The sequence below is a fragment of the Pelophylax lessonae genome (assembly GCF_965119305.1).
Source record: "Pelophylax lessonae genome assembly, chromosome: 8".
NCBI lineage: Eukaryota > Metazoa > Chordata > Amphibia > Anura > Ranidae > Pelophylax > Pelophylax lessonae.
Genome location: NC_138775.1, coordinates 128584126 through 128656214, shown reverse-complemented (window position 1 = coordinate 128656214; position 72089 = coordinate 128584126).

The window sequence follows — 72089 nt, the reverse complement described above, 5'->3', positions numbered from 1 at the left end:
GGACAACCACATGAATGGCCCAGAGACTGGGGAGAAACGTCCTCTGTTCCTGCTGTTGAGGAAAGTAATCCTGAACTGCCAAATTTTGTGAAGGTTGAACTGGATAAAAGTAATGTTGAAACTGTTGAGGATGCCAAAATACATGGTCCACAGACCAACCTGAATACTGAGGGGGGGGAACCTTCTCCTCTTCAGGTGATGCTGGGGGAAGAGGAGGAGGAAGTGGCCTCTACCCCTGCTCTACCAGATTTGGGTGTTACCCAGGGGGCATTTGGTACTGCTCAGATGCAGGACCCCACTTTGGCCCGGGCACGGGAACAGGTTGTGGTAGTAAATGGAGTTCCACAAGAGCCAGGGGTAAATGAGCGATGGCCACACTTTGCAGTATGCAATGAATTGTCGGGTTAACCAAATAAGAGGAGATGTGGTAGACCAATTATTGGTACCCCAACAATATAGACGGAAGGTTCTTGACCTGGCCCATAACGATGTTTTAGGGGGACACCTAGGAGTGGAGAAGACAGAAGCACGAATCACCGACCGGTTTTACTGGCCAGGTCTGAAAGCGGAGGTAAAGAAATACTGTGCCTCCTGTCCCACCTGTCAGTTAACCGCTCCGGTGACTCACTTCCGTAGCCCTTTGGTCCCTCTGCCTATAATTGAGGTCCCATTTGAAAGGATAGCGATGGATATAGTGGGTCCATTGGTAAAGTCTGCTCGAGGTCACTCCTATATACTGGTGATCCTTGACTATGCCACCAGATATCCAGAGGCGCTACCCCTGCGGAATACCTCCTCTAAGACTATTGCTCGGGAGTTATTCCAATTGTTCACACGAACTGGATTTCCTAAGGAAATCCTCACGGACCAGGGTACTCCGTTTATGTCGAGGGTTATGGCCGATGTGTGCAAGCTGTTTCGGATTAAACAGCTGCGCACATCAGTATACCATCCCCAAACAGACGGCTTGGTAGAGCGCTTTAATAAGACTCTGAAGTCAATGCTCAAGAGAGTGGTACAAAGAGATGGGAAAGACTGGGACTGCCTGTTACCAGCTCTCCTATTTGCTATTCGGGAAGTGCCTCAGACCTCCACGGGGTTTTCACCCTTTGAGTTGGTGTATGGGCGGAGACCTCGTGGATTGCTTGATTTTGTTAAAGAGGAATGGGAAAGTGAACCTATTCAGCATAAGAGTGTTCTTGAATATGTCTCCCAAATGCAGGAAAGGATCATGAGTGTGATGCCCCTGGTCAAGGAACATTTGCAAACAGCCCAGGAGGCTCAACGGAGGGTATATAATAGGGCCGCTAAAATAAGGCACTTCCAAGTGGGGGATCGAGTGGCGATACTGATTCCCACTGTGGAAAGTAAGTTCTTGGCCAGATGGCAAGGTCCCTTTGAAATTGTGGAAAAAATAGGGGAGGTAAATTATAGAGTCCACCAACCAGGCAAGAGGAAGCCGTATCAAATATATCACGTAAACTTGTTAAAGCCCTGGATGGACAGGGAACCGGTGACCTCCCTGGCTGGTGTAAGGCTTGAACCTCAGGTTGGTGTGGAGAGTGTCCAAGTAGCAAATACACTGTCTAAAATCCAAAGTCAGCAAGCAAAGGAGTTCTTGCAGAGAAATAAAGAAAAATTTTCAGACTTGCCAGGTCTTACTACGGTTATCGAGCATGATGTTATCACGGAACCAGGGGTCAAAGTTTGTGTCCGGCCGTACCGTATCCCGGAAGCTCAGAGAAAGGCCGTTTCAGAGGAAGTAAAGAAGATGTTAGACCTGGATGTTATTGAAGAATCGCAGAGTGAGTGGTCAAGCCCAATTGTGTTGGTACCAAAGCCCAATGGGACTCTGCGGTTCTGCAATGATTTCCGTAAACTTAATGAAGTTTCAAAGTTTGATGCCTACCCTATGCCCCGGGTGGATGAGCTTATCGAGAGACTAGGCCCAGCCAGGTATATAACCACCTTAGACCTTACTAAGGGGTATTGGCAAATCCCCCTGACTAAGGCTGCCAGAGAGAAAACTGCTTTTTCTACCCCAGAGGGGAGTTTTCAGTACAAAAGAATGCCTTTTGGACTACAAACTGCTCCAGCCACCTTCCAGCGAGCAATGGATAGGGTTTTACGACCTCATCGAGAGTATGCCTCCGTATATTTGGATGACATAGTCATTTTTAGCAGAGACTGGGAATCACACTTGCCTAAAGTCCAGGCAGTGCTGGACTCCCTTTCGAAGGAGGGGTTCACAGTGAATCCAGAAAAATGTGCGTTGGGAATGGAGGAGGTGAAATACCTGGGGTATATCGTAGGTAGAGGGCTGGTAAAACCTCAGGTCAACAAGGTAGAGGCGATACAGAACTGGCCCCGCCCCCTAACAAAGAAGCAGGTACGTGCATTCCTGGGCATAGTGGGATACTACAGGAGGTTTGTACCCAACTTTGCCACATTGGCGGCTCCACTGACCGATCTGACTAAGGGTCGGAAGTCGGTCATGATTGAGTGGAATGCAGACGCTGAAAGGGCTTTTTTGGAGCTTAAGTCAGCACTGTGCCAACACCCTGTCCTGATAGCGCCAAACTTTTCAAGAGAATTCATTGTCCAGACTGACGCTTCAGATACAGGGTTAGGAGCAGTCCTGTCACAGGTTGTTCAGGGTGAGGAGCACCCGGTAGTCTTCCTCAGTAGGAAGCTGACACCAGCGGAGAAAAACTATGCGATAGTTGAGCGAGAGTGTTTGGCCATTAAGTGGGCCTTAGAATCCCTCAGGTATTATCTCTTGGGGAGGAAATTTAGGCTGATTTCGGACCATGCTCCTTTAACATGGATGAGACAAAGTAAAGGGACTAATGCCAGGATTACCCGTTGGTTCCTGGCACTCCAGGAATTTAAATTTGTAGTGGAGCACAGGCCCGGGAGACAGCATCAAAATGCAGATGCCCTCTCTCGAGCCCATTGTCTTAGCTCCACTGTTGCCTCCACCTCCTTGGCGTTGGGGCAGAGGGGGGGGATATGTACAGGTCGTAGAGGGTGGGTCCTTGAAGGACGCTATATTTCCCCTCTGTTTGGGCTCTGGGCCCTTTAAGGGAGCAAAAGGGGTTAACTCATTGATCAGAGGAAGTGGGTTTAAGAAGGACAGGAAGTTGTAGATTGGGTGTGGTGGAGCATAGAGGAGACTGTGGATGGTGAATGTGGACTTTTTTACAGCCGAGAAGGTGCATGTCAGTGTGCTGACTGGGAGCCTATTGCCAGGGGAAGCTACCCTCTTCAAAAGTTGGGACTGTTTGACTGCAAAAGCAGCTCTGAACTCTTCAAGTCGGTGAGACTGTCTTTTCCTTGTTGTGTTTCTTTTGCTGCTATGAAGACTGTTTAAGTTAATAAACATTTCTTTGGTTGCAACGCCTGTGTCCTGCGATCCAGCTGATCCCCCCAAACATTACAGGGGTCTAAAAAGTGTACCTGTGAAGTTTCAGCTCTGTAGCATGTCCAGAACCAGAAAAAAAAGATTGTTTGTCTTAGAATTGCAGTAGAGCAGGCATAGGGCTCCGCTATTTTCACACCCGGCTGTTTTTGTTGCAGGCGTTTATTGGGCTTTTTTGTGGACGTTTTTGGAGGCAGGCATGACATCTGAACTTCTGTGTAGGGGTATATATACACACACACATATATGTATATATACACATACACACATATAGGTGTGAAAGTAGCAGAACCCTATGCCTGCGCTAATGAAATTATTTGCAGGCATAGGGCTCCGCTCCTATCACACCTATATGTGTGTATGTGTATAAATACATATATGTGTGTGCGTATATATACCCCTATACAGAAGTTCAGACGTTATGCCTGCCTCCAAAGACGCCTAAAAAATGCCCAAAAAAACGCCTGCAACAATACACCTGGGCGTTTTTGTTGCAGGCATTTTTTTGGGAATTTTTTGGGTGTCTTTGGAGGCAGGCATAACATCTGAACTTCTGTATAGGGGTATATATACACACACATATATGTATATATACACATACACACATATAGGTGTGAAAGTAGCGGAACCCTATGCCTGCGCTAATTAAATTATTTGCAGGCATAGGGCTCCGCTCCTATCACACCTATATGTGTGTATGTGTATAAATACATATACAGTGGGTACGGAAAGTATTCAGACCCCCTTAAATTTTTCACTCTTTGTTATATTGCAGCCATTTGCTAAAATCATTTAAGTAAATTCTTCCTTCTCATGAATGTACACATAGCACCCGATACTGACAGAAAAACACAGAATTGTTGACATTGTTGCAGATTTATTAAAAAAGAAAAACTTAAATATCACATGGTCCTAAGTATTCAGACCCTTTGCTGTGACACTCATATATTTAACTCAGGTGCTTTCCATTTCTTCTGATCATCCTTGAGATGGTTCTACACCTTCATTTGAGTCCAGCTGTGTTTGATTATACTGATTGGACTTGATTAGGAAAGCCACACACCTGTCTATATAAGACCTTCCAGATCACAATGCATGTCAGAGCAAATGAGAATCATGAGGTCAAAGGAACTGCCTGAAGAGCTCAGAGACAGAATTGTGGCAAGGCACAGATCTGGCCAAGGTTACAAAAAGATTTCTGCTGCACTTAAGGTTCCTAAGAGCACAGTGGCCTCCATAATCCTCAAATGGAAGACATTTGGGATGACCAGAACCCTTCCTAGAGCTGGCCGTCCGGCCAAACTGAGCTATCGGGGGAGAAGAGCCTTGGTGAGAGAGGTAAAGAAGAACCCAAAGATCACTGTGGCTGAGCTCCAGAGATGCAGTCAGGAGATGGGAGAAAGTTGTAGAAAGTCAACCATCACTGCAGCCCTCCACCAGTCGGGGCTTTATGGCAGAGTGGCCCGACGGAAGCCTCTCCTCAGTGTAAGACACATGAAAGCCCGCTTGGAGTTTGCTAAAAAAACACCTGAAGGACTCCAAGATGGTGAGAAATAAGATTCTCTGGTCTGATGAGACCAAAATAGAACTTTTTGGCCTTAATTCTAAGCGGTATGTGTGGAGAAAACCAGGCACTGCTCATTACCTGTCCAATACAGTCCCAACAGTGAAGCATGGTGGTGGCAGCATCATGCTGTGGGGGTGTTTTTCAGCTGCAGGGACAGGACGACTGGTTGCAATTGAGGGAAAGATGAATGCTGCCAAGTACAGGGATATCCCGGACAAAAACCTTCTCCAGAGTGCTCTGGACCTCAGACTGGGCCGAAGGTTTACCTTCCAACAAGACAATGACCCTAAGCACACAGCTAAAATAACGAAGGAGTGGCTTCACAACAACTCCGTGACTGTTCTTGAATGGCCCAGCCAGAGCCCTGACTTAAACCCAATTGAGCATCTCTGGAGAGACCTAAAAATGGCTGTCCACCAACGTTTACCATCCAACCTGACAGAACTGGAGAGGATCTGCAAGGAGGAATGGCAGAGGATCCCCAAATCCAGGTGTGAAAGACTTGTTGCATCTTTCCCAAAAAGACTCCTGGCTGTATTAGATCAAAAGGGGGCTTCTACTAAATACTGAGCAAAGGGTCTGAATACTTAGGACCATGTGATATTTCAGTTTTTCTTTTTTAATAAATCTGCAACAATGTCAACAATTCTGTGTTTTTCTGTCAGTATGGGGTGCTATGTGTACATTCATGAGGAAGAAGAATGAAAAATTTAAGGGGGTCTGAATACTTTCCGTATCCACTGTATGTGTGTGTGTGTATATATACCCCTATACAGAAGTTCAGACGTTATGCCTGCCTCCAAAGACGCCTAAAAAAATGCCCAAAAAAATGCCTGCAACAACACACCTGGGAGTCATATATGTATATATATATGTATATATACACATACACACAAAGAATGTAGTGTATTTGATGGCTAGAGGTACATTAGGCATTCACAGTATACAGAAGTAAGTGTCGGCCAGTATAGGCCCCAAAAATTAGCCCACATGGGCTTAACTGACAGCTAAGAACGTAGTTTTTGATGGCTAGCGGTACATTAGGCATTCACACAGTATGCAGAAGTAAGTGTCGGCTTGTATAGGCTGCACAAATTAGCTCACATGGGTTTAACTGACAGCAAAGAACGTAGTATTTGATGGCTAGAGGTACATTAGGCATTCACACAGGATACAGAAGTAAGTGTCGGTCTGTATAGGCCCCAAAATTAGCCCACATGGGTTTAACTGACAGCTAAGAACGTAGTTTTTGATGGCTAGCGGTACATTAGGCATTCACACAGTATACAGAAGTAAGTGTCGGCTTGTATAGGCTGCATGTAATGTTCTGGGACCTCTGGTACCCTTGTTCCATATTTCTCTCTTACTAAATTGCATCCCATCTTGTTATCCAAGAGACGCATACACCTTTAAGACCGGATGACATCATTGCTGAGCGCCGCTATGAGCGGCTATTTCAATCGCCGGCTTTCTGTCACTCATTGCTCGTTCAAACCACATGTTCACCGCACCTTCTCCTGTGAAGTCGGAGCTGCTGACATTTCCCTTTGCTGAACTGAAGCTGTGTAATGTTCCGGTACCTTTGGTACCCTAAATTACACTTTCCACAAGTGTATGCGCCCTACCATTTACTTTTGGAAAGGTGCGCATACACCTTTAAGACTGGAGCTGTCATCACTCAGCGCCGGACTAGATGGCTATTTAAGGCGTCGGCTCTCACTCACATGTGTTCGTTCAAACACCCTTATCTGGATGCTAACCTTGCTTGAAGCTTCCATGCTTGCAAGCTTACTTCGCTGACGGAACCTCGCTGCGCTGATCCCTGTATTCCGCTACTGGATCATCCGCCTCTCCTGAACCACCCTTCGGCTGTATCGCTAATAGTGCTAAGTACCCCGCAGGGGAATTCTCTATAAACTTATACTAAGCTTACACTATCTAGCTCTGCATAGTAGAGACTGTTTATCACATCTGCATAAACTAGATTGCTAGCTCTTGAGACTACTGCTACTTTTCTGCACTGGGTTGATCTCTTTTGTATGTCCACCTGCTATTCTATCATCTGCTATCATACAACATTGTTAAACCTTCCTGCATCCATCTGCTACTGTCTCACCTTCAAGTGTCTATCACCTACCACCTCCACTCAACCTATCCCTCAAACCTTCATCATTGTGTTACCACATATATAAAGTCACTCTAGGAGCCAGCTTGCTAATTGTGTGTATTTACTGGCTGAAATAAGACCTTCCACACATGATGAGTCATTGAGGTTGGGAATGGTATCTCAGCATATCTCTTACATGAACACTGACGTGGAACTATTTCTGCAGCTGAAAATCCACACCATATAAGAAACGCAGGAGCGTTACAGATTGAACGAACCTAAAAAATGGATTCAGCAGAAATAGCCACTCAGGTGACACAATTAAAACAGCAAGTATCTGCGTTAATACACGCACTTGCTGAATTTAAAGAAGACAATCAGGCTCTGTCGCAGCAGGTAATTAGACTGACACAACTTACCTCTGCTCAGTCCCCTGAACCCAAGATAAATCCCCCTTTGGTATTTACAGGCGATCGCAAAAAATTTCGCGAATTTAAAAACGCATGTGAGTTACTTTTTTTGCTAAAACCTCGTACCTACCTTACTGATCACATTAAGGTTTGTACTATTATTTCTTACCTATCAAGCGATCCTCGAGCCTGGGCAGATTCTCTTTTTGAGAAAAACGACCAGCTTCTCAACTATGCCTTGTTCCTGGCAGAGCTCACTAGCCTATATGATGACCCCAATAGGCAGAGTACTGCTGATCTTCAGTTAAGATCCTTGAAACAAGGAAGGAGGCCTGTGGAAAACTTTGTCGCAGAGTTCAAGAGATGGACCCTTGATTCAGAATGGAATGATGCATCTCTGAAAACCCAATTTAGGCTTGGCCTATCAGAAGCCGTTAAGGACGAGCTCGCCCGAGCGGATCTGCCAAAAACCCTGGATGCATTAATACAACTCAGTATTACCATAGATAGAAGACTACGAGAAAGAAAGGCTGAAAAGATGGGAATGCCATTATCCGTTTCCTCTCGGAGTCTGGCCGTTGACCCCGTTCCTATGGAGATAGGAACCATACGCCCACCGCTATCAACTATGGAAAAAGCCAAAAGACGAAATGAAAATCTCTGCTTGTACTGTGCATCCCCGGATCACAAGATAAACGTCTGTCCCCTAGTCAACAAAAAGAAGGGTGAGTGTTCACATGTCTCTCTAGGAGGATTGACAACTTCATTCACTAACCCCTACATTTCTGTTTTTTTGACATTACAGTGGGACCAGAACAGGATTACTACTAAGGCCATGATTGACACAGGATCTTGTGGAAATTATATGGATATATGTTTTGCTGCTTTAAATAAAATTCCTATTATTTCTAAACTCAAACCTGTCTCAGTAAGTCTTATTACCGGTGTTCCGTTATCCTCTGGTCCGATCACCGATCAGACACAAGCACTTCTAGTCACTATTAACGAGTCTCATAGGGAGACTTCTACCTTCGATTTAATACCATCACCCCACTTTCCCATTGTGTTGGGACTTCCCTGGTTGCACACACACCAACCAACCATAGATTGGAAGAAACGGTCCTTGACCTTCCCTTCTTGTTATTACGAGGAAACGTGTAACCTCCCGTTTTCCGGGAAGATTCTGTCTGTGGTGACAGATGAGATTGCACCACTATGTTATCAGGATCTTTCTGAGGTTTTTCTTGAGAAAAATGCTCAAGCATTACCTCCTCATCGAGACTATGATTGTAGCATTGATCTACTCCCAAATAAATTGCCGTTCGGTCATGTTTATCCTCTTTCACAGGATGAACTTGCCCATCTCAAAACCTATTTGGATGAGAACTTGGAAAAAGGTTTTATTAGACCTTCCACTTCTTCCACAGCAGCAGGACTCTTTTTTGTTCGCAATAAAGATTCAAGTCTCAGACCTATCATCGACTACAGGAAATTGAATGCTATCACAATAAAAGATCGCTATCCTCTACCACTTATCCCTGAGCTCATTGAGCAGGTGCGTGGAGCTACCTATTTTTCAAAATTAGACCTGAAAGGAGCATACAATCTCATTCGAATCCGTGATGGACACGAGTGGAAGACTGCGTTCAGAACTAGATACGGATTGTTCGAGTATCTTGTGATGCCATTCGGCCTATGCAATGCCCCTGCAGTTTTCCAACGATTTATAAACTATATTTTTAAAGACTTACTAGATGTCTGTGTTGTGGTATATCTGGACGATATACTTATATATTCACGGACCCTGTCTGAACACATAAGACATGTAAGACTTGTATTATCGAGATTGCTTGCACATAATCTTTATGTGAAGCTGAAGAAATGCTTGTTCCATAAAGAAGAGGTACTCTTTCTAGGCTACATCATATCCAAAACAGGAATCGAGATGGACATGAGTAAAATATCCTGCATTCAGGATTGGCCTACACCAACTACACGCAAGGCGCTACAGCGATTCCTGGGATTTTCAAATTTCTACAGGAAGTTCATAAAAAACTTTTCTGCTATTGTGAGACCCCTCACACAGCTCACTAGCATAAAAATACCATTTAAATGGTCAGAAGAAGCAAATAAGGCTTTCCACTTGTTAAAGACAAGGTTTACTTCCGCTCCCATATTACGCCATCCAGACCCATCCCTCCAATACATTCTGGAGGTAGATGCGTCAAACCTGGCAGTAGGAGCAATACTCTCCCAACGACCTACCCCCACTTCACCACTTCATCCAGTCGCCTTTTTTTCTAAATCCCTGAGCAGTCCCGAGATAAATTACCCCGTGGGTGAGAAGGAACTGCTTGCTATAAAATTGGCTCTGGAGAATTGGCGACATTTACTCGAAGGCACCCAATTACCAATAATTATATACACGGACCATAAAAACCTCCAATATCTTCAGACTAGCAAAACTCTCTCGCATCGACAGGTACGATGGTCACTATTCTTTCTAAGGTTTAACTTCCTAGTGACCTACACACCTGCAGATAAGAACAAAAAGGCGGATGCACTATCACGACTAACTGAAGAAAATTACTTTGAAATTCCTTCCGTTCCTATAATACCTCACAAACGCATTATTGGAGTTGTCCGTTCCTTGAAGGAAGAGGTTCTGCATGGTATAAGGTTGGATTCACCCCCACCACAACTAAATACCGATGCAGAAGGCTTCCTCTACTACAACGACAAACTTTACATACCACCTACCCTACGCACCAAGATCTTGGAATTATCGCATGATGTGCCTATGGCAGGACATATGGGTATGACAAAGACTTTCAATTTGATTTCTCGGCAATTCTGGTGGCCTGACATGAAAACATCTATACAAAAATTCGTCTCTTCATGCAATGTCTGTGCCAGGTCCAAAATTGACACTACGAGACCATCCGGCCTACTATGCAGTCTACCAATACCCCAAACTCCATGGGAGGTTCTGTCATTGGACTTCATCGTAGAATTGCCTCCTTCCAAAGGATTTAATACCATCTTGGTGTCAGTGGACCATCTGACAAAGATGGCACATTTCATCAGGCCCGGACTGGGACAAAAAATAGGCCCGGGCATTTTGGAGTGAGCAGCCCAGGAGGGGGGGGGGCGTGGCGGGGGCGTGACTGGGGCGTGGCGTTCGTCGGGATGGTTGATGACAGAATTTAATGTTCCAGGATGTGTGGATTCGATTACGGTACCTTTTTTAGATTAATCTGATAAATTGGGTCCAATTTAGATCAGAGCTGCCATATGATGCTGTTTTTTTTTTTTTGTCTCACTTTAAATCCTGTTTTGATGGTTGAGTCCTAAAAATAGTATGAAGCAGCACAAGATTAGGGTTACTCTAATCAAGGGGTAGACAACCCAAAAAATGTTTTCAAAGAAATTGGGAGTGCCAGATACATAAAAATCAACTGTCAACTTCATATAAAGTAACTGCTGTAAACCGCTTGAATAATAGTAAGAAATCAAGTGAGCTTTGCACCTTCACACCTCAGATCACCCCAATTCCTGCACCTTCACACCTCAGATCACCCCAATTCCTGCACCTTCACACCTCAGATCACCCCAATTCCTGCACCTTTACACCTCAGATCACCCCAATTCCTGCACCTTCACACCTCAGATCACCCCAATTCCTGCACCTTCACACCTCAGATCACCCCAATTCCTGCACCTTCACACCTCAGATCACCCCAATTCCTGCACCTTCACACCTCAGATCACCCCAATTCCTGCACCTTCACACCTCAGATCACCCCAATTCCTGCACCTTCACACCTCAGATCACCCCAATTCCTGCACCTTCACACCTCAGATCACCCCAATTCCTGCACCTTCACACCTCAGATCACCCCAATTCCTGCACCTTTACACCTCAGATCACCCCAATTCCTGCACCTTCACACCTCAGATCACCCCAATTCCTGCACCTTCACACCTCAGATCACCCCAATTCCTGCACCTTCACACATCAGATCACCCCAATTCCTGCACCTTCACACATCAGATCACCCCAATTCCTGCACCTTCACACATCAGATCACCCCAATTCCTGCACCTTCACACATCAGATCACCCCAATTCCTGTACCTTCACACCTCAGATCACCCCAATTCCTGCACCTTCACACATCAGATCACCCCAATTCCTGCACCTTCACACATCAGATCACCCCAATTCCTGTACCTTCACACATCAGATCACCCCAATTCCTGTACCTTCACACATCAGATCACCCCAATTCCTGCACCTTCACACCTCAGATCACCCCAATTCCTGCACTATCACACCTCAGATCAGCCCCAATTCCTGCACCTTCACACATCAGATCACCCCAATTCCTGCACCTTCACACACCAGATCACCCCAATTCCTGCACCTTCACACATCAGATCACCCCAATTCCTGCACCTTCTCACCTCAGATCAGCCCAATTCCTGCACCTTCTCACCTCAGATCAGCCCAATTCCTGCACCTTCACACCTCAGATCAGCCCAATTCCTGCACCTTCACACCTCAGATCAGCCCAATTCCTGCACCTTCACACCTCAGATCAGCCCAATTCCTGCACCTTCACACCTCAGATCACCCCAATTCCTGCACCTTCACACCTCAGATCACCCCAATTCCTGCACCTTCACACCTCAGATCACCCCAATTCCTGCACCTTCACACATCAGATCAGCCCCAATTTCTGCACCTTCACAACTCAGATCACCCCAATTCCTGCACCTTCACACCTCAGATCACCCCAATTCCTGCTCCTTCACACCTCAGATCACCCCAATTCCTGCACCTTCACACCTCAGATCAGTCCCAATTCCTGCACTATCACACCTCAGATCACCCCAATTCCTGCACCTTCACACCTCAGATCACCCCAATTCCTGCACTATCACACCTCAGATCACCCCAATTCCTGCACCTTCACACCTCAGATCACCCCAATTCCTGCACCTTCACACCTCAGATCACCCCAATTCCTGCACCTTCACACCTCAGATCACCCCAATTCCTGCACCTTCACACCTCAGATCACCCCAATTCCTGCACCTTCACACATCAGATCAGCCCCAATTCCTGCACCTTCAAAAATCAGATCACCCCAATTCCTGCACCTTCACACCTCCGATCACCCCAATTCCTGCTCCTTCACACCTCAGATCACCCCAATTCCTGCACCTTCACACCTCAGATCACCCCAATTCCTGCACCTTCACACCTCAGATCACCCCAATTCCTGCACCTTCACACCTCAGATCAGTCCCAATTCCTGCACTATCACACCTCAGATCACCCCAATTCCTGCACCTTCACACCTCAGATCACCCCAATTCCTGCACTATCACACCTCAGATCACCCCAATTCCTGCACTATCACACCTCAGATCACCCCAATTCCTGCACCTTCACACCTCAGATCACCCCAATTCCTGCACCTTCACACCTCAGATCACCCCAATTCCTACACCTTCACACCTCAGATCACCCCAATTCCTGCACCTTCACACCTCAGATCACCCCAATTCCTGCACCTTCACACATCAGATCAGCCCCAATTCCTGCACCTTCAAAAATCAGATCACCCCAATTCCTGCACCTTCACACCTCCGATCACCCCAATTCCTGCTCCTTCACACCTCAGATCACCCCAATTCCTGCACCTTCACACCTCAGATCACCCCAATTCCTGCACCTTCACACCTCAGATCACCCCAATTCCTGCACCTTCACACCTCAGATCAGTCCCAATTCCTGCACCTTCACACCTCAGATCACCCCAATTCCTGCACCTTCACACCTCAGATCAGCCCAATTCCTGCACTATCACACCTCAGATCAGCCCAATTCCTGCACCTTCACACCTCAGATCACCCCAATTCCTGCACTATCACACCTCAGATCACCCCAATTCCTGCACCTTCACACCTCAGATCAGCCCAATTCCTGCACCTTCACACCTCAGATCAGCCCAATTCCTGCACCTTCACACCTCAGATCAGCCCAATTCCTGCACCTTCACACCTCAGATCAGCCCAATTCCTGCACCTTCACACCTCAGGTCACCCCAATTCCTGCACTTTCACACCTCAGATCACCCCAATTCCTGCACCTTCACACCTCAGATCAGCCCAATTCCTGCACCTTCACACCTCAGATCAGCCCAATTCCTGCACCTTCACACCTCAGATCAGCCCAATTCCTGCACCTTCACACCTCAGATCACCCCAATTCCTGCACCTTCACACCTCAGATCACCCCAATTCCTGCACCTTCACACCTCAGATCACCCCAATTCCTGCACCTTCACACCTCAGATCACCCCAATTCCTGCACCTTCACACCTCAGATCACCCCAATTCCCGCACCTTCACACATCAGATCAGCCCCAATTTCTGCACCTTCACAACTCAGATCACCCCAATTCCTGCACCTTCACACCTCAGATCACCCCAATTCCTGCTCCTTCACACCTCAGATCACCCCAATTCCTGCACCTTCACACCTCAGATCAGTCCCAATTCCTGCACTATCACACCTCAGATCACCCCAATTCCTGCACCTTCACACCTCAGATCACTCCAATTCCTGCACTATCACACCTCAGATCACCCCAATTCCTGCACTATCACACCTCAGATCACCCCAATTCCTGCACCTTCACACCTCAGATCACCCCAATTCCTGCACCTTCACACCTCAGATCACCCCAATTCCTGCACCTTCACACCTCAGATCACCCCAATTCCTGCACCTTCACACCTCAGATCACCCCAATTCCTGCACCTTCACACATCAGATCAGCCCCAATTCCTGCACCTTCAAAAATCAGATCACCCCAATTCCTGCACCTTCACACCTCCGATCACCCCAATTCCTGCTCCTTCACACCTCAGATCACCCCAATTCCTGCACCTTCACACCTCAGATCAGCCCAATTCCTGCACCTTCACACCTCCGATCACCCCAATTCCTGCACCTTCACACCTCAGATCACCCCAATTCCTGCACCTTCACACCTCAGATCAGCCCAATTCCTGCACTATCACACCTCAGATCAGCCCAATTCCTGCACCTTCACACCTCAGATCACCCCAATTCCTGCACTATCACACCTCAGATCACCCCAATTCCTGCACCTTCACACCTCAGATCAGTCCCAATTCCTGCACTATCACACCTCAGATCACCCCAATTCCTGCACCTTCACACCTCAGATCACCCCAATTCCTGCACTATCACACCTCAGATCACCCCAATTCCTGCAATATCACACCTCAGATCACCCCACTTCCTGCACCTTCACACCTCAGATCACCCCAATTCCTGCACCTTCACACCTCAGATCACCCCAATTCCTGCACCTTCACACCTCAGATCACCCCAATTCCTGCACCTTCACACCTCAGATCACCCCAATTCCTGCACCTTCACACATCAGATCAGCCCCAATTCCTGCACCTTCAAAAATCAGATCACCCCAATTCCTGCACCTTCACACCTCCGATCACCCCAATTCCTGCTCCTTCACACCTCAGATCACCCCAATTCCTGCACCTTCACACCTCAGATCACCCCAATTCCTGCACCTTCACACCTCAGATCACCCCAATTCCTGCACCTTCACACCTCAGATCAGTCCCAATTCCTGCACCTTCACACCTCAGATCACCCCAATTCCTGCACCTTCACACCTCAGATCAGCCCAATTCCTGCACTATCACACCTCAGATCAGCCCAATTCCTGCACCTTCACACCTCAGATCAGCCCAATTCCTGCACTATCACACCTCAGATCACCCCAATTCCTGCACCTTCACACCTCAGATCACCCCAATTCCTGCACCTTCACACCTCAGATCAGCCCAATTCCTGCACCTTCACACCTCAGATCAGCCCAATTCTTGCACCTTCACACCTCAGATCACCCCAATTCCTGCACCTTCACACCTCAGATCACCCCAATTCCTGCACTATCACACCTCAGATCACCCCAATTCCTCTTAGGCCCCTTAGTACAAACCCCACAGTACAGGCCCCCTAGCACAAACCCCACAGTAAAGGCCCCCTTTCAATGCAGTGACCAGCGTACATGCCCCCTTTCAATGCAGTGACCAGCATACGTGGTGCCCCCAATGCAGAGATCAGCGTGCGTGCCCCCAATGTAGTGACCAGCATAGGTGGTGCCCCCAATGCAGAGATCAGCATGCGTGCCCCCTTCATAGCACCAGAACAACTGACTGACAGGACAGTGTGCGGGCCGTGCCCCCCCCCCCCCGAGGCTTCATTCACTTACCGTTACCGGGCAGCCTTCAGGTAGAGGTAGGGACGATCACTCACTCACACTCGACTTCTTCTGCGGACTTCCGCTCCGACTTCTTCGTCCGATCCGACTTGACTTCTTCTGCGGACTTCCGCTCCGACTTCTTCTTCCGATCCGACTTGACTTCTTCTGCGGACTTCCGATCCGACTCCGACTTCTTCCGATCCGACTCGACTTCTTCTGCGGACTTCCGCTCCGACTCCGACTTCTTCTTCCGATCCGACTTGACTTCTTCTGCGGACTTCCGATCCGACTCTGTCGCCTCGCCTCAGTCAGCTCAGTCCCGACCTCAAGTCACGCGGGCGCGGCTCTCGCTCTCATGTCCTCTCTCTCTCTGGAATGGAAGGTGATCGTGATCATGGTGGTCATGGTAAGGGCATGTCACAGGTCATGGTAAGGGCATGTCACAGGTCATGGTAAGGGCATGTCACAGGTCATGGTACGGGCATGTCACAGGTCATGGTACGGGCATGTCACAGGTCATGGTACGGGCATGTCACAGGTCATGGTAAGGGCATGTCACAGGTCATGGTAAGGGCATGTCACAGGTCATGGTACGGGCATGTCACAGGTCATGGTACGGGCATGTCACAGGTCATGGTACGGGCATGTCACAGGTCAGGGTAAGGGAATGTCACAGGTCATGGTAAGGGCATGTCACAGGTCATGGTACGGGAATGTCACAGGTCATGGTACGGGCATGTCACAGGTCATGGTACGGGCATGTCACAGGTCATGGTACGGGCATGTCACAGGTCATGGTACGGGAATGTCACAGGTCATGGTAAGGGCATGTCACAGGTCATGGTACGGGAATGTCACAGGTCAGGGTAAGGGAATGTCACAGGTCAGGGTAAGGGAATGTCACAGGTCAGGGTAAGGGAATGTCACAGGTCAGGGTAAGGGAATGTCACAGGTCATGGTACGGGAATGTCACAGGTCAGGGTAAGGGAATGTCACAGGTCATGGTAAGGGCATGTCACAGGTCACAGTGTTTGTAATTTGTGCTGCTGCTGGCCTGCAGTGCTGCCCTTTCCTTACCTTGTTGTTGTTGCAGCAGCCAGGCCTTGGCTCGTGTGGTCGTGGGTGCCTCGGTACCGGGGGGTTGTTGATGTTGTCCTTGTCTCCACGGTCCACCCGTCTCTGACTCCACACTGTCAGACAGTCTGACTGTCACTGTAAGTGTCTGCAGTGCGGTGCGGTGCGGTGCGGCGCAGTGACTTCACTTTTCCACTTCCCGCTTCTTCCCGACAAGAAGGCAAGCAGGGGCCCCTCTAGCTCCACCCCCGGCCTTCACTCAGAGTCACCTGACGGTTCACGGTCCACCCCCTCCTGAGCTACGCAGCTACGCTGGATGCCGCTGCGGAGCTTAGGAGTGGGGACTAGTCAGGGACAGCGGCGGCCGGCGGGCGGCCAAAATTGCTGTAATGCGGCCCAGACTCTCTGCGGAGAGGCCGGCGGGCGGCCAAGATTGCTGTAACGCGGCCCAGACTCTCTGCGGAGAGGCCGGTGGGCGGCCAAGATTGCTGTAACGCGGCCCAGACTCTCTGCGGAGAGGCCGGCAGCAGCGGCAACGGCCAAACAGGCGGACACACAGACTTTCAGATCATGGCGGGGATGCCTCGGCCCACCGGGCATATGCCCGGTCCTCCCGATGGTCAGTCCGGCCCTGCATTTCATTGCTATTCGCAGACTACCTTCGTCCAAACAAACGGCAGAACTCCTGATGAAACATGTCTTCAGATTACATGGTATCCCAAAAACTCTTTTGTCTGACCGTGGATCCCAATTTATTTCTAAATTCTGGCAAGAACTATGTCACATACTACGGATTGAGCGGAAGCTCACTTCTCCTTACCATCCGCAGACCAACGGACAGACTGAAAGAGTCAACCAATGCATCGAGCAGTATTTACGTTGTTACACTTCTTACCAACAGAATGATTGGTTGGATCTTCTCCCCCTGGCAGAATTTGCCTACAACAACGCAACTCACAGTACAACCAAGCAGAGTCCGTTCTACTTGAACTATGGGTTCCATCCCTCTATTCTCCCTCCACGCATCCTTCCTTCAAATAACCCAGTAGCCTCAGACTATCTTTCCCAAATAAAGGATTCTCTGGGTTTACTAAATACTACCATTGCACACGCTCACAGTCAACAAAAGAAGTACTATGATCTTCGTAGAAGACCTTCTCCACAGTATACTATCGGGGACCTCGTTTGGCTCTCAACAAAAAACTTGAGACTGAAGATCCCTAGCAAAAAGCTTGGACCTCTGTTCTTGGGACCTTTCCCAATCAATAAACTTATTGGAAAAGCTGCAGTGCAGCTTACATTGCCAATGGACCTAAAAATCCATCCCATTTTCCATGTGTTGCTACTAAAACCCCATGTTCCGGACCAAGGAATAAGGCCTAATATTCCACCTCCCCCTCCTGTACAAGTTGAAGGTGGAGAAGAATACGAGATAAAAGAGATTCTGGATTCTCGTATCTACAGAAGAAGACTTCAGTACTTGGTTAGATGGAAGAACTATGGGCCCCAAGACGACACCTGGCTAAACACCTCTGACATACATGCCCCTAGATTAATCCGCAATTTTCATGCGAGATACCAAGACAAACCAGCTCCAGAGGCCTTCAGGAGCAGGCCTTAAAGGGGGGGTATTGTAATGTTCCGGTACCTTTGGTACCCTAAATTACACTTTCCACAAGTGTATGCGCCCTACCATTTACTTTTGGAAAGGTGCGCATACACCTTTAAGACTGGAGCTGTCATCACTCAGCGCCGGACTAGATGGCTATTTAAGGCGTCGGCTCTCACTCACATGTGTTCGTTCAAACACCCTTATCTGGATGCTAACCTTGCTTGAAGCTTCCATGCTTGCAAGCTTACTTCGCTGACGGAACCTCGCTGCGCTGATCCCTGTATCCCGCTACTGGATCATCCGCCTCTCCTGAACCACCCTTCGGCTGTATCGCTAATAGTGCTAAGTACCCCGCAGGGGAATTCTCTATAAACTTATACTAAGCTTACACTATCTAGCTCTGCATAGTAGAGACTGTTTATCACATCTGCATACACTAGATCGCTAGCTCTTGAGACTACTGCTACTTTTCTGCACTGGGTTGATCTCTTTTGTATGTCCACCTGCTATTCTATCATCTGCTATCATACAACATTGTTAAACCTTCCTGCATCCATCTGCTACTGTCTCACCTTCAAGTGTCTATCACCTACCACCTCCACTCAACCTATCCCTCAAACCTTCATCATTGTGTTACCACATATATAAAGTCACTCTAGGAGCCAGCTTGCTAATTGTGTGTATTTACTGGCTGAAATAAGACCTTCCACACATGATGAGTCATTGAGGTTGGGAATGGTATCTCAGCATATCTCTTACATGACAACTGACGTGGAACTATTTCTGCAGCTGAAAATCCACACCATATAAGAAACGCAGGAGCGTTACAAGCTGGAACCTCACTCACAAACCGTATCTCACTACGGGATCACCTCTCTCTAAAGGACACTGTTACTACTAACCTATCTAAGTGATAAGTACCCCACAGGGGATTCCTTACTAACCAATCTCCTACTGTCATCTACTGCAATTACCAGGACTATCTGTATCTATCTATTCCCTATCATCTGCATAGACTGTTAGCTCTTGAGACTACCTTCAACTATCCTTGCACTAGGCTACTCTGTCTAAGTATACTCCATCTGTGTCATCTTACCATCTGTACTATACTTGACATCAGAACCTATCTGCTTTACCATCACCTGCAACTCTCCTAATACTACTATTAGTGCTCACCATACAATAGCCTGTCTCTCATCTATACATTCTCATATATTCTATCCCTCCATTAAACATCTGATTGAGTATATGTATATTGCATAACAGGCTGTGCACTGTGATGAAGTCCTGAGAGTTGGATATGTTTGTTCAACAGAATCTCTACAAGGCTACTGAGTGTAATAATTCTGCAGCTGTAAATCCATCCACTAACAAAAACGCATGAATGTTACAGATTGAACGAGCCTTAAAAAAAAATATGGATTCAGCAGAATTACCCACTCATGTACTACAATTAAAACAGCAAGTAGATGCATTGATCCTTGCGCTTACAGAGGTACAAAACGAAAATCAGACCTTGAGACAGCAGGTTGGCCGTCTCACACAGCTTTCTGCTGCTCAGCCCCGTGAGCCTAAGATAAACCCTCCTCTAGTGTTTTCTGGTGATCTGAACAATTTTCGTGAATTTAAAAACGCATGTCGATTGCTTTTTTTGTTAAAACCTCTAACCTACACCACTGACCAAATTAAGGTTTGTACCGTCATCTCCTATTTAACGGGTGAACCCCAGGCCTGGGCAGACGCTCTCTTTGAAAAGGATGATCCACTCCTTAATTCTTACCCTTTATTCCTAGCACAACTCGCTAGTTTATATGAAGACCCCAATAAGCAGAGTACCGCTGATACCCAATTACGGGCCTTAAAACAAGGAAGGAGACCTGTTGAAGATTTCGTGGCAAATTTTAAAAGATGGTCCCCTGATTCAGGGTGGAACGACACATCTTTGCGAACGCAGTTTAGACTCGGCCTATCTGAGGCCGTTAAAGACGAGCTTGTCCGATCGGATTTACCTGGCACTCTAGAGGGACTGATACAGACCAGTATCAATATTGACAGACGACTACGAGAAAGAAAGGCTGAGAAGATGGGCTCACCATTTTCCAGTCCTTCTCGGATGTTGCCTGCTGACCCTACTCCTATGGAAGTAGGAATGATACGCCCACCTCTGACCCTTTCTGAACGTGCCAGGAGGAAAACCGAACATCTTTGCATGTACTGCGCATCCCCGAATCATTTGATAAGCGGCTGTCCCCTTGTCCGCAGAAAAGAGGGTGAGTGTTCAAATGTCTTGCTAGGGGGACTCACAACTTCCTTTTCTAATCCTTATATTTTTGTTCATTTAACATTGCAGTGGGACCAAACTAGGATCACCACCAAGGCTATGATCGACACAGGATCTTGTGGAAACTACATTGACATTTGTTTTGTCTCCCTTAATAAAATACCTATTGTTTCAAAACCCAAACCTGTCTCCGTTAGTTTTATTAACGGTACCCCTTTATCCTCTGGTCCTATCACCAGTCAGACACAGGCACTCCTTGTAACTGCTAACGAGTCTCATGTGGAGACCACCACCTTTGATGTATTAACTTCACCACATTTTCCAATCATTTTGGGACTTCCCTGGTTACACATACATCAACCAATCATCGATTGGAAAACAAGAACGCTAGCCTTCTCTTCTCACTATTGTGAAACGACGTGTAATCTCCCCACATATGATAGGATCCTGTCTGTAGTGCCGGATGACATTATACCCAAGTGTTATCAGGATTTATCGGAGTTTTTCCTTGAGAAAAACGCTCAAATGCTACCTCCCCATAGGGACTATGATTGTTGTATCGATCTACTCCCTAATAGAAAGTTGCCTTTCGGACATGTTTATCCTCTCTCACAGGATGAACTCTCTCATCTTAAGGAGTATCTGGATGAGAACTTGGCAAAAGGATTCATCCGACCTTCTACTTCCTCCACTGCTGCTGGACTCTTCTTTGTCCGCAATAAGGATTCTAGCCTTAGGCCTATCATTGATTTCAGACAATTAAATGCCATTACAATAAAGGATCGTTATCCTTTACCTCTTATTCCTGAACTTGTGGTCGGTAAGTAAGTGATGGATATCCTTGTTATGGAAAGTCGGTGTGGTGTGCCAGAACCGACGTAAGGGGGTAGGCCTGTAAATAAAGAGGGCCCCCCGAAGATTAGAGGTCAGGAAAAAAGGGTGAAGGTGGGTGGGTGACTCGAGCGCCCAGCAGCAGGCCGGTGTAGGGGAAGGGCGGCGCTATAAAGCCCGCTAGCTCCTCCCACAAACACCGGCCTGCGGCCGAACACTTGTGGTCGGTAAATAAGTGATGGATACCCTTGTTATGGAAAGTCGGTGTGGTGTGCCAGAACCGACGTAAGGGGGTAGGCCTGTAAATAAAGAGGGCAAAAAGGAAGCAAATGACATACTTTATTGGCAACCCAAATTCATGTTACAAGCCTACTAAAAGCTAACCTCAACTCCTTCTCGGGTTGAGGGATATATATCTGAAAGGCATTAGATTACCATCGACCAAGTCTTTTAATGATATGACCTGGCGTGTTGTTGCCGGAGGCAGCTGACGCTGCTCCTATCCTAAAGGAGTGGCCAGAATGTGCCGCAGGGTCCCATCCCAGCCTGATACATAAGGTGCGGATGTAGAATATAAACTTGGACGTGGTGAGGGGAATGCCCAGTAACGTGAATAGAGGCGAGTAGCTGGGCAAGCTCTGAGTCTGAGCTGCGTAATTGTCCAGGACCTTGACAGGGCACCAATTATTCCCTGATGGATACAAGGGAATGGTCAAAGGGTGTTCCACCTGCCTGGTCTTAGAACACCGAAGTGTCAAGAGGTAGTGATCTCCCCATTTGACCAAGTCCCGTTTGAGGAGGCATGTGCGACCCTCTGACAGGGAAGCCACCGAGAACTCCCCGGGCCTGAGAAAGCCGTAAAAGGCCAGGTACATGGCGGTCTTAACAACCAAGTTCGTGAAGGGCTCAAAAGGGGCCGTGTCCAACAAATCAGAAAGAGCCCGGAATTTTTCCCCATCTATAGGCAACCGCCTGACCGGGGTATGGCGATCCACTTTGCCAATACCCTTCAAAAGGTTCTTCACTGGGTATGCCCTAAGAAAGGGTGACGTGTTCGGCTGGTACGTCAGGACGTGATGTTGAACCCCTGACAGGTACAATTTGATGGTGCTGGCAGAAAGTTTCAGCTGGAGGTGGCAAAAAGCAGCAAAGGCGACCATCGTCTGAACGGAGTGGTCGTGCAACCCGAATTCCGCTGAAAACCTCCGGAAGATGGACATGGCTCGGTCATAAGCCTTCCTGGTGTTAGCCGACAGAGCCATCCGGGCCAATTCCCGACCATGCGCCACAAACCGGGCTAGTCCAGGATTAATTCTTTGAACTTCGGGGTCCGAGCGGGGCATCTGTTGGCCGTTGGGTGGAGGTTGAAGAACACCTGTAATTTAGACCGGGAAAGAGCATCAGCAGCTGCGTTGGAGTGGCCCGGGATATGCTCACAGTAAAGGAAAAACTGGTGGGTGGCTGCTAACAAGGTTAGCCTGCGAACCAGCCTCATGATGGTCAGGGATGCAGACCGGCCCTTATTAATGATGTCACAGGCTGCCTTATTGTCGCTAAAACATTTAACTGCCATCCCTGACCAGCACCTACCCTAAGTGAAAGCTGCTGCCACAATAGGGTATACCTCGAACAACGCCGAGGTCTCCCGGAAAGCGGGTAAGGCAAGTGACTCAGCCGGCCAATGATCCCTGAACCACGAATCCCCAAAGATGGCAGCAAACCCCGTATGAGCAGCCGCATCCGTCCAAAACACAGGGGACTGGGGTGAGATAGGTGGGATGAACATGGAAACGCCGTTCCATCTTTCCAGGAACTCCACCCACATGGCCAGGTCCGCCCTGGCTGGGGGATCCAGGTGAGTGGCAACACCCTCCGGAAGACCTGGCAATAGACACAGTAAACGGGAGATGAATGACCTGCCCTGGGGAATGATGCGCATGGCAAAATTCAAAGACCCAATTAACGACTGCAGATCTTTCCTCGTAAAAGACCCTCCTTCCAAGAACCTGCCTATCACCTCTCGAATGCGCCCAAGCTTGTCCTCGGGGAGGCTGGACTGCATTGAGATGGAATCCAAGGTGATCCCCAAGAAATCTAACCTGGTGACAAGTCCAATCGTCTTGCCTGGTGAAAGAGGGACCCCTAAGGTTGAAAACAAGGCCACGGTGCTCCTCAAACTGACAGGAGTGCAGTTGCCCTGTTCGATCAACAAGAAGTCGTCCAGGTAGTGTAAAACCGTAGGGCACCTGGTGATGTACAGAAGAAGCCAGCAGAGCGTCTCGGCAAAAGTATCGAAAATCCTAGGACTGCTTTTGGATCCGAATGTGAGCCTGATGGCGAAATAATATTCCTCCCTCCACTTAACACCGTGAACATGCCATAAAGAGGGGTGAATGGGCAACAGCTTGAAGGCGTTGGCTATATCTGTCTTGCTGAGCCATGCAGCCCTGCCTGCCCCCAAAATGGCTTGGATGGCGTTGTCCACGGTGGTATAGTGGAGAGAGAACTCAGCTGAAGGGATAAGAGAATTCAGGCTAGGGTTATTAGAGGAATGAGGAGCCGACATGTCGATGATCAACCGTTTTTTATTAGAGTATTTGCTTGTGGAGATGCCAATGGGGTTGGTACGCCAGGAGGTGAAGGGGGGATCGGGAAAGGGGCCTAGCATGAACCCTTCCTGAACTTCCTTCCTGATCAGAAGGTCCACCGACAGCGGGTCCTCCCTAGCAGACAGTAGATTGGGGCATTCAAGTGACCCTGGAGGTAGAGACACCAACCCCGTGTGGAACCCCCCTGAAAACCCCTGCACCAAATACTCGACCAGGTGCGGAGATGGGTGAGACTGAAGGTAAAAAGCCAGTACCTCGATCTTGACCCCGGTTAGTCATTGTTTTGGGTTGAGCCTCGATGGACACATGGACTTGGTGTGAGCCCTGAAGCAGATAGAACAAACATGAAGCAGCCTGCAGGCACTGAAACTACACGCCCCACCATTGAAATTGTTGCAGACCTGGGCCTTGCCTAGGTAAATGATTGGGCGACCCAGTTTGTCTCTTAGGCCACGCTGCTCTGATCTGCCAGCCCCCCCCAGGACCCCGGAGGTGGAGGACTCAGTCTCCGTGGGGCAAAGGTTGGCAGAGTGCGAGGTGGATGAACATGTGGCGCAAGAGGGAGGCACCAATCCTGTGAAGTGCCTGCAAAAAAGTTCGGTGTCCAGAAGGCTCCAATCAAAGCGCACATTGAATTGTGCCAAGGTAGCCGCTGCTTTGGCCGACACTGACTTGTGAAAGTCGAAAAAGGTAAAACCCCCGTACTTGTGGCCCAAATCCACAACCTTGTGAAGATAAAGGTCCAGTTCCTCCCGACGATGTGGGTAGACAGAGCATAACACATCCCTGTAAATCCCGAAAGCCAGGACAAATTCAGGGATGGTCAGCTTCTTGTTTAGCCTGGGGTCTCTGGCCTTCATCACTATGGACAAATCCCCATAATTGTAGACCTTATTCTCTACCACATCTTGGGAGGCAATAAGGAGAGCCACCAGGTTAACATCCTTCCCCTCCAGGATATCCTTGCGGAGGGCTGGGGGGACCATGTGTGCCGGGGTGATAATGGGAGATACCGCAGCAGAGGGGAAGAGGGGGACTGGGGGCCTACCATGTTCGCTAATGGGGGCGGGAGCCTGCACCGGTAAGGGAGGAGGAGGAACCCCGTGGGCTGGACTGGCATCCTCCAGTTTCGTCAGTCTGTCGCCGATTGACTGCAGAGAAGACAGGATGGAGTCCAGAGTTCCTTGCATGGCCGACCCACAGCCCTGAGAGCTGTTGCCCAGTCCAGGATCTTCTGGGTGCTCAGTCAAGATCCTAAACAGTTCAGCCTTCCTAGCCATGGCCGGGAACGGAATGCCCCTCTGGCGAAGGACCGCCGAGATCTTCGGGATGGTCCAAGATCCATAAGAGCCCAGCGGGGAAGGATTCCGATGACCCCTGGGGATACCAGATCTGCCTGGGGTGCCAGGTCTGGCTGGCGTGGAGGGGGAGGATGATCCTTCATCCAAAATGGCTCCTAGAGGCACGCTGTCGAAAGAAAAAATAGAACACCAAAGTCCAATTAACAACTGCGAGAGCCCCAAGAAAAACTGGCTGACTAGCTAGTGCCTTGAGGCGAAGAACTTAACTACCCCGTGACAGGTGAGGCCCTGCTAGATGCCAAGCGGCAGGCGAGAGACTCTACCTATGATTTGGATGTGGGGCATGAGCCACTAACTGTCACGGAACCATGAACCAGACGTACAACAACAGATAAGTGAAAATAAGCAAGCTTTATTGAAAAACAAGCTATAAAGCAAAAGTCCAAACAGATGGCGAAACCGATGCAGAGTCTTTGCGAAGCCAGGGATCAGGAACCAGCAGGGTAGTCAGACGAAGCCAGGATCAGGAACCAGCAGGGTAGTCAGACGAAGCCAGGAACAGGAACCAGAAGCAGCAGCAGTCTTAGAAGCATGTGAACACAGGAGGACCAAGCAGGGAACTGAAGCCACAGAACTCCTATATATATGAGCTAGGCATCCAGCTCCTCCCAGTGGGAAGGAGGAGCCGCAGGGTGGGAGGCTACAAGAAACCCAGAAACCAAGATGGCCGCCAGCACATGTCAAACGAAGGAGAACAGCAAGAAGGTAAGACCATGACACTAACGTGGTGGCGGGAAGGTTGGTCTCTCGGTGACAGTAAAGAATCAAACGTATGGCCGTGACAGGTGAGGCCCTAACTGTAAACCCATGAGGTGGGTGAAGCGAGGCGCTAACTATGGTTTGGCCCGAGGGGCGAAAAATCTCCGTGATGAAATTGGGAAGTTGGCCTCGCGGGACCAGCTATGAAGGGGGAGTAATGGCCAGCACCTGAACCCTAGCAGCCAGTTCGCTCACCCTACTGGGAGGGGGGGGCTGACAGAGGAGACAACACATGATGACGTACAACACAGTTGAGGTGCAGACAGCAAATGCAGTGCTCCTGAGAAGGACAAAGACATGAGTATGTGGGTGCACAGGGGTGGTGAAGGTGGAAAGGAACAACAGGAACCAAGGCACCTTCTGGTGACATACTGAAGGTGTGATGTGTGCCTGCAGCGTAGCCGGATGGCCTAGGCTACCGGTATAGGCATACCGAAGGTGACTAAGATGTGTGTGGAGGCCCAATGAGGTGTGAGACTGGCCTAGCAGTGCCTAAGGGCAATGCAGAAGTGGCGTATGTGAAGACTACCAGCATACGGAGCCGTGAGAAAACACAGAGGAAGAACCTGCCGCCAGGCAGTAATACCTGACACCGGCGTTGAAGGACATGGCGTGATCCTGGAGGAAAGGAAATTGGTCAACCAGAAGCAGTGACACATGACCCCCCCCAGTGTGGATAGTATGTAATGGGAGCCAACCCGGAAATATGTAACCCTGTGGAGTGTAGTGAGACCCCCCCCCCCAACTCTGCCACCAACCTCCCTCCTGACCCAAGGGGGAAGGTAGTGCGTGTGTATGAGTGTATGGTGCCCTCCACCTACCCAAGACCAAATCCAAGAGCCCCCCCCGACAGGCCGTGGCCTGGGGGCGCCTGGTGGCCCCTAGTGGGGGGGGGGGGCTGCTTGATTGGGAGGACGGCCGGCGGGTAGGTGAGCCTGACCGACCAACCACCCCCCCCCCCTGCGTGGGAATATGCCCAGCAAGGGTGAAGCATGGCAAATGAACAACGCCCTACCTCTTGCTTCCTTCCACATCCCCCCCCTGGATCTGTCAGAGTCCCCCAAGCAGGCCAGGTGCCCAGAACCCCAGGAACCCCAGGAACCCCCCCCCCCCCCCTGGATGCCGAGGCCTAACTGGAGGCAGGCAATGTGGTGCTGACGTGTGAAATGCCGTGGCCTTGAGAGGCAGGCAATGTGTGCAGGTGGCAGCCGCCCCCCCAACCCCAATAAATACCTGGTCCCGGCTGAGCAGCGGGGAGATGCAGCGGGGAGATGCAGCGGGCAGCAGTAGAGGTGCTGGTGGCGGCTGGTGAAACGGAGGAGGCGCAGGCCAGCTGGCAGCGGTGAGGCGCTGGGAGCAGAGGAGACTGAAGGCAGCGGTGGAGAATCCGGCGGCGGCGGCGGAGAAGGCTTGCGGCGTCCACGATCCTGCCCGGAAGACCGGTCCTCAAAGGCGGAAGTTCCGGCGGCGATCAGGTGACACAGAAGAACACCTGACTCGAGCGCCCAGCAGCAGGCCGGTGTAGGGGAAGGGCGGCGCTATAAAGCCCGCTAGCTCCTCCCACAAACACCGGCCTGCGGCCGAACACTTATCGAACAGGTGCGTGGAGCTTCTTTCTTTTCAAAATTGGACCTAAAAGGGGCATACAATTTAATTCGAATCCGTAAAGGGGATGAATGGAAGACGGCATTCAGAACCAGATACTGACTGTTTGAGTACCTTGTAATGCCATTTGGGCTATGTAATGCTCCCGCAGCCTTCCAACGGTTTATAAATGAGATATTCAGAGACTTGCTTGATGTTTGTGTTGTAGTATATTTGGACGATCTACTTATCTATTCTCATTCCTTACCTGAGCACATAAAACATGTGAGACTTGTGTTGTCAAGGCTACTTGCACATAACTTATATGTTAAATCAAAAAAATGTTTGTTTCATAAAGAGGAAGTACTATTCCTAGGATATATTATATCTAAAAATGGAATCAAAATGGACATGAGCAAAATATCCTGTATTCTGGATTGGCCTGTGCCAACCACTCGCAAAGCATTACAAAGGTTCCTAGGATTCTCTAACTACTATAGGAAATTCATTAAGAACTTCTCTGCGATTGTGAAACCTCTCACACAACTCACAAGCACGAAGAAACCATTTAATTGGTCAACAGAAGCAAATGGAGCATTCTGTCTGCTGAAATCAAGCTTTACTACTGCCCCCATACTATGCCATCCAGACCCATCCCTTCAATACGTCTTGGAGGTAAATGCGTCAAATATGGCAGTAGGAGCAGTTCTCTCACAACGACCAACAAACACCTCACCTCTTCACCCAGTTGCTTTCTTCTCAAAGTCATTAAGCAGCCCCAAGGTGAACTACCCAGTAGGTGAGAAGGAGTTACTAGCCATAAAACTGGCGTTAGAGAATTGGCGACATCTACTTGAGGGCACTCAATTGCCAATCCTGATATATACTGATCACAAAAACCTTCAATACCTTCAGACTAATAGAACTCTTTCCCACCGGCAGGTTCGGTGGTCGTTATTCTTTCTGAGATTTAATTTTTTAGTGACTTACACGCCCGCAGACAAAAATAAAAAAGCGGATGCACTTTCACGACTAGCCGAGAAAGATTGTACCGAGGTTCCCTCAGTTCCTATAATACCACTTGAACGTATTATTGGTGTCGTTCGCTCCCTGAAGGAAGAGATTTTGCACAGCATAGGACTGGACTCACCTCCACCACAACTAACTACTGACGCAGAAGGCTTCCTCTACTACAACGATAAATTATACATACCCCCTACTATGCGAACCAAGATCTTGGAATTGTCGCATGATGTACCTATGGCAGGACATATGGGTATGACTAAAACTTTCAATCTACTTACTAGGCAGTTTTGGTGGCCAGACATGAAGACAACCGTAAAAAAGTTTGTTTCATCTTGTGATATCTGTGCAAGGTCTAAAATTGACAACACGAAACCATCGGGGTTACTTTGTAGTTTACCGATACCCCAGGTTCCGTGGGAAGTGGTATCCTTAGACTTCATAGTGGAACTACCACCTTCCAAAGGATTCAACACCATCTTGGTGTCAGTGGACCATCTGACCAAGATGGCACATTTCACTCCTATCCGAAAACTACCTTCATCCAAACAAACAGCGGAATTGCTTGTGAAACATGTCTTTAAGTTACATGGTATTCCAAAAACACTGCTGTCTGACCGTGGTTCACAATTCATCTCAAAGTTTTGGCTAGCCCTATGTCAGATACTACGAATAGAGCGTAAACTTACTTCTCCCTACCACCCTCAGACCAACGGACAGACAGAGAGAGTTAACCAGTGCATTGAACAGTATCTGCGTTGCTATACTTCGTATCTACAGGACGATTGGGCAGATCTCCTCCCGCTAGCGGAATTCGCCTATAACAACGCGACTCATAGCACTACTAAACAAAGTCCATTTTACCTAAATTATGCGTTTCATCCCACACTCCTTCCTCCACGTATCTTGCCATCAAGTAATCCAGTGGCATCTGATTATCTTGCCCAGATAAAGGATTCTCTGGGATTACTCAACAATACCATATCCCATGCTCATAGCCAACAAAAGAAGTACTACGACCTCCGTAGGAAACCCTCTCCCCAATATGCCATTGGGGATCTTGTTTGGCTTTCTACAAAAAATCTGAGATTAAAAATCCCTAGTAAAAAACTTGGACCTCTATTTCTGGGACCTTTCCCAATAGAGAAGCTTATTGGAAAAGCTGCAGTACAACTCACATTACCAACGGACCTCAAGAGACATCCCATCTTCCATGTGTCGCTACTGAAGCCCCATGTTCCTAACCAAGGAATAAGGCCTACTATCTCACCTCCACCTCCTGTACAAGTGGAAGGTGGAGAAGAATTTGAGATAAAAGAGATTTTGGATTCCCGTTTCCATAGAAGAAGACTCCAGTATCTTGTACGATGGAAGAACTATGGGCCCCAAGATGACACCTGGCTGGATACCTCCGATATACATGCCCCTAGACTGATTCGCAATTTCCACTCGAAATATCCAGAAAAAACAGTTCTAGAGGCCTTCCGGAGCCGGCCTTAAGGGGGGGGGGGGGGTACTGTAATGTTCTGGTACCTCTGGTACCCTTGTTCCATATTTCTCTCTTACTAAATTGCGTCCCATCTTGTTATCCAAGAGACGCATACACCTTTAAGACCGGATGACATCATTGCTGAGCGCCGCTATGAGCGGCTATTTCAATCGCCGGCTTTCTCTCACTCATTGCTCGTTCAAACCACATGTTCACCGCACCTTCTCCTGTGAAGTCGGAGCTGCTGACATTTCCCTTTGCTGAACTGAAGCCGGAACCTCACTGCTGATCCGTATCTCGCTACGGGATCACCTCTCTCTAAAGGACACTGTTACTACTAACCTACCACAGGGGATTCCTTACTAACCAATCTCCTACTGTCATCTACTGCAATTACCAGGACTATCTGTATCTATCTATTCCCTATCATCTGCATAGACTGTTAGCTCTTGGGACTACCTTCAACTATCCTTGCACTAGCTTACTCTGTCTAAGTATACTCCATCTGTGTCATCTTACCATCTGTACTATACTTGACATCAGAACCTATCTGCTTTACCATCACCTGCAACTCTCCTAATACTACTCTTAGTGCTCACCATACAATAGCCTGTCTCTCATCTATACATTCTCATATATTCTATCCCTCCATTAAACATCTGATTGAGTATATGTATATTGCATAACAGGCTGTGCACTGTGATGAAGTCCTGAGAGTTGGATATGTTTGTTCAACAGAATCTCTACAAGGCTACTGAGTGTAATAATTCTGCAGCTGTAAATCCATCCACTAACAAAAACGCATGAACGTTACAGATTGAACGAGCCTTAAAAAAAAATATGGATTCAGCAGAATTACCCACTCATGTACTACAATTAAAACAGCAAGTAGATGCATTGATCCTTGCGCTTACAGAGGTACAAAACGAAAATCAGACCTTGAGACAGCAGGTTGGCCGTCTCACACAGCTTTCTGCTGCTCAGCCCGTGAGCCTAAGATAAACCCTCCTCTAGTGTTTTCTTGTGATCGGAACAAATTTCGTGAATTTAAAAACGCATGTCGATTGCTTTTTTTGTTAAAACCTCTAACCTACACCACTGACCAAATTAAGGTTTGTACCGTCATCTCCTATTTAACGGGTGAACCCGGGCCTGGGCAGACGCTCTCTTTGAAAAGGATGATCCACTCCTTAATTCTTACCCTTTATTCCTAGCACAACTCGCTAGTTTATATGAAGACCCCAATAAGCAGAGTACCGCTGATACCCAATTACGGGCCTTAAAACAAGGAAGGAGACCTGTTGAAGATTTCGTGGCAAATTTTAAAAGATGGTCCCCTGATTCAGGGTGGAACGACACATCTTTGTGGATGCAGTTTAGACTCGGCCTATCTGAGGCCGTTAAAGACGAGCTCGCCCGAGCGGATTTACCTGGCACTCTAGAGGGACTGATACAGACCAGTATCAATATTGACAGACGACTACGAGAAAGAAAGGCTGAGAAGATGGGCTCACCATTTTCCAGTCCTTCTCGGATGTTGCCTGCTGACCCTACTCCTATGGAAGTAGGAATGATACGCCCACCTCTGACCCTTTCTGAACGTGCCAGGAGGAAAACCGAACATCTTTGCATGTACTGCGCATCCCCAAATCATTTGATAAGCGGCTGTCCCCTTGTCCGCAGAAAAGAGGGTGAGTGTTCAAATGTCTTGCTAGGGGGACTCACAACTTCCTTTTCTAATCCTTATCTTTTTGTTCATTTAACATTGCAGTGGGACCAAACTAGGATCACCACCAAGGCTATGATCGACACAGGATCTTGTGGAAACTACATTGACATTTGTTTTGTCTCCCTTAATAAAATACCTATTGTTTCAAAACCCAAACCTGTCTCCGTTAGTTTTATTAACGGTACCCCTTTATCCTCTGGTCCTATCACCAGTCAGACACAGGCACTCCTTTTAACTGCTGACGAGTCTCATGTGGAGACCACCACCTTTGATGTATTAACTTCACCACATTTTCCAATCATTTTGGGACTTCCCTGGTTACACATACATCAACCAATCATCGATTGGAAAACAAGAACACTAGCCTTCTCTTCTCACTATTGTGAAACGACGTGTAATCTCCCCACATATGATAGGATCCTGTCTGTAGTGCCGGATGACATTATACCCAAGTGTTATCAGGATTTATCGGAGGTTTTCCTTGAGAAAAACGCTCAAATGCTACCTCCCCATAGGGACTATGATTGTTGTATCGATCTACTCCCTAATAGCAAGTTGCCTTTCGGACATGTTTATCCTCTCTCACAGGATGAACTCTCTCATCTTAAGGAGTATCTGGATGAGAACTTGGCAAAAGGATTCATCCGACCTTCTACTTCCTCCACTGCTGCTGGACTCTTCTTTGTCCGCAATAAGGATTCTAGCCTTAGGCCTATCATTGATTTCAGACAATTAAATGCCATTACAATAAAGGATCGTTATCCTTTACCTCTTATTCCTGAACTTATCGAACAGGTGCGTGGAGCTTCTTTCTTTTCAAAATTGGACCTAAAAGGGGCATACAATTTAATTCGAATCCGTAAAGGGGATGAATGGAAGACGGCATTCAGAACCAGATACGGACTGTTTGAGTACCTTGTAATGCCATTTGGGCTATGTAATGCTCCCGCAGCCTTCCAACGGTTTATAAATGAGATATTCAGAGACTTGCTTGATGTTTGTGTTGTAGTATATTTGGACGATATACTTATCTATTCTCATTCCTTACCTGAGCACATAAAACATGTGAGACTTGTGTTGTCAAGGCTACTTGCACATAACTTATATGTTAAATCAAAAAAATGTTTGTTTCATAAAGAGGAAGTACTATTCCTAGGATATATTATATCTAAAAATGGAATCAAAATGGACATGAGCAAAATATCCTGTATTCTGGATTGGCCTGTGCCAACCACTCGCAAAGCATTACAAAGGTTCCTAGGATTCTCTAACTACTATAGGAAATTCATTAAGAACTTCTCTGCGATTGTGAAACCTCTCACACAACTCACAAGCACGAAGAAACCATTTAATTGGTCAACAGAAGCAAATGGAGCATTCTGTCTGCTGAAATCAAGCTTTACTACTGCCCCCATACTATGCCATCCAGACCCATCCCTTCAATACGTCTTGGAGGTAGATGCGTCAAATATGGCAGTAGGAGCAGTTCTCTCACAACGACCAACAAACACCTCACCTCTTCACCCAGTTGCTTTCTTCTCAAAGTCATTAAGCAGCCCCGAGGTGAACTACCCAGTAGGTGAGAAGGAGTTACTAGCCATAAAACTGGCGTTAGAGAATTGGCGACATCTACTTGAGGGCACTCAATTGCCAATCCTGATATATACTGATCACAAAAACCTTCAATACCTTCAGACTAATAGAACTCTTTCCCACCGGCAGGTACGGTGGTCATTATTCTTTCTGAGATTTAATTTTTTAGTGACTTACACGCCCGCAGACAAAAATAAAAAAGCGGATGCACTTTCACGACTAGCCGAGAAAGATTGTACCGAGGTTCCCTCAGTTCCTATAATACCACTTGAACGTATTATCGGTGTCGTTCGCTCCCTGAAGGAAGAGATTTTGCACAGCATAGGACTGGACTCACCTCCACCACAACTAACTACTGACGCAGAAGGCTTCCTCTACTACAACGATAAATTATACATACCCCCTACTATGCGAACCAAGATCTTGGAATTGTCGCATGATGTACCTATGGCAGGACATATGGGTATGACTAAAACTTTCAATCTACTTACTAGGCAGTTTTGGTGGCCAGACATGAAGACAACCGTAAAAAAGTTTGTTTCATCTTGTGATATCTGTGCAAGGTCTAAAATTGACAACACGAAACCATCGGGGTTACTTTGTAGTTTACCGATACCCCAGGTTCCGTGGGAAGTGGTATCCTTAGACTTCATAGTGGAACTACCACCTTCCAAAGGATTCAACACCATCTTGGTGTCAGTGGACCATCTGACCAAGATGGCACATTTCACTCCTATCCGAAAACTACCTTCATCCAAACAAACAGCGGAATTGCTTGTGAAACATGTCTTTAAGTTACATGGTATTCCAAAAACACTGCTGTCTGACCGTGGTTCACAATTCATCTCAAAGTTTTGGCTAGCTCTATGTCAGATACTACGAATAGAGCGTAAACTTACTTCTCCCTACCACCCTCAGACCAACGGACAGACAGAGAGAGTTAACCAGTGCATTGAACAGTATCTGCGTTGCTATACTTTGTATCTACAGGACGATTGGGCAGATCTCCTCCCGCTAGCGGAATTCGCCTATAACAACGCGACTCATAGCACTACTAAACAAAGTCCATTTTACCTAAATTATGCGTTTCATCCCACACTCCTTCCTCCACGTATCTTGCCATCAAGTAATCCAGTGGCATCTGATTATCTTGCCCAGATAAAGGATTCTCTGGGATTACTCAACAATACCATATCCCATGCTCATAGCCAACAAAAGAAGTACTACGACCTCCGTAGGAAACACTCTCCCCAATATGCCATTGGGGATCTTGTTTGGCTTTCTACAAAAAATCTGAGATTAAAAATCCCTAGTAAAAAACTTGGACCTCTATTTCTGGGACCTTTCCCAATAGAGAAGCTTATTGGAAAAGCTGCAGTACAACTCACATTACCAACGGACCTCAAGAGACATCCCATCTTCCATGTGTAGCTTCTGAAGCCCCATGTTCCTAACCAAGGAATAAGGCCTACTATCTCACCTCCACCTCCTGTACAAGTGGAAGGTGGAGAAGAATTTGAGATAAAAGAGATTTTGGATTCCCGTTTCCATAGAAGAAGACTCCAGTATCTTGTACGATGGAAGAACTATGGGCCCCAAGATGACACCTGGCTGGATACCTCCGATATACATGCCCCTAGACTGATTCGCAATTTCCACTCGAAATATCCAGAAAAACCAGTTCTAGAGGCCTTCCGGAGCCGGCCTTAAGGGGGGGGGGTACTGTAATGTTCTGGTACCTCTGGTACCCTTGTTCCATATTTCTCTCTTACTAAATTGCGTCCCATCTTGTTATCCAAGAGACGCATACACCTTTAAGACCGGATGACATCATTGCTGAGCGCCGCTATGAGCGGCTATTTCAATCGCCGGCTTTCTCTCACTCATTGCTCGTTCAAACCACATGTTCACCGCACCTTCTCCTGTGAAGTCGGAGCTGCTGACATTTCCCTTTGCTGAACTGAAGCCGGAACCCCACTGCTGATCCGTATCTCGCTACGGGATCACCTCTCTCTAAAGGACACTGTTACTACTAACCTATCTAAGTAATAAGTACCCCACAGGGGATTGCTTACTAACCAATCTCCTACTGTCATCTACTGCAATTACCAGGACTATCTGTATCTATCTATTCCCTATCATCTGCATAGACTGTTAGCTCTTGGGACTACCTTCAACTATCCTTGCACTAGGTTACTCTGTCTAAGTATACTCCATCTGTGTCATCTTACCATCTGCACTATACTTGACATCAGCTTTACCATCACCTGCAACTCTCCTAATACTACTCTTAGTGCTCACCATACAATAGCCTGTCTCTCATCTATACATTCTCATATATTCTATCCCTCCATTAAATATCTGATTGAGTATATGTATATTGCATAACAGGCTGTGCACTGTGATGAAGTCCTGAGAGTTGGATATGTTTGTTCAACAGAATCTCTACAAGGCTACTGAGTGTAATAATTCTGCAGCTGTAAATCCATCCACTAACAAAAACGCATGAACGTTACACTGCACAAATTAGCTCACATGGGTTTAACTGACAGCAAAGAATGTAGTATTTGATGGCTAGAGGTACATTAGGCATTCACAGTATACAGAAGTAAGTGTCGGCCTGTGTAGGCTCCAAAAATTAGCTCACATGGGTTTAACTGACAGCAAAGAACGTAGTGTATTTGATGGCTGGAGGTACATTAGGCATTCACAGTATACAGAAGTAAGTGTCGGTCTGTATGGGCCCCAAAAATTAGCCCACATGGGTTTAACTGACAGCAAAGAACGTAGTGTATTTGATGGCTAGAGGTACATTAGGCATTCACACAGGATATAGCAGTAAGTGTCGGCCTGTAAAGGCCCCAAAAATTAGCTCACATGGTTTTTACTAGGGATGATCGAACTTTTGAAAAGTTCGGCTCGACCAGAACACCCGAGCTTCCCAAAAGTTCGGGTCCGGATTCCAGAACCCCATTGAAATCAATGGGACCCGAACTTCGGTAATCAAAAAAACACAATTTTGAAGCCCTAAAACCCAATAAATGCGCCTAAAAAGTGCCTAGGGTTCTGGGTCATGCCCCAGGGACTATTAATCACACAAAAAAAGTTCTTAAAAATTGTCATTTTTGATGAATGCTGGTGTGCACAAGCTCAAGTCCAGAGGGGAGGTATTTCGTTGATTTACAGGGCTTTGATCGACTCACCTGACAAGCCTGGTTACGCCCTTTCCTGGGAAAGGGATCTGGAGCTATCGTGGGAACCGGACACCTGGAACTCCATTTTCCGGAGGGCTTTTAAAGGTATCTTGAATATGTCTCTAGTTGAAGCTAATGTTAAGATTATTACGCGTTGGTACCTTGTTCCCACCCGTCTAGCAAGAATGTACCCGGGGACTGATCCTCTTTGCTTTCGCGAGTGCGGACATCAGGGTTCCTTGCTCCATATTTGGTGGGAATGCCCGCGGATCCGTAATTTTTGGAATAAATTGTTTAGTCTGATCCGCAAAGTTACTGGGCTTCCGGCTCCCAGGACCCCGGAAGTAGCGCTGCTTCTTGGCTCTGGTGTAAAAGGGCCCAGAACCAGTTTGAAGCTCATGCATTTCATGTTGTTGGGGGGGAAGCTTACCTTGGCTCGGGCTTGGAAGTCCCCCTCGGTCTCAATGGGGGCGACCAAACGCAAAATCTCTTGGATCATGACCCAGGAGAAGATGGTCAGCATCTTCCGTGACAAGCAAGCGGAATTTGAAGCAGTATGGGAACCCTGGCGTCTGTACATCTCACCTCCCTTATCCTAATTGTCTGTGTTTTGTATTTTCTCCACCCGATCCCTTCTTGCATCCACTCCAGCATCTCCATCCTTTCTCCTATCCCCTTTCTCTTCTTGTGTTCTTTCCTTCTTTTCCTTTCCTTTTCTTCCTTTCGGATATTCCATACTTCCTCCTTTCTTGTGGCTTATAGGGTATCTACCTCTCTCAGGACCTATATCTTCAGAGGATGATTATATGCAACCCCAGTTCATAAGATTCAGGGGGGGGGTTCCCCTTCCTGGTTTACAGAGGGCGTTTGTAACTTACATGGAGGTCCACGGTTATATTTTTCTGTGCTTTGCTTGCGGGCTGGGATTCTGTTCTGATCCTCAGACGTTTTAGTAATACTGTTTTAGTAACCATGCCTATCTCGTATTGCATTGTTGCCATTGTTATCATTACAAAGTTCCTTCCTGAGTGGGCTCTGTATATGACACATTGTATACCTTTCTTATGCAATATTTCCTGAGATTGTATGTTATTAATCTACATATGTCTTACAAAATAAAAAACTTTTGCAAGTAAAAAAAAATTGTCATTTTTGATAGAGAGCCAATTATTGAAAAAATTATTGAAAAAAAGTTTTTGATTTCTTTGGATTTAGTGTCTGGGGGGTCTAAAAAGTGTACCTGTGAAGTTTCAGCTCTGTAGCATGTCCAGAACCAGAAAAAAAGATTGTTTGTCTCAGAATTGCAGTAGAGCAGGCATAGGGCTCCGCTATTTTCACACCCGGCTGTTTTTGTTGCAGGCGTTTATTGGGTTTTTTTGTGGACGTTTTTGGAGGCAGGCATGACATCTAAACTTCTGTGTAGGGGTATATATACACACACACATTTATGTATATATACACATACACACATATAGGTGTGAAAGTAGCGGAACCCTATGCCTGCGATAATGAAATTATTTGTAGGCATAGGGCACCGCTCCTATCACACCTATATGTGTGTGTGTGTATAAATACATATATGTGTGTGTGTATATATACCCCTATACAGAAGTTCAGACGTTATGCCTGCCTCCAAAGACGCCTAAAAAATGCCCAAAGAAACGCCTGCAACAATACACCTGGGCGTTTTTGTTGCAGGTATTTTTTCGGGCATTTTTTGGGTGTCTGTGGAGGCAGGCATAACATCTGAACTTCTGTATAGGGGTATATATACACACACATATATGTATATATACACATACACACATATAGGTGTGAAAGTAGCGGAACCCTATGCCTGCGCTAATGAAATTATTTGCAGGCATAGGGCTCCGCTCCTATCACACCTATATGTGTGTATGTGTATAAATACATATATGTGTGTGTGTATATATACCCCTATACAGAAGTTCAGACGTTATGCCTGCCTCCAAAGACGCCTAAAAAATGCCCAAAAAAATGCCTGCAACAACACACCTGGGAGTCATATATGTATATATACACATACACACAAAGAATGTAGTGTATTTGATGGCTAGAGGTACATTAGGAATTCACAGTATACAGAAGTAAGTGTCGGCCAGTATAGGCCCCAAAAATTAGCCCACATGGGTTTAACTGACAGCTAAGAACGTAGTTTTTGATGGCTAGCGGTACATTAGGCATTCACACAGTATACAGAAGTAAGTGTCGGCTTGTATAGGCTGCACAAATTAGCTCACATGGGTTTAACTGACAGCAAAGAATGTAGTATTTGATGGCTAGAGGTACATTAGGCATTCACACAGGATACAGAAGTAAGTGTCGGCCTGTATAGGCCCCAAAAATTAGCTCACATGGGTTTAACAGACAGCAAAGAACGTAGTGTATTTGATGGCTAGAGGTACATTAGACATTCACAGTATACAGAAGTAAGTGTCGGCCTGTGTAGGCTCCAAAAATTAGCTCACATGGGTTTAACTGACAGCAAAGAACGTAGTGTATTTGATGGCTAGAGGTACATTAGGCATTCACAGTATACAGTAGTAAGTGTCGGTCTGTATGGGCCCCAAAAATTAGCCCACATGGGTTTAACTGACAGCAAATAACGTAGTGTATTTGATGGCTAGAGGTACATTAGGCTTGGTTTGGTCACTCTGCCATAGCAGTCAGATTCAGTTCACCCTACACTACACTACGGTCACCATGACACTTAACACTTTCCCTACAGAAACTAGATTATTGAATCTAACTATAGTGGAAAATAGTACCCTAACTACACTAGATATCCCTTTCCTCACACTAATAATTGCTAAATGACACTTTTGAAGCAGGAGTAACAAAACTGCTTCCACTCTCTTCCACAGCTCCTGTACTACAATGCTAGAGATTTGGCGGGGCTTTCTTATATACTGATTGGCCTCTGGACCCCCTAGTCACTCCAATCACATTCCTAGCATCCTCCTGCCCCCTCAATTGGCTTTTACTGATGGTTCTGGTCCAATCACTGGCTTTTAAAGCCCAGTTCCTGTCCCATTGCATTTTGGTCGGTTCTTGTTGCCGAATTCCGAACTTTTTCAGCAAAAAGTTCGGAATTCGGCCGAATTTCGAACAGTCAATGTTCGGGTCGAACCGATGGTCGACCCGAACCGTTTGATCATCCCTAGTTTTAACTGAGAGCAAAAAACGTAGTATTTGATGGCTAGAGGTACATTAGGCATTCACACAATATACAGAAGTAAGTGTCGGCCTGTATAGGCTGCAAAAATTGGCTCACATGGGTTTAACTGACAGCAAAGAACTTAATATTTGATGGCTAGAGGTACATTAGGCATTCACACAGGATACAGAAGTAATTGTCGGCCTCTATAGGCCCCAAAAATTAGCTCACATGGGTTTAACTGACAGCAAAGAACCTAGTGTATTTGATGGCTAGAGGGACATAAGGCATTCACACAGTATACAGAAGTAAGTGTCAGCCTGTATAAGCTGCAAAAATTAGCTCACATGGGTTTAAATGACAGCAAAGAACATAGTGTATTTGATTGCTAGATGTACATTAGGCAGTCACAGTATACAGAAGTAAGTGTCCGCCTGTATAGGCTATAAAAATTAGCCATTCAATGGACATGAAATGCCTTTTATGCCGCTGTATTTAGCGAAGACAAGGACCAGGAATTGTTGTGGGTGGATGGCGGTCTGCAGATATTTGTGGCCTGTCATGAGGAATTTCAATGAAACATGGTCTACTGATCACATGTGTTGAATTCCTCAGGGATCCATGCCTCATTCATTTTTATAAATGTGAGGTTGTCTACACTGTCATGAGCTAGGCGAGTGCGCTTATCGGTCACGATCCCCCCTGCTGCGCTTAACGTCCTTTCGGACAGGACACTGGACAGGGGGCAAGCCAACAGTTCCATTGCCAATTGTGCAATCTCTGGCCAGAGGTCAAGCCTGCCCACCCAGTAGTCCAGAGGTTCATCACTTCTCAGAGCGTCCACATCGGCGTTAACCCGATGCAGTCGGACACTTTTTTTACACTCCAACATTTGAGCCACAGAAGCCTGCCTTTTTCCAGAACTACGTGATGACAGTATCATGGAAGGTGGAGTGGAGGACAACAGGAGAAGGAGAAGAGGCTGGACGGTGAGAGCCTGGAGTGTGGCTTTGTGGGTTCTGATGGTGTTGCTACCACTGGGCTCGGTGATGGGATTTCAGGTGCCTTCTTAAGGCGGTGGTCCCTAGGTGAGTGTTGGGCTTACCGCGACTTATGCGTTGACTGCAAAGGCTGCAGATGGCAACATTGTTGTCAGCAACGGACACATTAAAAAATCCCACACTGTGTAGCCATGTGACGGCATGCTGGGAGCGCCAGATGTGACTGTACATGGTTGATGGCTCGCTCCTGATACATTTGCAGTCTGCTTTGTACCTCTTGTGCAATGCAAGTTCTGCCTGCCTCTCCTCCCTATCTGCCGGTCCATCAGTCTGCCAGTTCTGCAAATAATTGGCCAGTAATTGTTGTCACTGTGTGTAAAACAGTTAACACAGCAAAAGAGGCAAAATGTTTGCAGGACTAAAATACAATCTTAGAAAAGTATACTGTTAAATAACATTGCACTTCAATCTGTGGTATTGGGGGGCCACAGGTTTATCACACCAGTTCTGCAAATAATTGGACAGTAACTGTTTTCACTTTGTGTAGCACAGTTACACAGCAAAAGAGGCCAAATATTTGCAGGACTAAAATACAATCTTAGAAAATTATACTGTTAAATAACACCCCACTTCAATATGTGGTATTGAGGGGCCACTGGTCTATCACACCAATTGTTCAAAAAATTGGACAGTGAGTTTGGCACTGTGTGTACCAGACTTAACACAGCAAAAGAGGCAATATTGTTGCAGGACACAAATACATTTGTAAAAGATTACTCAGATAACACCCCACTTCAATATGTGGTATTGGGGGCCATTGGTGTATCACACCAGTTCAAAAAATTGGCCAGTGAGTTTGGCACTGTGTGTACCAGACTTAACCTAGCAAAAGAGGCAATATTGTTGCAGGACACAAATACACTTGTAAAAGTTTACTCAGATAACACCCACTTGAATATGTGGTATTGGGGGCCATTGGTGTATCACACCAATTGTTCAAAAAATTGGCCAGTGAGTTTGGCTCTGTGTGTACCAGACTTAACTCAGCAAAAGAGGCAATATTGTTGCAGGACACAAATACACTTGTAAAAGTATACTCAAATAAGACCCCACTTCAATATGTGGTATTGGGGGGCCATTGGTGTATCACACCAGTTCAAAAAATTGGCCAGTGAGTTTGGTACTGTGTGTACCAGACTTAACTCAGCAAAAGAGGCAATATTGTTGCAGGACAGAAATACACTTGTAAAAGTATACTCAGATAACACCCTGCTTCAATCTGTTGGCCAATAACTGTTGTCAGTGTGTGTAGCACAGTTTACACAGTAAGAGGCCACATTTTTGCAGGACTAAAATACACTCTTAGAAAATGATACTGTTAAATAACACCCCACTTCAATATGTGGTATTGGGGGGCCACTGGTCTATCACAGCAGTTCAAAAAAATAGGCCAGTGAGTTTGGCACTGTGTGTATCAGACTTAACTCAGCAAAAGAGGCAATATTCTTGCAGGACACAAATTAACATGTAAAAGTATACTCAGATAACACCCCACTTCAATATGTTTTATTGGGGGGGGGGGGGTAATTGGTCTATCACACCACTTATACATTATAAGTGCTTTTGTCACTGTGTGTAGTATTGCTGCAGCAACGCTCAGTTACCACACCTGTCACAATGCTGCACAGTGCACAATAATACTACTAATCCACTCTAATATGCTTTCTACAAAGTATATTATAATGTGGATTACATACCTCCCCCCCCCCCCCCCCCGTTTAGTGCACTGCACAGCAATACCAAAAAATCTGCAGCCCTTTAAATGACTTTTGTGGACATTAACAGAGCGATATGTGTGACTGCTGCCGATCTCTAACTGCCCCTAAAGCACAGACTGGATACCTGTCCCTAACCTGAAAAGAGACTGGACCTATACCAAAAATTGCAGCCCTATAAATGACTTTTGTGGACATTAACATAGCGATTTGTGTGACTGCAGCCAATCTCTCTAACTGCCCCTAAAGCACAGACTGGATACCTGTCCCTATACTGAAGAGACTGTAATAGACCTATACCGAAATTGCAGCCCTTTAAATGACTTTTGTGGACATTAACGGAGTGAATTGTGTCACTGCAGATGTCGATTTCTAACTGCCCCTAAAGAACAGACTGGACACCTGTCCCTATACTGAAGAGAGACTGGACCTATACCGAAATACCGGCCCTGAAAAGGACTTTTGTGGACATTAACAGAACGATTTGTGTGACTGCTGCCGATCTCTAACTGCACCTAAAGCACCGACTGGATACCTGCCCCTAACCTAAATAGATACTAGTAGACCTATACCGAAATAACAGCGCCGAAAAAGACTTTTGTGGATCTTCACAGAGCTATTTGTGTCTTGCAATCTCTCCCTCATGAGCACAGCAGACCACCCCCTACACTGGCAAAAAGCGGAATGTGAAATGGCAGACAGCTCAGGTCTTTTTATAGGGTAGGGGGCATGTCTATGTGCTGAAATGTTTTAATTGGCTGTCCCGTTCCACCTGACGGCTGTGTCATGGGTCAAAGTTCTCCCCAATGTAAACTAATATGGCCGCCGCGAACAATGGCATGCAAACAAGCTAAATTTTCCGCGAACCAACCGCCGGGTGAACCGCAAGGCCATCTCTATTCGTGATTACCAATCTGATGAGCTAGTTAGAATTGCTGGGTTGAACCATGCTTTAGTCGCTAAACTTATCACTTATTTCTGCCTTTCTGCTTGCTATGCTCATTGACAGTACTGTTTTGAAGGTAATCCTGTGGTAAGGTAATGATGTGTAGAAACCTCTAGCAACCAATCAGTGAGTGGTAATTATGTGTAGTAACCTCTAGCAACCAATCAGCGAATGGTATTGACATGCAGTAACCTCTATCAACCAATGGGTGAGCGGTAATAATGCTCAGTAATAGCTAGCAACCCATTAGTGAGCTGTAATGATGTGAAGTAACCTCCAGCATCCATTCAGTGGGAGGGAGCAGCAATTATGTGTAGTAACCTCTAGCAACCAATGGGTGAGCAGTAATGATATACAGTAACCTCCAGCAACCAATCAGTGAGCAGTAAGGATGTGCATAACCTCTAGCAACCAGTGGGTGAGTGTTAATGATGTTCAGTAACCTCTAGCAACCAATCAGTGAGTGGTAACGATGTGCAGTAACCTCTAGAAACCAATGGGTGAGCGGTAAGTATGTGCATCGGTGAGCAGAAATGTTTTGCTGTAACCTCTACCAACTAATCAGTGAGCCATAATGTGTGCTTTAACCTCTAGCAACTAGAGTTGAGCGGACACCTGGATGTCCGTGTTCGGCGGGTTCGTGTCCCGGACTTTTTCCGAACCTTACCCAGACACCGAACCCCATTGAAGTCAATGGGGATCCGAACTTTCAGGCACTAAAATGGCTCTAAAACACCAATGGAAAGGGCTAGAGTGCTGCAAATGGCAGCAAAACGTAGTTAAGAGCATGGCAAGTGCTCTGCAAACAAATGTGGATAGGGAAATAACTTAAAACAACAAAAAAAAACAGAAAAATAAAACAATGTTCTTCATCTGTGAAGGACGAGGCCCATATGGAGTAGGAGGGAGGTTGAGGTGGTGGTGGATGTGGCGGTGTCATAGGTGTGCGCACAGGGTGTGCTGGGTGTGCCTGGGCACACGCTAATCACCTAGGGCACATTAGCATTATCGCTCTGTTTGCCAGTGAGGAGATGGGAAAGATCTCCCTCGGACCTGCTCTGCCATAAGAGAAGTGCCACACACTTCTATTTCACTTTGCCAGCAGGGAGAGTAATGTACCGGGGCCATATACATGTAGGCAAACACATGCATGTGTATTTAAACTTTGGGGTGCACACCCTAATGCAATAGGCTGCGCACACCTATGGGCGGTGTAGGTGGAAGCGGCGGTGGAGGAGGACGAGGTAGCCAACACTGCTTTTTTTCAGTCATTTTAAATGAGGGTACACCCCAAAAGAGTGAGAAAGAATGGCTGGGTAAGGTCGGTATCCATCTCTATTCTGCACAAGGTACGGAAAAGTCCCGTGGGATCCATGCCTGGTTCATTTTAATGAACGTGAGCTTGTCCACATTGTCTCTGGACAGGCGGCTGCGCTTGTCTGTTATAACGCCCCCAGCCGTGCTAAATACACGTTCAGATAATACACTGGCTGCAGGGCACGCCAGCACCTCCAAGGCGTAAAGGGCAAGCTCAGGCCATGTGCCCAATTTGGAGACCCAGAAGTTGAGGGGGGCAGACCCGTCATTCACTACATGTAGGCATGTGCACACATACTGCTCCACCATGTTGGTGAAATGCTGCCTCCTGCTAAGACGTTCCATATGAGCTGCTGGTGCTGCTGTTTGTTGTGGCGTGCTGACAAAGCTTTTCCACATTTCGGCCATGCTAACCCTGCCTTCTGAGGTGCTGGCGGTGCCCTGGTTGCGTTGGCGACCTCTTCCTCCTCCTCTGCCTTGGCCTTGTGCTTCCACTGTGGCCCCGCTGTCAGGTGGGAATGCCAGCAGCATCGCGCCTACCAGCGTGCGCTTGTACTCGCGCATCTTGCGATCGCGCTCCAGTGAGTGAATTAAGGACGGTACGTTGTCCTTGTAACGGGGATCCAGCAGCGTGGCCACCCAGTAATCAGCACAAGTTAGAATGTGGGCGACTCATCGGTCGTTGTGGAGACACTGCAGCATGTAATCGCTCATGTGTGCCAGGCTGCCCAGAGGCAACGAAAGGCTGTCCTCTGTGGGAGGTGTATCGTCTGTGTCTTCTGTATCCCCCCAGCCACGCACCAGTGATGGCCATGAGCTGGCCTGGGTGCCACCCTGCTGTGAACATGGTTCCATCTCCTCCTCCATCTCCTCATCCTCCAGAACTGTGCCCCTGCTGGACAATTGTGTCCCTGGCATTTGTGGGTGTAGGAACCCACCCTCGGAGCCACTTGCGAATGACTGCCCTGAAAGCCTTGGAAATGTTACCTCTTCATCCTCCTCCTCCTCCTCCTCCTCCTCATCCTGTGCCACATCCTCTTCCATCATTGCCCGAATCGTTTTTTGAAGGAGGCATAGAAGTGGGATAGTTAAGCTGACAACGGCGTCATCGGCACTGGCCATGTTGGTGGAGTACTCAAAACAGCGCAACAAGGCACACAGGTCTCGCATGGAGGCCCAGTTATTGGTGGTGAAGTGGTGCTGTTCCGCAGAGCGACTGACGCGTGCGTGCTGCAGCTAAAACTCAACTATGGCCTGCTGCTGCTCGCACAGTCTTTCCAGCATGTGCAAGGTGGAGTTCCACCTTGTGGGCACGTCACATATGAGGCGGTGGGCAGGAAGGCCGAAGTTACGCTGCAGTGCTGACAGGCGAGCAGCAGCAGGGTAAGAACGCCGAAAGTGCACACAGACGGCCCGCACTTTCTGCAGCAGCTCTGACATATCGGGGTAATTTTTAAGGAACCTCTGCACCACCAAATTCAGCACATGCGCCAGGCAAGGGATGTGCGTCAAACCGGCTAGGCCCAGAGCTGCTATGAGATTTTGCCCGTTATCGCACACCACCAGGCCGGGCTTGAGGCTCGCTGGCAGCAACCACTCATTTGTCTGCTGTTCCATGCTCCTCCACAACTCCTGCGCGGTGTGTGGTTTTTCCCCCAAACAGGCAAGTTTTAAAACTGCCTGCTGTCGTTTACCCCTGGCTGTGCTGAAGTTGGTGGTGAAGGTGTTACGCTGACCGGATGAGGAGGCGGTAGAGGATGAGGAAGCGGAGTAGTAGGAGTTAGGAACAGGAGGCAAACTGAAGCGCCCTGCAATCCTCGGTGGTGGAAGGACATGCGCTAAATTGCTATCCGCCTCAGGCCCATCCGCCACTGCATTTACCCAGTGTGCCGTTAGGGAGATATAACGCCCCTGACCGTGCTTACTGGTCCACGTATAGGTAGTTAGGTGGACCTTGGCACAGGTGGCGTTGCGCAGTGCACACCTGATTTTTTCCCCCAATTGGTTGTGCAGGGAAGGGAAGGGATGGCTTGTCTGGAAAAGTAGTGGCGGCTGGGCACGACGTACTGTGGGACAGCCACCGACATAAGGCTTTTAAAACTGTGCGTCTCCACCAGACGCAATGACAGCATTTCAAAGGCCAAGAATTTTGAAATGCTGGCATTCAGGGCCAGGGATCGCGGGTGGGTAGGGGGGTACTTCCTCTTTCTCTGAAGTGTTTGGGAGATGGAAAGCTGAACGCTTCCACGGGACATTGTGGAGATGGTTGGTGACCCAGGTGGTGGTGTTCTTGGTTTTGAAGGTGTCTACTCCACTGCAGCTCGTGCTTTGCACTTAGATGCCTGATCATGCAGGTTGTGCTCAGGTTGAGAAGGTTTATGCCTCGCTTCAGGCTCTGATTGCACAGGGTGCAAACCACTCGTGTCCTGTCATCAGCACATTTTCTGAAGAACTTCCACGCTAGAGAACTCCTTTGAGCTGGCTTTGGTGCGCTCGTTCCCTTGCTGCGTTGGGCAGTAGCAGGCGTAGTGTCTAGGGCACGGCCGCTCCGCTTCTGCACCCTGCTCCCTCTTCTGCTGTGCTGGTGGCTCTGTGCGACCACCGCCTCTTCCTCCAAACTACTCAGGTCACCTGCATGACCTTCATTCCATGTGGGGTCGAGGACCTCTTCGTCCTCCACATCATCTTCCACCCAGTCTTCACCCCTGCCCTCCTTGTCGGTCTCCACAATTCTGAGTGCCGCAGCAGTTGGCACCTGCGTTTCATCATCATCGGAGACGTGCTGCGATGGTCCTTCCATGTACTCATCTTGAGAAATAAGTGGTTGGGCATCGCTGCACTCAATCTCTTCCACTTCTGGGGCAAGGCTAGGTGGATGGCCCAGGGAAACCCTGCTGACAGAGTCATCAAAAAGAAGAAGAGACTGCTGCATGACTTGGGGCTCAGACTGCTTGCCTGATTTGCAAGGGGGTGAGGTGAAAGACGGTTGGACATTGGCTGCAGGTGCCAACTCTGACCTTTCTGCAGTAGACTGGGTGGGAGACAATGTGAAGGAGATGGAGGCACTGTCAGCAGCAAATCAATCTACTATCGCCTCTACTTGTTCTGGCCTCATCACTTGTAGAGGCGCATGATGCCCTACCAAATACTGCTGCAGGTTCTGTCGCCTACTCACACTTGAGGAAGGTGTTTCACTTGTGCGTGTAGCTGGCACAGATCAACCACGTCCTCTCCTTGCAACAGGAGCTCTACCAGCAGTACCACAACCCAGGCCACGGCCCCTATTTGACGGTCTCCTCATATTTCTGTAATTTATGATCTTGCCCTAGAAAGGTGTTTATTGAATAGTGGAACAAAACAACAACAGTATCGCACGGGTGTATCTCACAGTCAAATATGCAAACTATGCCGCAATTTAATTTTTTTTACCCCAAAAGGGTGTTTATTAAATAGCGGAATAGAAAAACAGTATACAAATACAACGGGTGTATCTCACAGTCAAATATGCAAAGTATGACGCAAATTTAATTTTTTTCACCCCAAAAGGGTGTATATTGAATAGCGGAATATAAAAAAGGATATAAAACGGTGTATCTCACACGTACAAACACAGACTAGGCCCCGATTACAATTTTTTGTACCCTAAAGGGAGGATGAGGAAGAGGAGTAGTAGGAGTTCGGAACAGGAGGAAAAATGAAGCGCCCTGCAATCCTTGGCGGTGGAAGGAGATGCGCCAAACAAATTTAAAAGGTGTATCTCACACGTACCGATACAGACTATGCCGTAATTTAATTTTTTACACTCTAAAAGGGTGTATATTGAATAGCGGAATAGGAAAAATTTGATAAAACGGTGTATCTCACACGTACAAACACAGACTAGGCCCGATTACAATTTTTTGTACCCTAAAGGCAGGATGAGGAGTAGGAGGAGTTCGGAACAGGAGGTAATCTGAAGCGCCCTGCAATCCTCGGCGGTGGAAGGGGATGCTCCAAACAAATTTGAAAAGGTGTATCTCACATGTACCGATACAGACTATGCCGTAATTACATTTTTTACACTCCAAAAGGGTGTATATCGAATAGTGGAATAGGAAAAATTTTATAAAACGGTGTATCTCACACATACAAACACAGACTAGGCCCCGATTACAATTTTGTACCCTAAAGGCAGGATGAGGAAGAGGAGTAGGAGGAGTTCGGAACAGGAGGCAAACTGAAGCGCCCTGCAATCCTCGGCGGTGGAAGGAGATGCGCCAAACAAATTTAAAAAGGTGTATCTCACATGTACCGATACAGACTATGCCGTAATTTAATTTTTTACACTCAAACAGGGTGTATATTGAATAGCGGAATAGAAAAAAATTTACAAAACGGTGTATCTCACACGTACAAACACAGACTAGGCCCCGATTACAATTTTTTGTACCCTAAAGGCAGGATAAGGATGAGGAGTAGGAGGAGGTCCGAACAGGAGGCAAACTGAAGCACCCTGCAATCCTCAGCAGTGGAAGATGCGCCCCAAAAATTTGGAAGGTGTATCTCACACGTACCGATACAGACTATCCCGCAATTTAATTGCTTTTTCCCCAAGGGTGTAGATTGAATAGCAGAATAGAAAATATGATATCAAAAGGTGTATGTATCTCACACGTACAGACCCAGACTAGGCCCCGATTACTATTTTTTGTACCCCAAAGGCAGGATGAGGAGTAGGAGGAGTTCGAAACAGGCAGGAGGCAAACTGAAGCACCCTGCAATCCTCGGCGGTATGAGATGCGCCCCAAAAATTGGAAAGGTGTATCTCACACGTACCGATACAGACTATCCCGCAATTTAATTGTATTTACCCCAAGGGTGTAGATTGAATAGCGGAATAGAAAATATGATATCAAAAGGTGTATGTATCTCACACGTACAGACCCAGACTAGGCCCCGATTACTATTTTTTGTACCCCAAAGGCAGGATGAGGAGTAGGAGGAGTTCGGAACAGGCAGGAGGCAAACTGAAGCACCCTGCAATCCTCAGCGGTATGAGATGCGCCCCAAAAATTGGAAAGGTGTATCTCACACGTACCGATACAGACCATACCGCAATTTAATTGTTTTTTCCCCAAGGGTGTAGATTGAATAGCGGAATAGAAAATATGATATCAAAAGGTGTATGTATCTCACCTGTACAGACCCAGACTAGGCCCCGATTACTATTTTTTGTACCCCAAAGGCAGGATGAGGAGTAGGAGGAGTTTGGAAAAGGCAGGAGGCAAACTGAAGCACCCTGCAATCCACAGCGGTATGAGATGCACCCCAAAAATTGGAAAGGTGTATCTCACACGTACCGATACAGACTATGCCGCAATTTAATTCTTTTTACCCTAGGGGGGAGATTGAATAGCGGAATAGAAAATATGTTATCAAAAGGTGTATGTATCTCACACGTACAGACCCAGACTAGGCCCCGATTACTATTTTTTGTACCCCAAAGGCAGGATGAGGAGTAGGAGGAGTTCGGAACAGGCAGGAAGCAAACTGAAGCACCCTGCAATCCTCGGCGGTATGAGATGCACCCCAAAAATTGAAAAGGTGTATCTCACACGTACCGATACAGACTATCCCGCAATTTAATTCTTTTTACCCCAAGGGTGTAGATTGAATAGCGGAATAGAAAATATGATATCAAAAGGTGTATGTATCTCACACGTACAGACCCAGACTAGGCCCCGATTACTATTTTTTGTACCCCAAAGGCAGGATGAGGAGTAGGAGGAGTTTGGAACAGGCAGGAGGCAAACTGAAGCACCCTGCAATCCTCGGCGGTATGAGATGCGCCCCAAAAATTGGAAAGGTGTATCTCACACGTACCGATACAGACTATCCCGCAATTTAATTGTTTTTACCCCAAGGGTGTAGATTGAATAGCGGAATAGAAAATATGATATCAATAGGTGTATGTATCTCACGCGTACAGACCCAGACTAGGCCCCGATTACTATTTTTTGTACCTCAAAGGCAGGATGAGGAGTAGGAGGAGTTCGGAACAGGCAGGAGGCAAACTGAAGCACCCTGCAATCCTCGGCGGTATGAGATGCGCCCCAAAAATTGGAAAGGTGTATCTCACACGTACCGATACAGACTATCCCGCAATTTAATTGTTTTTACCCCAAGGGTGTAGATTGAATAGCGGAATAGAAAATATGATATCAAAAGGTGTATCTATCTCACACGTACAGACCCAGACTAGGCCCTGATTACTATTTTTTGTACCCCAAAGGCAGGATGAGGAGTAGGAGGAGTTCGGAACAGGCAGGAGGCAAACTGAAGCACCCTGCAATCCTCGGCGGTATGAGATGCGCCCCAAAAATTGGAAAGGTGTATCTCACACATACCGATACAGACTCTCCCGCAATTTAATTATTTTTACCCCAAAGGGTGTAGATTGAATAGCGGAATAGAAAATATGATATAAAATTGGTGATTTTTCAATAGCACATGTGAACACAGCAGTGTCTTATATCAGTCAGCTCTGCTGCAGGCTATGAAGGAGAAAAAAAAAGAAAATTCCCCTTTAAGTTTGTAATTTTTAAATAGATTAGTACAGACTAAGCCACAATTTAATTTTTTTAACCCAAAAGGGTGTATATTGAATAGTGGAATAGAAACAAGTGTTTACATTTTAAAATCACTAGCACATGTGAACACATTTTAAAATCACTCAATAATAGCACATGTGAACACAGCAGTGTATTATCACAGTCAGCAGCACTGAAGGAAAAACGCTGCACACAACTGACTGATAAAAAAGATTTTTTTCTCCCTCCTCCTCAGCGGGCAAAAAGATTGTGTTCACTGCACCACCCCACACACAGCAAAATCGATGTAGAACACTGACCCTGCCTATTCTCCAGCCTCGCCCTAAAATGCCCTAATAACTCCTGCACTCCGACCTGACCCTGAATTCTTTTCGGACACAATATAATTTTTCACTGTCTGTCCCTAATCAGTAGCCAGCACGTATGATGTGTGTGCTCTCTCCCTAAACTACAGCAGAACGAAGCAGCGCGCTGGGGCTCTCGAACTTATAAAGACATGGTCACATGCTTCAGATGGCCAATCGCAGCTACTAATACATTAGTAGGCATGGCTGGGATGGCTTAAGGCACACCAGTTAAACGCTTGTTGATTGGCTGTTGAAAGCCCGCCATTAAAAGCGCGCCATTACATACACACCCGGAAATAAAATGATAATAATCTGCTGCAGTAAATTGATTTTGAGTCTAGCTGCCATTTACTTTATTGTATGCCTCAGACCAAGTGTACAATGAAATTGCATGGCGGGGCCAGGGTGATAATGGCTCTGGGCTGAGGGGCCCAAGAAAAAGTTTGCCTAGGGTCCAATCAATAAGAAATACCACCCTGACCGCGGTCCTAGTATAAGTCCTGTTATAGAGAGATGAGAATGTACATAGAATGCAACGGGTAAAACATACCTCCGCTTAGTATAAACATTTGATAAAACATATACAAATGTAGCACAGACAGTCACTGCCATTGATTATGCTTCTAGTGCAGAAACTATCCAGGCCACACAAGAAGCCTACAACCAATACATAAGGAACTATAACTAGGGAGGGTAGAAAAAGGAAGGATGGATGGGGGCAATATTATCTGGCATATGGGAGAAATTGGTATACTTGAGGGGAAGGTAAAGATAAAGGGAAGGGTGAAATGAAGGGTGAAGGAGTGAAAACAATAATAAAAAGAACAAGAAATATGATAATTTCCCATGGTTGCATATCTGTGCAGCAAAAGAGCAAGAAAGATACAGCAGAGGATTCTGACACAACTCTGATTGTATAGCAGTCTCCTGCAAATGGAGAGAAGAAGAGTCTGTTAGGTCCTGATGTGTCAAAATTGCTTCTCCATATACAAAGTACAGTGATTTTGCAGTGTCACTCTAATACAGAAAGTGTGGTAATGGCAGTATCAACAGGTAAAAATAAAGGCAAAAAAACCTAAAAAAATAAATGCAGACACCACATCTAAAAATTGTTAAGCTGCAATTGATTACATTTTTATTTTTGTTTTGGGGTTTACATACACTTTAACCTGAAAATTACGATTGTGGCTTCCAGGGGCACTATATCACTTTGAACTTACCTTTTAGTCAGATTTTAGTTTTATGAGTAGATTACTCTTCCCAACTGAGAAGCTATGAAATCGGAATAAATAATCGGCATAAATGCTTGGTAAATGCCAGCAATACTTTGCATGTTAAAATGATTAGCTGGCATCATAAGAAGTATGATTGTTAATAAACTGGGTGATTTTGACAGCTACAACTGATCCTTTATCTCGAGATAAGGCCAACAGCTTTAGTGCCTGAGGAACAAAACACAGTGGAGCGAAATGAAGCAGTTCTGTGTAAACAACACAGAATTTATACAGCAGCTGATATAAAAGGACTATTGGAGACATCCCATCAAAAATCTTGGCTACATATCCCATTTAAACTCATGATTCTACCCTGGTAAAATTAATTGTTCTAATGGCAATTTTGAAGAAGAAATTTATGATGTACTTGAAAAAATTGCTGATATAATTTATTTTGAATAACTTTAGGTTATTTGTTGCTTTAATTTTGGATTGAGTATAAAAGTGTTAAATACTGCTCAGGGTTTGTGTCTTCCTGTGTTCCTGCTGGAGAGATTTATACCATTTTATTGTCCTAACCATTGCCTATAGTACAAAAAGTAATGGGCGATCCAACATTTTAGAGCTGTCACTTTAGATATTTGCCCTCCCTTTAGGCCTACACACCTATCCCCTGGGTAATGACAGTGACATTATTCCCTAGTAAAGTGTGAGGCCAACAATTTTTGTTTTAGTTTAGGAATAGACAAGGAAAGTGTTAAACACCTGGCAGTTTATTTTTGCTACAGGAGTCCCTTTGAGGAAGATCCCTCTTCATTTCCAGTCCTGGACATAGAGGAAGTGAAAGTAAGTGTCTCCAAAATACTATAAGGGCTATTCCTTTACAGTTGTCACTGGAACAAGTGCCCCCACTGGAAGATTTACCCTCTTCTTCTGTTCTGCTAATAATTCTGAAAAAATTAGGACTTTCTCCTCAGTCAATGTCTCTATGAAAGGGGTCAAAAGGACAAACAGAGATGTTTAGGAAAACAGACAGCAATACAAACTTAACACCATTTCTAGGAGGTCCAGATAAAACTTTATTCCAATTAAAGTCAGGGGGCAAAAAAAAAAATAGCCAATGCATTTCAAGAACATCCCATTCATCAGGGCATTATTCACAACAATGTGAATAGATTAAAATTGAATTGGGCATTTTATTTTATTTCTTCCAATGTGGTTGCAAGTGCAGTCCTTGACAGCAGCTGGTTTTTGCAATAACATTAAGGCTTCATTCACACAGGGCATTTTCCTGCCGCTTTTAGCAGTGGCAGGCATTTTTTTTTTTACAGCTTAAAGACACCTTTCTATGGTATTCTATCTGTCCATGCACACAATGGCTTTTAGAAGCTTTTAGTGGCAGAGGCTTTTAGAGGCAGTAAAAAAAAAAACACTTCCCAGCCCAGGAGCAGCAGAGTTTAGGCAGAAAAAATATTTGATGCTGCTAAAAGCTGCTAGAAGCTGTTAAAAGCTGTTAAAAGCCCCTAAAAGCTAGTGCTTGAGCATTAGTTAATTTCCATGGCCAGAATAAATGATTTAGTCTGGCCAATGAAATGGATTAAAGCCCAAGCTCTTGACACCTGTAAAAGATCCTTTTTTCTCTGCCAAAATGCTGCCGCCAGGAGGAAAGGCTTCTAGGACAGTTTTCAAAATGTGCTGTGTGCATGAGGTCTAAAGGTCCAGTTCACATTGTTGTCAATCAAGCTCAGATGAAATGTTCTTGGATCTCTGAAGCATGTTGACTACTTTTTGGATTGTTCTCTTGACTTTTATTGGAATATAGTTGTATCAGTGGGGGGTGGCACTTCAATTTCTATTTTTGTTAGATTACACTACAAGCCAAGGAGACTGTGGGGTCGACCTCAATGCACTGTTTCATTGGGTAACTATGTGGAAATTGAGGTTTAATGTTGATAAATGTAAAGTTATGCACTTTGGGGCTAAGAATATGCATGCATCATACATACTAGGTGGAGTACAAATGGGGGAATTAATAGTGGAGAAGGATCTGGGTGTTCTGGTAGATCATAAGCTTAATAATAGAATGCAATGCCAAGCTGCAGTTTCCAAAGCAAGCAAAGTGCTTTCTTGTATTAAGCGAGGTATGAACTCTAGGGATGAGCTTCGAGTTTGAGTCAAACATAAGTTTGACTCGAACATTGGCTGTTCGCTCGTCCGTTGAATAAATGGTCTTTTTCGTGGGAGCTTCGAGTTCCTGCATTATCATGGACTCTGACCTCAATAAAACACCTGCTAGCTGGGGGATCAAACCCCACATCCATGTCATTGCAAGCCTGGTATTCTAGCATCTACACCACCATTAAGCCTGCTTAAGCTGGACACACACTCCCTAACTTTTATCTCATCCACTGTGTGTAGGGTGAGATAGGAGTTAGTTAGGCAGGGATAGTGTGCTCAACCTAAGTGTGCTCAACCTAAGTGTGCTCAACCTAAGCGTGCTTGTTGGTGGCGTAGCTGGTAGAACACCAGCCTTGCTAATTGCGGGGCTGTGGGTTTGAATCCCTTGGTCGGTGGGTGATTTTTGAGTGTTTTGAGTGGAATTCTATAATTAATAAATACATTGCTGGCAGGGAGAGAGATTTTTGCTTTTTACAGTTTGTTGAGATCAGATGCAGTGTATACCACAAAGTTATATATACAGTGCCTTGCGAAAGTATTCGGCCCCCTTGAACTTTGGGACCTTTTGCCACATTTCAGGCTTCAAACATAAAGATATAAAACTGTAATTTTTTGTGAAAAATCAACAAGTGGGACACAATCATGAAGTGGAACGAAATTTATTGGATATTTCAAACTTTGTTAACAAAAAAAACCTGAAAAATTGGGAGTGCAAAATTATTCAGCCCCTTTACTACAACAGGGCAACCTGTGCTTGATACCACAATGAAAAATATGCTCATCACATTCCAATCCTCTTTAATGGCTAACATTTCTTCTATTATGAATAAGTTCTCACATGAAATGAAACATATGGGTAATAGAATGAATTACATGGAACAGAAGATGGAGGAATGTACTGACACAGTTAACGACCTAGTGGATGCATACACTGAGCATAGAGAGGACAATATCTGGATTAAAAACAAGTTGGCTGATCTAGAAGATCGCTCTCGCCGCAATAATATTAAAATCAGGGGCATTCCAGAAGACGTGCAACCTGCAGAGCTACAGCATTATGCAACCACCTTGTTTTTCTCCTTTGTGCCAGAATTAACCCCTATTGAATTGACCATCGATAGGATTCATAGACTTCCAAAGCCCCGGTTTCTGGAAGCCTCAATCCCCAGGGATGTCTTATTGCGCGTTAATTTCTATCCCGCAAAGGAAAAACTTCCGCACACTTCCAGAGCATTGGGTAATCTGCCTGCTCCTTATGCGCATATCCAACTGTTCGCTGATCTCTCCCAGCATACATTGCAGCAAGAAGACAGCTTAAAATGCTAACCAAGGCCCTAGCGAACCATAAGATCATATACAAATGGCGCCATCCCGCGACCCTACTGGTCACCTATAATGGGATCCCTCATTCCATTTCCACGAGGCATAAAATTATTACACTCCTGGGGCATCATCCCTGAACTGCCGAGAGGACCCCAAGATGTACCCAGAAAGACCCCTCCCCCTCCTCAGGGACATCGCCAGGGCCGCTCCATGCAAAGATTCACACCATGATTCTCATCTCCTTCCCCTGTTGAGCAATGCCTGGTTCGGCTGGCCTACTAACATATGCTCTCTATGTTACCGCACCTTTGTTTCCACCCAAGGTGGAGTACCTCACTCTTGTATCAGCAAGCCTAACCTAGGATACACCTTGCTGACTGTCCCCAGTTAACAGGTGTGCAAGTAGTTGCTGTACACCGTCCGAGTTATTGCTATCGGTTTCCTGAGCACAGTTTTTTTCGTTGTTTTGTCTTTTTCTTTTCTTATTTTATTACAGCAGTTTTGTAACTTCCTGTTCCCCCGAAAGAGTACATCCATAGTTCTGTTGATCTGCAGCTTTGGAACGCTCACCAGAGACCACATACATCTGCGCCTGAACACTCACCTGTTGTGCCTATCTACTGTGGTACCTTCCGTGGATCCGAAACCCTACAGCCGCAAGCAGCTTCATCCCTCTCCCGCTGAATGTCTCTACATAAGCACTGGTGCTCTGATGTACTTTCATCGCATTGGGGGATCACCATCTCCACACTACATGATCTTTGCACTTTCTATACCATATCCCAGTATTTTACCTTTTACCATGTCCTTCACTATAGTATCTTTGAATGCAAGGGGACTGAACCATCCCGCTAAGAGGTCTTCACTGTGGTCCACTGCCACGTCTCTCCGCGGCGACATAATTTGTATACAGGAAACCCACTTTGCCCTTAACGCAACCCCGAAATGCATTCATAAAAGTGATCCGCTTGCCCGCTTGCCAGAAGCCTGTACCAGGCTTCTGGCAGGAAAAAAAGGAAAGGGGTTCTTATACCCGTCAAAGACACTCTGGATTTTCATCACTATGAAGACATTCTTGACCCCAAGGGCAGATATATTATCTTGAAATGCTCCATCCTTGGCAAACAATTCACCATTGTGAACTTATACGCACTGAACCAACATCAACTATCTTTTATAAAAACCGTAGTGGATAAAGCAAAGGCCCTTCAATTTGGGAATTTAATGCTCTGCGGAGATTTCAACCTCGCCCCGGATAGTGGGGTTGGACTCAACCGCTACTCCTAAACGCCACAACTTGTCTCTATCAAAATACCTGTGGTCGCAGGAACTGTATGATGTGTGGAGGTGCTGCCGCGCGTCGGAGAGGGACTTTACGTTCCTGTCCCCACGTCACGGCACCTACTCACACATAGATCTATGTGTGTCAGACAAGAAATTGTTGGAATATGTAACTATAACACTCTCCTTAGGCCAATCCACCCAACCTACCTTTGTCTGGAGGCTACATAACCACTTCATAAAAAACCCGTCTTATGCAGAAGAGGTCCACAAACACATAGAGGACTACATGTCCGATAACCTAACGAGCGATTCAGATCCAGTGGTCGTGTGGAATACACACAAAGCCGTTTTACGGGGAGTACTCATGAAAATAGGGGCTAGAGAAAGGAGAAAGAGGTTGCAGCAAATAGATGACATCACAAAACAATTGGCGTTCTTAGACTCTCAAAATCAACAAGATCCCTCCAGGTTTCTCATCAACCAAATTTTCAAACTCAGGCAAGATCTTAGGGCTATCCTCCTAGAAAAATATAGCGACACACTTAAAAGGTGGAAAGTGAACTCCTACTCCACTGGTCAGAAAGCCACTAAAGCCATGGCCCTTTGTATCAAGGGACAACGGCTCAAGACGAGAATACCATATATTCTTCACCCTAGAACTAACGAAAAACTCCTCAAACCCACGTTTATAGCAAACGCGTTCAGCACCTATTACGAATCTTTATACAATATTCGTGCAGATCCGAATACCCACCAACCCCTACCCACGGAAATTGAAAAATGTCTTAACCGCATTAATCTGCCAACCATACCATCCGCTACAATGGACACCCTTAACCAACCATTCTCAGAACTAGAAATTAATAAGGCCACATTGTCTCTCCCCAATCTGAAATCCCCAGGTCCAGATGGATTCACAGCAGAATATTATAAACTGTTCTCCCAGTCTCTTGTACAGCTATTAGCTAGAATATTTAATTCTGCTGCCACCTCCTCCTCCTTCCCAAAGGACAAAAAAGAGAAAGAGGCGCCTCTAAGTGCGGACCATTAAAACACATTTATTTGATAAAATTATGCACTCACATCTGTGCGTGTAAAAAGGCATGTAACGGGGGGGCGTGGCCGACGAGTGATGTGAGCGGACGTGTCCTGCAGTAGCTCCGCTGGTATCCTGCTATTCTCCTGTCGATCTCAGCCATCCTGTGCCCGATTTACCTGCAATTTTCAGGCTCACCTCTCCACGCCTTCTGCTTACCGACTGTGCCATCATTTCCATCCGGACGGATGTCCTCCCGCAGCACGAAATCCCGCTCGGCGGCGGACCCTGGCGGCCAAGATGGCAGCGCCGCGACACGCTCGGCTAAGGAGAAACAGAAGGAGGCCGCACAGCGCCTGTTCGCAAAGCCCCCAGGTAAAGACCTTGCTCCCCCTCCCTGTCAGGCTGATGTGGGGGATGTGGATATGACCTCGGGGGACTTGGGGGATGCTGGGCCTCTCCTGTCGCTGGACTCTGGGCCCTCGGCCCTCCCTGAGGCGGGAGCGGCGCTGCAGTTGGGGCCTGCCTCCCCTTCCTTGACCCTTGATTCGGAGCCCACCCTGCGGGATATTCTTTCAGCGGTCACTACTGGCAACGCTAACATCGCTAGATTGGCTGGGGAGGTCCAGGGCATGAAACTAGAACTGTCCCTAGTACGCCAGGACATGCAGAAGCTGCGGGATCGCACGGCTGCATTGGAGGGCCGGGTCAGTACTATAGAAGATGAGTGGCAACCATTGCAGCGGGATGTTCAGTTTCTCCACTCTATTACTACAGCTAATGCAGCCAGACTGGAGGACATGGAAAACCGCTTTCGTAGGAATAATGTGAGGGTGGTGGGAATCCCTGAAAAGGCGGAAGGGAAACACCCTGTGGACTTTATAGAAGCATGGCTGCTGACCACCTTTGGCAAGGACTCCTTCTCCCCTATGTTTGCCGTGGAGCGGGCCCACAGGATCCCTGCTAGACCTCCTCCGCCGGGAGCCCCCCCCAGACCCTTTCTATTCAAGCTGCTCAATTACAAGGACCGTGATGTCATCCTGAATAAAGCAAGAACCACTGCTGACCTCTCTATAGATAATGCCAGAGTCTCTCTGTACCCTGATTTTTCTGCTGAAGTGCAACGCAGGAGAGCTAAATTTCTGGATGTTAAAAAGAGGCTGCGCAAATTGAATGTGCCATATTTCATGCTTTATCCTGCCAAATTGAAGGTGGTGGCGAATGGCTCGACCCAATTCTTTTCAAATTCTTTTCCAATTCTTTCACAGGCCGCTGTGAACTGGGATAGGGAGGAACGTCATCTAGCCCTGAAGGTACCCCCCTGAGTTTGGGGACGCAGTTATCCTTTACTGGCTTGAGTTTCAATCTACGGTGCGGAGCACTGACTGTCCTTTTCCAAACAGTTTTTTTTCTACAGTTGGTGTTTTTTACCCCCCAATAGGGGTATTACATTTGGGATCACCGCTCGGCTGAGCGAGACTGTCGTGTTTCCCCCCAAGGTTGATTGTATGCGGTTCCTTGGCATACTGTGCCCATATCCTGTTGTCCTGCGGGGACATGCTGACTCCGTGGAACGGAGAATGGTTTACTACTGGGCCCTGTTGGCCCCCTTGACTTTGTTTTTTGCACTGCTGCTTTTCCCCCCCTCCCTACCTCATGTTCTTTTTCAGGTGAGACCTCTCAGGCCTAGGACTCTTCCGGCTGCAGATGGCTGGCGTAGACTGCACCTCCCTCTCTACCTGCTTACGCACTTGGTGCGCATGCTCCCGGAGACTCTGTTTTGGCGAACTATGGCTGGCGGTGGGGAGTGGTATGTCGGGTGGTCTGGGGGATTTTTGCTGTTGCATTCATATTGTGTTTTTGTTAACTCATGGAGCTCTCACAGCTTAATGCATTGATCTTGTCTTGGAATGTTCGGGGCCTGGCAGATGGGGTTAAGCGTAAAGCGGTATTTGCATATCTTAGGAAGCTTAAACCCACTATTGTCTGTCTACAAGAGACCCACCTGGTGCGCACTTCCACGCATTTGCTACGCTCTCGAGCATTTCCTGTTCAATACCATTCTGTGCACTCCTCGTATTCACGGGGGGTGAGCATGTTGGTGTCCAGGGAGGTGGCTTTTGCGTGTCTGCGCAGCAGGGTGGACGATCTGGGGAGATATGTTTTTTTTATTATGCAAACTTATGGTTTTCTGTGTATTTTGGCTGCTGTCTATGTCCCTCCACCCTTCTCCCACGAGGTTCTCCGTCTATTGGCGCAATTTATGGCACCCCAACCTGATACCGTTGGCCGTGGGGGATTATAACAATTATCTTGACCCGGCACTTGACAAATTCCACCCCTCCTATCACGGGCCCGCCCCTATTTCATGCCCTACGGCGTTTGCTAAGTTTTTGACGGAATTAGGCCTCAGAGATGTTTGGAGGGACAGGCAGGCCACCACTAAATGTTATTCTTGCTATTCGGCCACTCATGGAGGACTATCACGCATTGATTTGGCCCTGGGGATTGACTCTATGAGGCCCCGGGTGACTGATTCGGTGTACGAGCCTCGCCTGGTGTCTGATCATTCCCCGTTGTGGGTTAGGTTTTCGGTTCCGGGCTCGGGGACTCGTGGGCTATGGCGGGTAAATCCGTACTGGCTGACGTTGTTCCCTGAGCCGGATCCGATTGCACCGGCCTTGGAAGACTTCCTGGCTGTTAATCGGGGTTCTGCCTCCCCTGCGGTGGTGTGGGATGCCCTTAAGGCCTTTTTGCGTGGCCAAATTATCAAAGGGATTACTGTGGTTAAACGTAACTCTGCACAGTGGGAGGAAACGGTTCGTGATGACATGAAACGTAGGGAGGAGGCTATGATAGCCTAGTCCTCTCCCTCTGCGCAGAAGGCCTTGCTGGAAGCGCAGGCTTTGTATAACTCGGTGGTACTTTCAGCGGCTGAGAAGAAACGATATTTCCTGCAGCAAACGTACTTTGAGGAGGGCGAGAACACTGGGCACATGCTGGCTATGGTAGCCATGTCTCAACAGGATCCTGGCTCAGTGACGGAGATTGTCTCTCCCTCCGGGGAGGTGGTTTCCTCCACTCCTCAGGTGCTTGAGGGCTTTAGGCAGTTTTATGCTGATCTGTATCAGTCCCGATGCGGGGGTCGGGGGGCGGCCCTGTCCTCATTTTTGGACGGTTGCTCCCTGCCCCAGCTTCGGCAGCAGGATAGTATGTCCCTTAGTGCTCCGGTTACTATGTCTGAACTGACAGATGCATTGGGGCAGGCGCCTAACAATAAGGCACCGGGAGCGGATGGCCTTCCGGTTGAGGTTGAGGTATGGGCGAGTCCTTCTGCCGGCTCTCCTCTCCACTATGCAGGATATTATGCGGACGGGGGTCCTGCCGGATTCCATGAGTGAAGCCATTATTATTGTCTTGCCCAAGCCAGGGAAAGACTCTAGATACCCCGACTCATACCGACCGATCTCCCTGTTGACCACTGACATAAAACTTTTTGCACGTATTCTTGCTAACCGGCTTTCGAAGGTCATTACCTCCATCATTCACCCGGACCAATCTGGATTTATTCCGGGCAGGTCCACGGCGATTAATATACGGCAGCTTTATCTCAATTTGCAAATTTCAGTTGATAACCCGGGTAATAGAGCCATATTGTCCTTGGACGCGGCCAAGGCATTTGATAGCGTCGAGTGGCCTTATCTATGGGAGGAACTCTCTCGTTTTGGCCTGGGTGCTGACTTCATTGGTTGGGTTAAGGCGTTGTATTTGGCACCTAGGGCGCGAGTCAGGGTGAATGGGGAACTTTCTTCCCTGTTCCCCCTGTACAGGGGTACTAGGCAGGGGTGCCCTCTGTCCCCCCTGCTGTTTGCACTGGCGATAGAGCCACTGGCGGCCCTCATTAGGAGTTCCCCGGCTGTGGTGGATTTCCGGAGGGGTGACCTGGAGGAGAAGGTGTCCCTATATGCGGGCGATACCCTTCTGTATTTGGGTGACACTGAGGGTTCCCTTAATAAGCTTATGGTTCTTATTGCACAATTTGGCTCCTTCTCAGGTTTCTCTATTAACTGGGATAAGTCCATACTAATGCCTCTTGACCCCATACCCAATCCCTCTCTGCCAGCCCTGGGTCGCCTGCGAGTAGCAGACACTTTTAGGTATTTGGGGGTGAAGGTGATGGTCTCCCCGGATCCGGCTCAGTACCTGAACCTGCTGCCTCTTTTAGACAAGCAACGTACTAAGGGTAAGAGTTGGTGTAAGCTGCCACTTTCGGTGGTCGGCAGAGTAAATTTAATTAAAATGATTTGGGACCCCCAGCTATTGTATATTTTTCATAATTCTCCAATGTGGATCCCAGTGTACTGGTTTCAGCAGGTGGAGTCCCAGTTTCGTGACCTTGTCTGGAGGAGGCAGCAGCCCCGTATTAAATTGTCTACCCTTCAGTACCCCAAGGATAAGGGTGGATTGGCAGTACCTCATCCACGGATGTACTTTCTTGCGGCTCAGTTGCAGCATTTGGCGGGGTGGGGGGATCAGTCCTCGATGGACCCACAGTCCCAGCTTCTGACTAATTCCAGGCTACCTCTCTCAGCGGCATCCCTTTTGGAGATGGACCTTCCCTCATTGCCGATCCGTGCTCCCACGGCGATTCTGTTGCGTCGCCTGTGGCGGGAACTGCGTGTGTTGTCGCACTCAGACGGATTTTTTGATTTTACGCCATTGTGGGACAACCCGACCTTTCCAGAGGTTGCTAGGTTGCAATACTCTTTGGGGTGGCAGGACAGGGGTCTATGGTACTTTGCCCAACTGTTTGAGGGCTCTGTGCTTAAGCCATTTGACCGCCTTCAGTCTGAATTTAATCTCCCTCGCCAACACTTCTATCGCTATCTCCAACTGCGCCATGCCCTTCAGGCCCAGCTGCGACTGTCCCCCATACGACAGGCGGACCAGACGATTGTGAACTCAGTGATTAGGGCTCAAGATAAACGGGGACTGATCTCCCTTAGGTACCAATGGCTTCTCTCGTGTATACAGGACCCGGCCTCCTTGCGGTGTAGAGCGGCGTGGGAAGTGGATCTGGGGGATATTGGCGGAGATCAGTGGGATCAGGCCTTGGAGGCCCTTCCCTCGGTGTCTCTGTCGGCTTCCCACAAACTTTCCCAGCTCTTTATACTCCATAGGACGTATCGTACCCTGGTCCTCCTGCATAAGTGGGGTAGGCGGGATACGCCTCTGTGCCCTAAATGCGATTCCCACAGGGGAGATTTTATTCATATGCTGTGGCGCTGCCCGAAGCTGGTTAGGTATTGGACTCAGGTCACACAATGCATTTCACAAGTTGCCCATGCACCTATACCGGTTGACCCTCTGGTGTGTCTGTTGGGCATACTAGATCCGGAGCCGTTTACCCCTGGTGCATATATCATGGTGCATAGGCTATTATACTTGGCCAGGAAACTGATTGCTAACTATTGGATGAGTCCAACGATTCCTACATTGGCACAGTGGGTGGCATGGGTCAATTATATTCTGCTAAGAGAACAGTTAGCGTATCGCCATCGTAATGCAGTCACAAAGTTTTATAAGATCTGGCAGAATTGGTTGGATTGCCCGGGATTAGCACCTGCACAGCTGCTTATGTATCGTATTCTGCAGGCTTAGTTTGTTGGTAGCCATCCTGGCTGTAATGGGGTCTCTCTCACCTGAACTTCTATTTTCCCTTTCTTCCTCTTTCTCCCTTTTTTCCCCCTTTTTTCTCCTTCCCCCTGTTCTACCCATTCTTCCTCTTCCCCCCCCTTCTTTTTACCCTTCTGGGGACTGGGCTCCTCCGTCCCTTTGCTGTGGTGGAGACCTGTTCCTGGTATCTCTCTATCCCTTGGATTCTGACATGGTTATGATGGCTACATAGGTATAGTGCTCTCGGGGGATGTCACTTTTTACATTGTTGAGGTGGGGAGGTTTCTTCCTGCACTTATGCCGAACCCTGTTTATCCTGATACGTTGCTGCTTTGGTTTATGTCCATATCGGCTTATAGGGGTTTGGTCTTTTCTATTATCTTAATACCACTGTGATTATTGCTGTTTTTTGTATTGCTCTATGCTGGGTTTTTTTTTTCACCAAGAGATGTGACCCCTGCGAGGGTGCGGTATTTTTCAACATGTCTGTACCCGATTGTCATTGCTGTGTATGTTTCCACCTGTTCCCTCCCCTTTTTTTCCCTTTCTGTTGTTTTTAATAAACACCTTTTGGATTTAAAAAAAAAAGGCATGTAACAAAACCCTCCTGGGAAGTCCAAGATCGGTCAATAGGGAGAGAAGTCATCCAGTCCGTGCTCCCATCCCTCGGGGACTAATCTCCTCTTCACTGTAGCCGGCACTGATGGCGGAGCAGGAGCGGGAGCGAGGCTCTGAAGTCCTTGGGTGGAAAACAAGGCTTGGTCAGCAGTAGCAAATGGATGACGTCACAAGGATGCGACGCGTTTCTGAGCGTGCGTGCTGCCGAGGGGCAGGCAACCACGCTCCTTCTTCACAGCAACAGGAATCAGGATGGGTCAAGATACTTGATATAAATAACAAACAGATGGGGAGGGGGATACAAACTAATAGGGGAGTAATCATTAGGTCTTGTTTGATCATTATTTTTCAAGGAAATGAATAGGTGTAAAATAATGAATATAAAATTAAATATAAGAAAACATATATATCAAAAATAAAATAAAAATACCAATTAATTTAAACAATAATAAAGAAAATAAAATGAAGAAAAAAAAATATATAAATAAAAATTAAATTAAAATAAAAATAGAAATAAAAATAGAAATAAAATGAAAAAAAAATAGTAATAATAATTAAAATATATATGAAAATTATAAAGATTATTAATTAGATGATGTATCCATATAAATAAACAAGTCGTATATGCAGGTCGTATATGCATATACGAATGCATGGGTATGCAAATACATACATGCACACACCGACATATGAAATTTTATACACTAAGTGATCCTTTAACAATGTATAAGGAAGAAAAAAGGAGGAAATGTAGATAAAGGGGCTCACATTATTGTAGCAATTTTAAATGCCCTCATTGAGGCCGCCAGGCGAAAGAGCGTCCAGGGAATAAATCCAATATGTTTCCCTGGCACATAGCCTCTTAAACCGTTCAGCCCCAGTAAGGGTCCTGGGCATTTGTTCAATGACCCACACAGTAAGGCCAACAGTGGACCCCTGGTGGGCCTCGGCAAAATGTCGGGGAACACTACGCTTATCCTTTCCTGATTCGATAGAGCATCTGTGTTCACCAAACCGTTGTCGAATCGCTCTGATAGTGCGACCGACGTAGATTAGTTCACATGTACAAGACAAGCCATAAACAACAAAATCAGATGAGCAATTAAAAAATTCACCTAACTGAAAATCCTTTCCCTTGGTATGAAAAGAGGTTTGGCCATGTTGAACAAAAGAGCACATTTTGCATAGTGCTCCCCAAAGGAAATGCTTAGTGCCATGATTATAACACTGCCAAAACCAGGGAAAGAACCAAACCAAACCCAAAATTTTAGAGCAATTTCGCTCCTGAATTTAGACGTGAAATTATATGCTAAAATGATTGCCATACGCTTACTAAATGTTCTCCCGACAATTATCCACAAAGACCAATTGGGCTTCACAAAGGGTTGCCAGGCGTTGGACGCCACTAGGAGTGGCATTCTCTGCTCCTTTCCTTGGATGCAGAGAAGGCGTTTGATAGAGTCCACTGGGGGTTTCTATCTGCAGTTCTCCATAAATTTGGTTTACGTGGATTCCTTTACAATGCTGTCATGGCTTTGTATTCAAACCCATCGGCTATGGTCCGTACACCAGAGGCAATATCCACGCCTTTTGCAATCACAAACGGCACTAGGCAAGGGTGCCCACTCTCACCCATAATATTTATTATGGTCATGGAACCCCTGGCCGAACACATTCGCTCTAACAATCGGATTTCAGGGATATCTATAGCAGGAGTCCAACATAAAATCAGTTTGTTTGCAGACGATGTTATCCTTATGATCACTAATCCAACCAGCTCCCTGCCGGAAATCCAAAAGACACTGAAATGGTTTGGTGAGGTTTCATTGTACAAGGTCAACGAGAATAAATCACACATTCTTAACATAGGTGTTGACGCTACCTCCAGCAATCTGTTGCAACAAAAGTTCCCCTATACTTGGGCAGAACATAGCCTCTCCTACCTAGGCATAAAACTAGCAGCAACCCCAAAAACACTCTTCCTACACAATTATATTCCAGCTCGCACTAAACTGAAAACCAATCTCAAACAACTCCTCAGGATTCTAATGGCTAGGGAGACTGGCAGCATTCAAAATGATGTATCTTCGACAATTACTTTACTTTTTCAGAACGCTACCAATCCCTGTACCCAAAAAATTATTTTGCTCCCTGCAATCCACTATATCCGCATACATCTGGCAGGGCAAAAAAAGCATATGTTCACACGTAAAACTCATTAAATCACGCGCCCAGGGTGGGGCTGGATATGTGGATATCTACGATTATTATCTTGCCTCTATCCTCACCCAATTACGCGAATGGTTTGCCCCCAAAGCTTCTACCCTATGGGGAGCTATTGAAGCCTCCTATTGTAACAGATCTGACCTCCCCGCGTGGCTGATGGCCACATCCTTGGGAGCGACAATACCTACCCACTTCCCTCCCCCTATGGTAGCTTCAGCTGGAGCCAGGAAAGTCTTGCTCACCCAAAGTACCTTGTGCTCTGATCGCATGGAACTTAAGGTCCCCATAAAAGCCCTCCATACATTAATGGCAGAATCGTGCTTCACACTCTGGCACAAACATGGTATATCCACTATAAATGACCTCTATAGAGACTCCAAACCCATTCCATTTGCTCTATTACAAACTAAATTTCAACTATCTAATGCTGAGTTTTTTATGCATCTTAGAACACGGCATTTCCTCGCCACTCTACCACTATGGCCACTAACTATCCAGACACAAGCCTGGCAATACCTGACTTCCAGTGCACCCCCTACGGTAAAAGGCATCACCACCTTCTATAATGTTCTTCAATGAAAATTAGATTTCTCCAAGTCCCTTCCCCATCTCCAATGGGAGAGGGACTTGGGCACAGAGTACACGGATAAACAGTGGACCCAAGCACTTCGTACAATCCACTCCGCGACATGTAACTCTAACTTATGGGAATTAACCCTCAAAATTTCACTCAGATGGTACCTCACACCAGATAGAATTCGCAAATTTGACGCAAACAACAACGGACTATGTTGGAGATTCTGGCAGGCAGTCTTCTCACTCCTCTCCGATATGGCACAAACTTGTATCACACCAGAGCCGAGATTAGCCCTCCTATCTCTGGGATCAGAGAGGTTACCCTGTATCCTAAGACACGCTTGCTGCTAGGCTACACATTGCTAGATCATGGAAGCAGGAATCCCAACCATCTTTACAGGGAGCAATTGACACTGTTAATACCAACTTCACCTATGAGCGCTCATTGTCTCTGAAAAACCAATCCATTAACCGCATGATTAAGCTGTGACAACCTTGGATTTCTTGACTTAATCGATGAGGAATACGTACCCTTTTAAAATTAATGCCCTTGGATACTATTACATTAGTCTCTGGCGCCCCAGGTTTGGACAAAGTGTAGTTCCCTTGAGGGGTGTACATCCCTGTGGCGACCGGATCTCCAAATTATTTAATTCTAGAAAAGAGGGATGTTTGTCAGACATTGTGTAATTTTGGCGGAATCTATTGGCTAATGGTTAACACTGCTTCAATTAAGGTCTCTGGATTCAAACGTGCATACGGATAATGTACTTTTTGTTTTTTCACCTGTTTTTTCACTTGTTCATTACCATGTACATCGTTTGTCCCCAGCATTTATGCATTGGAATTGTATGTTCATATTGTTTGTAACTTTACGTTAAAACTCAATAAAAAGATTTATACAAAAAAAAAAAGTCAAAATTAAACATTTATAAACATAATATAAACTAAGTCAAAATGCATTTTTCAGTGCCCCTCCCCCTTTTCCACACCCATCTCAGACCAGTCCACTAATGAAAGAAACAGGGCATCATTGTGCAACAGAAATGCGACAAAGGAGTATGTAATATATGGAATAAAAACATGAAAAATGCAGAAAGGATTCTTGTAGTGTCCTTTAATCTCGCTTGTCAATCCAGGGTTTATACAACAAACAGCATAAATCCTAGCTTGACAAGCAGAGTCAAGACACACTAGATGTAACACAAGATACTAAAAATATAGAAACCACACAACAAAGATATACCATATTTATCGGCATATAACACGCACTTTTTCCTCCTAAAAATGGAGGGCAAAGCAGCAGTGTGTGTTATACGCCAATATATTTTAAAAAAGGCGCTGAGAGGTAGAGGGGGTGGGCTGGGCCGAGCAGAAGGAAGGAAGGACGAGCGGTCACTGTCATAGGAAATCCTGCCTCCTATGATAGACAGCACAGTGGCCCAATGCCGGGATGGGGGACGTGTGACGTCTATCATAGGCGCCGAGACTTCCTATGACAGCGGCCACTCATCCTTCCTTCTCCTCGGTTCGGTCTGCCCCCCTCTGCCTCTCACTGCTGCCTGGCCTTTTTTCTTCTTTTTAAATATATCACCGCTCTGGCGCTGGCGAGGCTGCATTGGTGGACATTGCACTGGCAAGGCTGCATTGCTAGACACTGCTCTGGCGAGGCTGCATTGCTAGACACTGCGCTGGCGAGGCCGCGTTGCTGGACACTGTGCTGGTGAGGCTGCATTGCTGAACACTGCGCTGGCGAGGCTGCATTGCTAGACACTGCACTGGTTAGGCTGCATTGCTGGACACTACGCTGGTGAGGCTGCATTGCTAGACACTGCGCTGGCGAGGCTGCATTGCTGGACACTGCGCTGGCGAGGCTGCATTGCTGAACACTGCGCTGGCAAGGCTGCATTGCTTGACACTGCACTGGCGAGGCTGCATTGCTAGACACTGCGCTGGTGAGGCTGCATTGCTGAACACTGCGCTGGCGAGGCTGCATTGCTGGACACTGTGCTGGCGAGGCTGAATTGCTGGACACTGCGCTGGCGAGGCTGCATTGCTAGACACTGCACTGGTTAGGCTGAATTGCTGGACACTACGCTGGCGAGGCTGCATTGCTGGACACTCCGCTGGCGAAGGCTGCATTGCTGGACACTGCGCTGGCGAGGCTGCATTGCTGAACACTGCGCTGGCAAGGCTGCATTGCTGGACACTGCGCTGGCGAGGCTGTATTGCTAGACACTGCACTGGTTAGGCTGCATTGCTGGACACTACGCTGGCGAAGGCTGCATTGCTGGACACTGCGTTGGTGAGGCTGCATTGCTGGACACTGCGCTGGTGAGGCTGCATTGCTGGACACTGTGCTGGCGAGGCTGCATTGCTTGACACTGCACTGGCGAGGCTGCCTTGCTGGACACTGTGCTGGCAAGGCTGCATTGCTAGACACTACGCTGGTGAGGCTGCATTGCTGAACACTGCGCTGGCGAGGCTGCATTGCTTGACACTGCGCTGGCGAGACTGCATTGCTGGACACTGCACTGGCGAGGCTGCATTGCTGGACACTACACTGGCGAGGCTGCATTGCTGGACACTGCGCTGGCAAGGCTGCATTGCTAGACACTGCTCTGGCGAGGCTGCATTGCTTGACACTGCACTGGCGAGGCTGCATTGCTGGACTCTGCGCTGGCAAGGCTATTATGACAGGAAATGTACCAGGGGAATGCAGCCTTGCCAGCGCAGTGTTCAGCAAAGATCAGGAACAGTGGTCTAGATATAGTCTTACTAAGTTCTTTGAGTACTCTTGGATGTACGCCATCTGGGCCTGGTGATTTATTTATGTTAATTTTATCCAGCCTTTCCCTAATTTCACCCTCTGTTAGCCATAGTGTCAAGTCCTGTGTATTACTACTAACCATACAGTGTGTACCCCTCCCTTTCCTGAGTAAAGACTGACGAGAAAAAGGCATTCAGCACGGTTGCCTTTTCAGTGTCCTCTGCAGTGATGGAAGTAACTGCGTTTAAGTAAACAGCGTTACTTAACGCAGTTACTTTTGAGGGTAACGAGTAATCTATTTGATTACTCGTTCTCTCCCTGTAACACCGTTGCCGCTACTTTCGGCTGTGTTACCGCAATTACATCTACCGCCACTAGATGGCAGTTGATGTAATTGTAATTTCCCCTCTCCTCTATGACGGCTGTCTGCGGTACAGGAAAGAGAAGAGGAGGAGACTCGGACAAGGTCAGGGATCGATCGGCAATTAGGGTTGAGCGAACACGGACTGTATTATCCGTGTTCGTACCGAATAATTGGATTTTTGTTACCCGAACACGGACTCGAAAACTTTACTGTATGTTCGGGTAAAAATCAGTGTTCGGTCATTTTATTTCTGGGTTTTGTATGCATTGGCGCGCTTTTCATGGCGGGCTTTCAACAGCCAATCAACAAGCGTTTAACTGGTGTGCCTTAAGCCATCCCAGCCATGCCTACAAATGTATTAGTAGCTGTGATTGGCCATCTGAAGCATGTGACCAAGTCTTTATAAGTTCGAGACCGAGCGCCGCTGCGTCATTATGCTGTAGTTCAGGGACAGAGCACACATCGTGCTGGCTGCTGATTAGAAACAGACAGGCAAAAATCATTTGTGTCCGAATAGAATTGAGGGAAAGGTCGGAGTGCATTAGGCAGGGCGAGTTGTTGGGCATTTTAGGGCGAGGCTGCTGATTTTTAGGGTCAGTGTTCTACAATCGATTTTGCTGTGTGGGGGGGGGGGGTTTGCAGTGACTGATCTTATCAATCCTTTTAGGGAGAGGCTGGAGATAGGCAGGTG